At 37.5% G+C, this 63,490-nt stretch overlaps 8 protein-coding genes across 15 annotated transcripts; 5 read left to right on the plus strand and 3 right to left on the minus strand.

Moving 5' to 3' along the window:
* Positions 1-17,373: 17,373 nt before the first annotated feature.
* Positions 17,374-18,778, minus strand: LOC148926947 (F-box/kelch-repeat protein At3g23880-like). Its single transcript, XM_089058165.1, has one exon. The coding sequence runs from the start codon at positions 18,716-18,718 to the stop codon at positions 17,543-17,545; it is 1,176 nt and encodes a 391-aa protein (XP_088914291.1). The 5' UTR covers positions 18,719-18,778; the 3' UTR covers positions 17,374-17,542.
* Positions 18,779-19,753: 975 nt separating this feature from the next.
* On the plus strand, positions 19,754-23,289 carry GAUT10 (galacturonosyltransferase 10). The gene is made up of 2 exons (XM_089058651.1): positions 19,754-20,210; positions 21,571-23,289. Exons 1-2 carry the CDS (start codon positions 20,058-20,060, stop codon positions 23,020-23,022), a joined length of 1,605 nt encoding a protein of 534 aa, XP_088914777.1. The 5' UTR covers positions 19,754-20,057; the 3' UTR covers positions 23,023-23,289.
* Positions 23,290-23,318: 29 nt separating this feature from the next.
* Positions 23,319-26,765, minus strand: LOC148926949 (beta-glucuronosyltransferase GlcAT14A-like). 3 transcript variants are annotated; one of them, XM_089058654.1, is made up of 5 exons: positions 26,593-26,765; positions 25,463-26,038; positions 24,335-24,410; positions 24,134-24,249; positions 23,319-24,008 (listed from the first exon to the last, which is right to left on the minus strand). In XM_089058654.1, exons 2-5 carry the CDS (start codon positions 26,031-26,033, stop codon positions 23,491-23,493), a joined length of 1,281 nt encoding a protein of 426 aa, XP_088914780.1. In that variant the 5' UTR covers positions 26,034-26,038; positions 26,593-26,765; the 3' UTR covers positions 23,319-23,490. The 3 variants fall into 3 exon arrangements, with proteins under 3 accessions (XP_088914780.1, XP_088914779.1, XP_088914778.1); XM_089058653.1 differs by having other exon boundaries at positions 25,463-26,217; positions 26,593-26,764; XM_089058652.1 differs by having other exon boundaries at positions 25,463-26,764.
* An 8,744-nt stretch (positions 26,766-35,509) lies between these two features.
* On the plus strand, positions 35,510-39,231 carry DFL2 (Auxin-responsive GH3 family protein). Its single transcript, XM_089059705.1, has 4 exons — positions 35,510-36,007; positions 36,111-36,212; positions 36,334-37,163; positions 38,553-39,231. The coding sequence occupies exons 1-4, from the start codon at positions 35,598-35,600 to the stop codon at positions 39,089-39,091; spliced, it is 1,881 nt and encodes a 626-aa protein (XP_088915831.1). The 5' UTR covers positions 35,510-35,597; the 3' UTR covers positions 39,092-39,231.
* Positions 39,232-42,983: 3,752 nt separating this feature from the next.
* On the plus strand, positions 42,984-45,598 carry LOC125188183 (uncharacterized). The gene is made up of 2 exons (XM_089058348.1): positions 42,984-43,415; positions 44,681-45,598. Exons 1-2 carry the CDS (start codon positions 43,073-43,075, stop codon positions 45,328-45,330), a joined length of 993 nt encoding a protein of 330 aa, XP_088914474.1. The 5' UTR covers positions 42,984-43,072; the 3' UTR covers positions 45,331-45,598.
* A 1,302-nt stretch (positions 45,599-46,900) lies between these two features.
* NDB1 (NAD(P)H dehydrogenase B1) lies at positions 46,901-50,027 on the plus strand. Its single transcript, XM_048082537.2, has 10 exons — positions 46,901-47,116; positions 47,638-47,914; positions 47,986-48,192; positions 48,259-48,509; positions 48,575-48,794; positions 48,865-48,969; positions 49,045-49,293; positions 49,365-49,486; positions 49,569-49,688; positions 49,779-50,027. Exons 1-10 carry the CDS (start codon positions 47,037-47,039, stop codon positions 49,864-49,866), a joined length of 1,719 nt encoding a protein of 572 aa, XP_047938494.1. The 5' UTR covers positions 46,901-47,036; the 3' UTR covers positions 49,867-50,027.
* A 2,145-nt stretch (positions 50,028-52,172) lies between these two features.
* On the plus strand, positions 52,173-55,808 carry LOC125188182 (external alternative NAD(P)H-ubiquinone oxidoreductase B4, mitochondrial-like). Its single transcript, XM_089059325.1, has 10 exons — positions 52,173-52,342; positions 53,080-53,356; positions 53,456-53,662; positions 53,757-54,007; positions 54,092-54,311; positions 54,407-54,511; positions 54,593-54,850; positions 54,938-55,059; positions 55,198-55,317; positions 55,423-55,808. The coding sequence occupies exons 1-10, from the start codon at positions 52,254-52,256 to the stop codon at positions 55,508-55,510; spliced, it is 1,737 nt and encodes a 578-aa protein (XP_088915451.1). The 5' UTR covers positions 52,173-52,253; the 3' UTR covers positions 55,511-55,808.
* On the minus strand, positions 52,891-58,107 carry LOC125190154 (Tetratricopeptide repeat (TPR)-like superfamily protein). 6 transcript variants are annotated; one of them, XM_089059328.1, is made up of 7 exons: positions 56,600-58,107; positions 55,173-56,461; positions 54,590-55,065; positions 54,235-54,339; positions 53,821-53,999; positions 53,588-53,750; positions 52,891-53,373 (listed from the first exon to the last, which is right to left on the minus strand). In XM_089059328.1, exon 1 carries the CDS (start codon positions 57,761-57,763, stop codon positions 56,711-56,713), a length of 1,053 nt encoding a protein of 350 aa, XP_088915454.1. In that variant the 5' UTR covers positions 57,764-58,107; the 3' UTR covers positions 52,891-53,373; positions 53,588-53,750; positions 53,821-53,999; positions 54,235-54,339; positions 54,590-55,065; positions 55,173-56,461; positions 56,600-56,710. The 6 variants fall into 6 exon arrangements, with proteins under 6 accessions (XP_088915454.1, XP_088915455.1, XP_088915453.1 ...); XM_089059329.1 differs by having other exon boundaries at positions 52,891-53,445; XM_089059327.1 differs by lacking the exon at positions 53,588-53,750 and having other exon boundaries at positions 53,821-53,985.
* Between the last annotated feature and the right edge of the window lie 5,383 nt (positions 58,108-63,490).

The following is a 63,490-nucleotide window of genomic DNA, read 5'->3' on the forward strand; positions in this document are numbered from 1 at the left end:
CTTCACGAGCCACCACCACTGCCTCCCGATGGACCGTCTCCTCGCCCCTACGCATGCTGAATCCTGGGATGACGCAGTGGCCGACCACTTGGTCCGAGAAGGCGTAATACAAAGTGATGTAGACATCGTTGTAACGGACGGGAGTAAAGAATCTATGCCTACTGAATTTGAGGTCGATAACAATAGAATCTTCTCGAATGTGTAATTGTTGCACGTGGATTTGAGGCACCAAATCAGAGCTGAATTGTATGATAGCTACTCCAAGGATCAAGATACCGACGGCAATTGGCAATAACAGAAACTTAGAATCGAGATTAAATTCCCTCATAATGTGAAACTTCGAAGAAAAATGTGAGTAAATATGAGGTGACAATAATGAAAAAAAACGGAATGAGTCTTATTGTTTAAATAGAGTCATCAATAAATCCTTCAATTAGTATTCTAGGCATCAAGCGTGATTTGATTTGATATACCATGATCTCTATATATGATTTAGTAATACATTTCTTTAATTAATACTCCCTTCATCCCGCTTTAGCAGTCTCATTGACTTTTCTGTCATCTTTTTGTAAAAATAATAAAAAATAGTTAAAGTGAAAAAATGATAAAGTAAGAGAGAATAATGTAGATAAGACTCTTCTCTATATTATTCTCTATTTTAATTTACCATTTCTCCTCTTTAACTATTTTTTATCATTTTTAAAAAAAAAGGGCAGAAAAGTCAATGGGACTGCTAAAGTGGGATGGAGGGAGTAATATCTTACTAATAACAAACCTTACTGTTAATCATATTTAGAAAATACTGTAATAAATATTTCTTTAATTATCTATATTAGTTACTGTATTAATTGATGTATTATTGGGTTATTTTAGATATAGATAATTTAAATTGTGAATATTAAATTTAATTGAATAATCTTAGCCAAAATAATATACTAGTAGTATTAATCCAATATTCACAAGATTAATATAGATTATGGTGATAACTACAATCAAAATTTATATGAAAGAGTCCTTTAAATTTCAAACTAAATTTTCATAATATTCTAGAAATATATTGAAACCATTTTATGTTTTACTCCCTCCGTCCCACAAAGATTGTCCTATTTTTCCATTTATGTCCGTCCCACAAAATCTGTCTCATTTCACTTTTTATCATTTTTGGTAGTGGACCTCATATTCCACTAACTCATTCAATTCACATTTTATTATAAAACTAATACTCATATAAAAGTAGGACCTACGTTCCATTAACTTTTTCAACTAACTTTTCATTATATTTCTTAAAACTCATGTCTGGTCAAAGTAAGACAATCTTTGTGGGACGGAAGGAGTATTACCTCAATTATATAATTTGATTACTGGTTTTTATCTTTCATGATATACGAAACATTTATACATTACGGGAACCAAAAATTTAAATAAGCCGATGCTGAATTTTTTATTTATTTTCATTATTTAATTATCTATTGTTAAAATAACACAATAATACATTAATTAATACACAAAATATAATTATCTATTACAATTACTAATATTTATGTTATATTTTCTAAATAGGATTAACATTCATTTCGCCTATAAATATCCTTATTTTTTCCATTGCTTGTCACCAGATTTCTACTCACATTTCCCTCCTAACCATTCGAGTTTTTACTCAAAATTTCTCCCTAAATTTCGTCGTTCGTACGTCTTAGATCTCGTTAATCGTATGTTGAGATTCAGATCTAGGGTGTCTAGTTCCTTCGAATTCATGCTCGTAAAAATCTACATGCAACGCGCTATTCATCGTTGGTCGCATCGCTGGACGTCAGTGACAAATCACGGCGGTATTCGCCTAATTCGAGAATTTATCAGAGTATTCTTTTGCTTTGATCCAATTTTACTTGCACTCGCAGTAGCCGTCAGTATATTATGCTTAGTATTACTATATAAAGTGGAAGTTGAGCCTCAATTCTATATAAAACAACTACACATTTTAAAAGATTCCAATAACTTCTCATCATACCCTAATAGTAGCAATAGTAACACCTCCATTTCCATGGACCTCAAGTTTGAGCACCGATTTCCTCTTTGCTACGACGATCTCAACATTACTTTGTATTGTGCCTCCAACCAAAGCTTCTCCGTTGTTGGCAACGGCTTTTGTTGGGTCTAGAGTGACTGATCCAATTTCTTCGGCCCATAGCAACAAGCCCAGACTTAGGGCCCAAGTCAGAGAGTTTGTTGAAGTAAGCTGAGCAGCTCATTTAGTTACATCAGTTTAGAGAGTTTTCCCCCTTTTCTCCTACGGTATATAATCTGTGAAATTAGGGGTTTCTAGAGTAGTTCTTCTCTGTATCTCAGTTACAATTCAAGATTAGTTAGCTAAGTGAGTTTTCACAATCGAGCTGTGTTCTTCGATTGAGTAGTTAGCTTGAGGAATTGTGAGCTGTTGTAATTTGTTCTTTGATTGTGTTTGTGGAATAAAATCGTCCCATCCTTCGTCCGTGGATGTAGATCCTTTTGTGGATCGAACCACGTTAATTCTTTGTGTCGTTTACATTTGATCGAATCAAGATTCTCGTTCATCAAATTGGCGCCGTCTGTGGGAACGATGACGATGCCAAGAATGGAAGCTGAAAAGTTTACGGGTCACAACGATTTTGGGCTCTGGCGCATCAAGATGAAGGCCTTGCTAATCCAACAAGGGTTAGCCGATGCAATCAAATCGAAATCGCCGGTGATCGAGGAAGGAGTAGATGAGAAGGTTGCGGCGAAGAAGCGAGAGATCTGGGAAAAGGCGCACAGCGCCATTGTTCTCTGCCTTGGAGGTAAAGTCCTTCGAGAAGTCGCGAAGGAGACTACCGCGATGGGCGTCTGGGCGAAGCTAGAGACACTATACATGACGAAGTCTCTCGCGAATCGCCTTTATATGAAGCAGCGCCTATACTCCTATCGGTTTCTTGAATCTAAGCCGGTGGGAGAGCAACTCGATGAATTCAACAAGGCCATCGATGACCTTGAAAACATAGATGTCAAGATTGAAGACGAAGACAAGGCCATCTTGCTTCTCAATGCTCTCCCAAAATCTTACGATCACTTAAAGGATGCTATGTTATATGGGAGAGAGAAGGCCATCACCCTTGATGAAGTTCAATGCGTTTTGAAGGCCAAGGAGCTGCAGAAGACCTCTGGTAATGTAAGCTCTGATCAGGCTCCAGAGGCCCTCATTGTGAAGAAATTCAAGCACAAGAAGCAATCAAAGGGAAAGGAGAATCAAGGTTTCAAGCCCCAACACTCTAATCAAAAGTCTGGGGATGAAAGTAAGGAGACAAGAAAATGCCACTGGTGTCAAAAGCCCGGCCATCTCAAGAAGAATTGCTTCGCATGGAAGAAGAGACAAGCTGAGTCCAATAATGATCAGAACACTGCCGATTGTACAGCGGAATTGGAGCCAGCCCATGTTATGAATGTGGCTGAGAAGCAGATATCAGACTCCTGGATCATGGACTCCGGGTGCTCATTCCACATATGCTCGCACAAGGATTGGTTTGAAGACCTCACTGATGCTGATGGGACAGTGTTGCTAGGCAACAATCAGGTATGTACTATTAAAGGGATTGGTAATATTCGTTTTAAAGTGCATGATGGATCAGTGAAGGTGTTGACTGGTGTGAGGTTTATACCTAGTATTAAAAGGAACCTTGTATCTCTGGGCATGCTGGATTTGAAAGGGTATTCATTTGTTGTTTCTGGTGGATGTATGAAAGTATTGTCTGGGGGCACTATTGTTATGATGGCCTCTAGAAGAAATAGATTGTATTATCTTGATGCTGATGTTGTTGTTGGGAATTCTTGTTTCTCTGAGGATTCTGGTATGGCTTTGTGGCATAAGAGGCTTGGCCATGTAGGAGAGAAGGGCTTAAAGGAGCTTGTTAAGAAGGGCATTTTCAAGTTCAGTGATCAAGAAACTGTTAAAATGTGTGAGTCTTGTTTGCTAGGAAAGGGAAAGAAGCTGCCTTATGGCTCTGGCAAGCACACCTCCACCAAGCCCCTTGACTATTGCCATAGTGATCTCTGGGGACCAAGTTCTGAGAAGTCCACAGGGGGTGGAAGATATTTCTTGAGCATCATTGATGATTTCAGCAGAAAAGTCTGGGTATGGATCTTAAAAGAGAAATCGGAAACTTTTGATAGGTTCAAGACATGGTGCAAGGCTGTTGAGGTTGAGAAAGGCTATGGTCTAAAGTGCTTAAGGACAGATAATGGCTTAGAATTTCTATCAAAGGAATTTGATTCTTTCTGCAAGGTGAAGGGTATTAAAAGGCACAGAACCGCACCAGGCAATCCTCAACAAAATGGGACTGCAGAGCGTATGAACAGGACCCTTCTCGAGAGGGTGAGGTGCATGATGCTCACTGCAGGTGTACCCAAGAAGTTTTGGGCAGAGGCTGTATCAACTGCAGCTAAGCTAATCAACAAGTGTCCGAGTTCAGCCATAGCTCATGACACACCAGACAACAGGTGGTATGGAAACCTTGGTGGGTATCAGAAACTGAAGATCTTTGGTTGCAGGGCTTTTGCCCATATCAGACAGGGGAAATTGGAGCCAAGGGCTCTAAAGTGCATTTTCTTGGGTTATCAAGATGGAGTAAAAGGCTATAGACTATAGAGCACCGAGCCTGGAAATCAAAAGATTATAATTAGCAGAGATGTGGTATTTGATGAGTCAACAATGCCATACAAGACTGCTGATCAGAATGAAAGATTTCAGCAACCTCCAACAAATTCAGAAGTTGATTTTGAGCACCATGATTCTCGGAACCAGGGTAATGAACCATCTGCTCAAGTGGAAGAAGATATCCTCTCAGGAGAGGAAAGTGAGGAACCAGAACCTAATGGACCTGCAGATTTGTCTGAATCAGACCAAGACCCATCAGGTGCTGGGAATCTCAGTGACTATTTGCTGGTCAAGGACAGGACAAGAAGGGACATTAGGCCACCTGCTAGATACATGGATGCTGATTTTGTCTACTATGCTCTATGTGTTGCTGAGGAGTTGGAGATTTCTGAGCCTAGTACATACAAAGAGGCCATAGGAAGCAAAGATAAGCATAAGTGGATAAAGGCCATGAATGAGGAAATAGATTCCTTATTGAAGAATAAGACCTGGGTTCTTGTTTTGAGGTCACAGATTCAGCAGAGGCCAATATCTTGTAAGTGGATTTACAAGAAGAAGGTGGAGGCTTCTGAAAATGATAATGTCAGATTCAAGGCAAGGCTAGTTGCAAGAGGTTTCACTCAAGAGGAAGGTGTTGACTACACTGAAGTCTTCTCACCTGTAGTTAAACACAGTTCTATCCGAATCCTACTTGCACTTGTGGCCAAGAACAACTGGGAGCTTCAACAATTGGATGTCAAGACAGCCTTCTTGCATGGTGAGTTGGAAGAGACTATATACATGGAGCAGCCACAAGGTTTTATTAAGCCAAGAGATGAAGATAAGGTTTGTTGTTTAAAAAGGAGCCTATATGGGCTCAAACAGAGCAGCAGGCAATGGTATCTGACTTTTGACAAGCAGATGGAAATAATGGGGTTCAGAAAATCAGCCTTTGACAACTGTGTATATATAAGATACAAGGGGGGTACTGTTGTTGCCTACTTGCTACTTTATGTAGATGATATGCTTGTGGCAGGACCAAGCAAGGCTGAAATCAATTGAGTAAAGAGAGATTTGGAAGAAGGTTTTGAAATGAAGGATCTGGGGAATGCCAAAAGAATTCTAGGCATGGATATCATTAGAGAGAGAAGTGCTAGAAAGTTGTGGCTGGTACAACACAGCTACATCAAGAAGATGTTGGCAAAATTCCAGATGATCGATTCAAGGAAGGTATCAACTCCAACAAGCCAACATTTCAAGCTTTCTACCAGTCAGAAGCCATCATCTGAGATGGAAAGGAAACAGATGTCTAAGATCCCTTATGCAAGCATTGTAGGGAGTATAATGTACATGATGTTGTGTACAAGGCCTGACTTGTCACATGCTATCAGTTTGACTAGCAGATTTATGGCTGATCTAGGTAACGAACATTGGCAAGCTCTGAAGTGGATAATGAAGTATCTAGTGGGCACACAGGATCTTGGGTTGTTGTTTTGCACAAAGGATGGTGAAGATGGTCTTATTGGGTATTGTGATGCAGACTATGCAGCCAACATTGATAGTAGAAAGTCTCAGTCTGCATATATATTCAAGCTTTTTGGGACTGCCATTAGTTGGAAGTCCAATCTTCAATCAGTGGTTGCCCTCTCCACAACCGAAGCAGAGTATATTTCTATGGCAGAGGCAGTCAAAGAGGCCAAATGGTTGAAGGGGATATTGGGAGACTTTGGGGTGGTTCAAGAGGCAGTGACAATACTTTGTGACAACAACAGCGCTATAAGTTTGGCCAAGCATCAAACCTTTCACGAGAGAAGTAAGCATATTGATATAAAGCTGCACTTTGTGAGAGATGAGATTGGAAAAGGTGTGGTGACTGTGAGAAAGGTTCACACATCAGAAAACGCAGCAGATATGATGACAAAGGCTCTACCAAGTGCCAAGCTTGAGCATTGCTTAGACTTGGTTAACTTGATTGCTCGAAGATGAGGGTACTTAGATGAAGGTGGAGATGGTTCATGGATGCAGTCAAGGTGGAGTTTGTTGGGTCTAGAGTGACTGATCCAATTTCTTCGGCCCATAGCAACAAGCCCAGACTTAGGGCCCAAGTCAGAGAGTTTGTTGAAGTAAGCTGAGCAGCTCATTTAGTTACATCAGTTTAGAGAGTTTTCCCCCTTTTCTCCTACGGTATATAATCTGTGAAATTAGGGGTTTCTAGAGTAGTTCTTCTCTGTATCTCAGTTACAATTCAAGATTAGTTAGCTAAGTGAGTTTTCACAATCGAGCTGTGTTCTTCGATTGAGTAGTTAGCTTGAGGAATTGTGAGCTGTTGTAATTTGTTCTTTGATTGTGTTTGTGGAATAAAATCGTCCCATCCTTCGTCCGTGGATGTAGATCCTTTTGTGGATCGAACCACGTTAATTCTTTGTGTCGTTTACATTTGATCGAATCAAGATTCTCGTTCATCAAATTGGCGCCGTCTGTGGGAACGATGACGATGCCAAGAATGGAAGCTGAAAAGTTTACGGGTCACAACGATTTTGGGCTCTGGCGCATCAAGATGAAGGCCTTGCTAATCCAACAAGGGTTAGCCGATGCAATCAAATCGAAATCGCCGGTGATCGAGGAAGGAGTAGATGAGAAGGTTGCGGCGAAGAAGCGAGAGATCTGGGAAAAGGCGCACAGCGCCATTGTTCTCTGCCTTGGAGGTAAAGTCCTTCGAGAAGTCGCGAAGGAGACTACCGCGATGGGCGTCTGGGCGAAGCTAGAGACACTATACATGACGAAGTCTCTCGCGAATCGCCTTTATATGAAGCAGCGCCTATACTCCTATCGGTTTCTTGAATCTAAGCCGGTGGGAGAGCAACTCGATGAATTCAACAAGGCCATCGATGACCTTGAAAACATAGATGTCAAGATTGAAGACGAAGACAAGGCCATCTTGCTTCTCAATGCTCTCCCAAAATCTTACGATCACTTAAAGGATGCTATGTTATATGGGAGAGAGAAGGCCATCACCCTTGATGAAGTTCAATGCGTTTTGAAGGCCAAGGAGCTGCAGAAGACCTCTGGTAATGTAAGCTCTGATCAGGCTCCAGAGGCCCTCATTGTGAAGAAATTCAAGCACAAGAAGCAATCAAAGGGAAAGGAGAATCAAGGTTTCAAGCCCCAACACTCTAATCAAAAGTCTGGGGATGAAAGTAAGGAGACAAGAAAATGCCACTGGTGTCAAAAGCCCGGCCATCTCAAGAAGAATTGCTTCGCATGGAAGAAGAGACAAGCTGAGTCCAATAATGATCAGAACACTGCCGATTGTACAGCGGAATTGGAGCCAGCCCATGTTATGAATGTGGCTGAGAAGCAGATATCAGACTCCTGGATCATGGACTCCGGGTGCTCATTCCACATATGCTCGCACAAGGATTGGTTTGAAGACCTCACTGATGCTGATGGGACAGTGTTGCTAGGCAACAATCAGGTATGTACTATTAAAGGGATTGGTAATATTCGTTTTAAAGTGCATGATGGATCAGTGAAGGTGTTGACTGGTGTGAGGTTTATACCTAGTATTAAAAGGAACCTTGTATCTCTGGGCATGCTGGATTTGAAAGGGTATTCATTTGTTGTTTCTGGTGGATGTATGAAAGTATTGTCTGGGGGCACTATTGTTATGATGGCCTCTAGAAGAAATAGATTGTATTATCTTGATGCTGATGTTGTTGTTGGGAATTCTTGTTTCTCTGAGGATTCTGGTATGGCTTTGTGGCATAAGAGGCTTGGCCATGTAGGAGAGAAGGGCTTAAAGGAGCTTGTTAAGAAGGGCATTTTCAAGTTCAGTGATCAAGAAACTGTTAAAATGTGTGAGTCTTGTTTGCTAGGAAAGGGAAAGAAGCTGCCTTATGGCTCTGGCAAGCACACCTCCACCAAGCCCCTTGACTATTGCCATAGTGATCTCTGGGGACCAAGTTCTGAGAAGTCCACAGGGGGTGGAAGATATTTCTTGAGCATCATTGATGATTTCAGCAGAAAAGTCTGGGTATGGATCTTAAAAGAGAAATCGGAAACTTTTGATAGGTTCAAGACATGGTGCAAGGCTGTTGAGGTTGAGAAAGGCTATGGTCTAAAGTGCTTAAGGACAGATAATGGCTTAGAATTTCTATCAAAGGAATTTGATTCTTTCTGCAAGGTGAAGGGTATTAAAAGGCACAGAACCGCACCAGGCAATCCTCAACAAAATGGGACTGCAGAGCGTATGAACAGGACCCTTCTCGAGAGGGTGAGGTGCATGATGCTCACTGCAGGTGTACCCAAGAAGTTTTGGGCAGAGGCTGTATCAACTGCAGCTAAGCTAATCAACAAGTGTCCGAGTTCAGCCATAGCTCATGACACACCAGACAACAGGTGGTATGGAAACCTTGGTGGGTATCAGAAACTGAAGATCTTTGGTTGCAGGGCTTTTGCCCATATCAGACAGGGGAAATTGGAGCCAAGGGCTCTAAAGTGCATTTTCTTGGGTTATCAAGATGGAGTAAAAGGCTATAGACTATAGAGCACCGAGCCTGGAAATCAAAAGATTATAATTAGCAGAGATGTGGTATTTGATGAGTCAACAATGCCATACAAGACTGCTGATCAGAATGAAAGATTTCAGCAACCTCCAACAAATTCAGAAGTTGATTTTGAGCACCATGATTCTCGGAACCAGGGTAATGAACCATCTGCTCAAGTGGAAGAAGATATCCTCTCAGGAGAGGAAAGTGAGGAACCAGAACCTAATGGACCTGCAGATTTGTCTGAATCAGACCAAGACCCATCAGGTGCTGGGAATCTCAGTGACTATTTGCTGGTCAAGGACAGGACAAGAAGGGACATTAGGCCACCTGCTAGATACATGGATGCTGATTTTGTCTACTATGCTCTATGTGTTGCTGAGGAGTTGGAGATTTCTGAGCCTAGTACATACAAAGAGGCCATAGGAAGCAAAGATAAGCATAAGTGGATAAAGGCCATGAATGAGGAAATAGATTCCTTATTGAAGAATAAGACCTGGGTTCTTGTTTTGAGGTCACAGATTCAGCAGAGGCCAATATCTTGTAAGTGGATTTACAAGAAGAAGGTGGAGGCTTCTGAAAATGATAATGTCAGATTCAAGGCAAGGCTAGTTGCAAGAGGTTTCACTCAAGAGGAAGGTGTTGACTACACTGAAGTCTTCTCACCTGTAGTTAAACACAGTTCTATCCGAATCCTACTTGCACTTGTGGCCAAGAACAACTGGGAGCTTCAACAATTGGATGTCAAGACAGCCTTCTTGCATGGTGAGTTGGAAGAGACTATATACATGGAGCAGCCACAAGGTTTTATTAAGCCAAGAGATGAAGATAAGGTTTGTTGTTTAAAAAGGAGCCTATATGGGCTCAAACAGAGCAGCAGGCAATGGTATCTGACTTTTGACAAGCAGATGGAAATAATGGGGTTCAGAAAATCAGCCTTTGACAACTGTGTATATATAAGATACAAGGGGGGTACTGTTGTTGCCTACTTGCTACTTTATGTAGATGATATGCTTGTGGCAGGACCAAGCAAGGCTGAAATCAATTGAGTAAAGAGAGATTTGGAAGAAGGTTTTGAAATGAAGGATCTGGGGAATGCCAAAAGAATTCTAGGCATGGATATCATTAGAGAGAGAAGTGCTAGAAAGTTGTGGCTGGTACAACACAGCTACATCAAGAAGATGTTGGCAAAATTCCAGATGATCGATTCAAGGAAGGTATCAACTCCAACAAGCCAACATTTCAAGCTTTCTACCAGTCAGAAGCCATCATCTGAGATGGAAAGGAAACAGATGTCTAAGATCCCTTATGCAAGCATTGTAGGGAGTATAATGTACATGATGTTGTGTACAAGGCCTGACTTGTCACATGCTATCAGTTTGACTAGCAGATTTATGGCTGATCTAGGTAACGAACATTGGCAAGCTCTGAAGTGGATAATGAAGTATCTAGTGGGCACACAGGATCTTGGGTTGTTGTTTTGCACAAAGGATGGTGAAGATGGTCTTATTGGGTATTGTGATGCAGACTATGCAGCCAACATTGATAGTAGAAAGTCTCAGTCTGCATATATATTCAAGCTTTTTGGGACTGCCATTAGTTGGAAGTCCAATCTTCAATCAGTGGTTGCCCTCTCCACAACCGAAGCAGAGTATATTTCTATGGCAGAGGCAGTCAAAGAGGCCAAATGGTTGAAGGGGATATTGGGAGACTTTGGGGTGGTTCAAGAGGCAGTGACAATACTTTGTGACAACAACAGCGCTATAAGTTTGGCCAAGCATCAAACCTTTCACGAGAGAAGTAAGCATATTGATATAAAGCTGCACTTTGTGAGAGATGAGATTGGAAAAGGTGTGGTGACTGTGAGAAAGGTTCACACATCAGAAAACGCAGCAGATATGATGACAAAGGCTCTACCAAGTGCCAAGCTTGAGCATTGCTTAGACTTGGTTAACTTGATTGCTCGAAGATGAGGGTACTTAGATGAAGGTGGAGATGGTTCATGGATGCAGTCAAGGTGGAGTTTGTTGGGTCTAGAGTGACTGATCCAATTTCTTCGGCCCATAGCAACAAGCCCAGACTTAGGGCCCAAGTCAGAGAGTTTGTTGAAGTAAGCTGAGCAGCTCATTTAGTTACATCAGTTTAGAGAGTTTTCCCCCTTTTCTCCTACGGTATATAATCTGTGAAATTAGGGGTTTCTAGAGTAGTTCTTCTCTGTATCTCAGTTACAATTCAAGATTAGTTAGCTAAGTGAGTTTTCACAATCGAGCTGTGTTCTTCGATTGAGTAGTTAGCTTGAGGAATTGTGAGCTGTTGTAATTTGTTCTTTGATTGTGTTTGTGGAATAAAATCGTCCCATCCTTCGTCCGTGGATGTAGATCCTTTTGTGGATCGAACCACGTTAATTCTTTGTGTCGTTTACATTTGATCGAATCAAGATTCTCGTTCATCAGCTTTCTCACTGGGTTTTACCAGAATGAGACTGTACATCGGGAGGCAGTGGTGGCGGCTCGAGGGCTTCCGTGGGACGATGCGCTGCGGAAGATCTCCAATGGGTCAACGGTGTTGCTGAGGGTTGAGTTGACTACAAACTATAGGAAGAGTGAGGATGAAAAGTGCAGTGGCGAGGAGACAGCCGAGGCAGTGGCGGTGGCCGCGAATTTGCATCTCGATGGCTCCGGCGAGGTTTCTAAGGAGCCGATAAGACTCCATTGAAATTTTTAAAGGATTAATGGAACTCCAATTTTGCATTCATCTAGCAAACCATTTCCTTTTTATATGTTTCAGTTCATTACTCCCTCCGTCCCGGATAATTCGGGTCACTTTGACCGGGCACGGGTTTTAAGAATTGTACTGAAAAGTGGGTTGAAAAAGTTGGTGGGATGTGGGTCCTACTTTTAAAGTATTAGTTTTATAATAAAATGTGAGTAGGAATGAATTAGTGGAATATGGGGTCCACTACCAAAAATGGTAAAAGTGAAGTGTATCAAATTTTCAGGGACGGACCGAAATAGTAAACTGTATCAAATTTTCAGGGACGGAGGTAGTATTATTTAACGAGTGTGTTAAGTTATTCAACTAATTATTGTTTATATAATTTCCATCATATCATTTTTCATCAAAGAGAATACAATGCCTACGTGATTATTTAGGGATGTCAACGTAGTCGAAAACTTGTAGACCAACATGAATAGCTTGCTAAATTTATAGAGTTTGGATTTTAAAGTGGTAATCTAAAATATCACAATGCGATTAGCCAACAACTTGAGTATGACTGGCCCAGAACCCGCTGGGCTGGCCCGATAGGATGACCCTAGGTGCAATATTCTTTCGTATCATTTGACAATATTGATATAGTCGGTAACTCAATTAATATATCTACTCTCCATAAGAAATATTTTGAAATCTGAATCAAATGTTAAATCATTCTTATCTAGTGTTTGTAGTTTTTAAAAATGTTACACTAGTAGTGAATTATTTTATAAAATTCATGTACTATATTTTTAACTCTTGAGTAAACATTTATAATAGTATCCCACAAAGTTATGCCCCAACATATATGAATAACTAAATTTTCCAAATTTTCTGGAACTGTATTGAAATATTTTTATGTTTTATTTCCTCAATTGTTTAATTTACTACTTTTACCATTCGACTTTCAATTGTAAATTTTCCAAATTTTCTGGAACTGTATTGAAACATTTTTATGTTTTATTTCCTCAATTGTATAATTTGGTTACTACTATTTTTTATCATTCGAATTTCGTGATATTTGAAACTTGTATACAATAGTGGAACTAAAAATTTAAATAAGACGATGATGAAACTTGTTAAAAAAAATTTAAATAATACTCCCTCCGTCCCGACTAAGATGACACATCCGCTAATCGAGTTGTATCGGCTTCTTAGACACCATGCCGGAGCGATCAATAGGCAATATCGCATCCGCCGCCATCACCCACTTCAAATCCACCTTCAAATCCACCTTCACATACACCTCTAACCCGGCGGCAATCTTCCGCAGCGTATCTTCCCACAGCAGCCCACGAGGCACCACCACCGCCTCCAGATGGACTGTCTTCTTCTCGCCCGTGTCGAATCCAGGGACGACGCAGTGTCCGACAGCCTGAGGGAGCCTTTACTGTTTTCATAAGTGGAGAGACAAGACAAAGTAATGTTGACACCGTTGTAACGAAGGGGGAGAAAGCCTATTCGTCTCTTGAATTCGAAGTCCATGGAAACGGAGGTGTTACTATTAGGATTTGAGGAGTTAGCAGAATCTTCTTGAACACGCAGTTGGTGTATGTAGAATTGAGGTGTGTCTATGGAGAAAAGTGTTAGGAGGATTATCCATAGGCTAATATACAATATGAAAAATATGAATACCAAAATAGCCCTTGCACACGCCATAATGAGGTTGATACGATCCTCGCCGATCACTGACTTGCAACGAAGAAAAGAAGGGTGGAAATTAATCTACGCACCCAAAATGTAAATTTCGATATTGTAGACAAAGTTATGCCCGAACATATACCAACAACAAGATAATGCAGAAACGTGTAAAGAATGATTGAACTGGTAAAAAGAACTCAATGAATTGAGAATTCTAGAATATAAAACTCAAAGTAAAATTAATAACAAAAGTCTGTCTTTTAAGTTCAACAATGAAGCATTTATATAGGCAAAGGAAAATCCTAAACTTATGGAAAATAAAACTAAAGGAAAATAACTAAAAGAAAAATAAACAAAAAAGGAAAACCTAATTTGGTACCACGAAAATAATTACTCTTAATATTTTTCCATCTACTAATTCTATTAACTAGGAAACAAATAACAAAACATAGAAGGAAAGTGTGAGTAAATATCGGGTAACAATTATGATAGAATTAATGGAATCTTCTCGAATATGTAATTGTTGCACGTGGATTTGAGGCACCACCATAGAGAAGTCTAACACTTTTGAGCAAAAATGTAGTTACAAGTTATGAAAAACTAAGGATATTTATAGAGGGATGAATAACATAAAGAGATGCACCGAATCTAGAAATGAAATTGAGTGAATGAAATAGAGGGATGAATAACAAACAAACAAGTTATGATTATAAACTTTCATCGAATTCTGGTTTTACATATATCAAACTCGAGATTTGATATATTATGATTTTGCAACAATGAAGATTTTCACTCTAATATAGCTTAATGTAAATTATTATCCAACAAATAAAAGTATTTCATTTAGCATATTATGATGATGTTCAATGCCTCAAACGTGATGTCATTTTGGATGACGTACGATAGTGTCACGTAAGTAAGTCATCAAGATATATTAATGTTGAAACCCTGATCGATTGCAAAATAAAAACAAATCAATAATTTGGTTGCAAAATCAAAACGTGTCAATAGTTTGGTTGCAAAATAAAACAAATCAATAATTTGGTTGCAAAATCAGAACGTGTCAATAGTTTGGTTGCAAAATCAAAAACAAAACAATATTCGATAATTTATAATATTTTGGATTGCCCTCCAAAATTAGTCCACTTACATTTTTGGTAAATTTTTCTTTTTATCTCACTCTCTGCAATCACATTTTCTTTGTGTCTCTAATTTTCCACTAACAATACTCCAAAATTAGTCCGCTTCGATTTGTAATATTTTTACTCCACGAAGCCCAAAATATCCATATTTTTGTTATAATCTTAACTCACTCAAACAATCAATCTCTAAAATTATGGAACTATTTTTTATATAGATATATCAATTAAATTTAATCATTATAGTTATGGAGTTCAAATATAGAAACCTAATTAATCTCGATATAGTAGAAAAAGCTAAACATAGTGCGACTTGTGTGGAAATTGAGAATGAGTTTCGTGGTGTGAATCATTCTAGTGCGACTTGTCAGATATATTGTGTCATACAGGATTTGCCCGTTCTCTCCCCCGAACGAGACATCTTCTGTTTCGCCCAAGAAAGAGAAACTGAATCATCGAAAAATAAACTGAATCATCGAAAAATTGGAGCCTGAACTGCAATTAAAATGCATTCTTTTGGGGGTATATGTTACTTCTAATTCATAGTAGTAGTACTTATTTAAGTAGGGAATTGTAGAATTATATATTTTTTATTTCATTAAACTATTCTAGTGCACGAATGATTATCCATGTCAATGCATCTCAAAATTTCTGAGTAATCCGAATAGTCCGCTAAATTTATAGGATCAGAATTGTAAAATTTTACTCCAAACAAACACAATCCAACTAACCCACAATCCGAATAAGGTTTAACACGAATCCATATATAACATCCATAAGTCCATATAACATCTCATGTGCTATATTTTGTACTATTGCTAATGGATAAAGGCATACATGCCTTTACTCTCAAATGATAAATAAATAATAAATGAACCTTAAAACGACCAAAACGGAGAGAATAACAAGATAAATAAAACCCTTACTTAAGCCATTTGAGTCCAAATCTTGGAGCCTTATCATCGGCTTGTTAGAAGCTTTGCCGAAGCCATCAACCCGAAAGTCGGCCGCCACCGCCATCGCCTTCTTCACCGTACAACAGCAGCAGTCGTCATAGTCATCCGTCCTATACTTGGTGGTCAACGCCACCCTCAAATCCACCGTTGACCCGTCACCAATCTTCCGCAGCGCATCTTCCCATGGAAGCCCACGAGCCGCCACCACTGCCTCCCGATGGACCGTCTTCTCGTCCCAACCCATGTTGAATCCCGGGATGACGCTCTGGCCGGCCACTTGGTCCGAGGAGGCATGATACAAAGTAATGTTGACATCGTTGTAACGGACGGGAGAAGGGACTCTATGCCTACTGAATTCGAGGCCGATTTTAATGGAATCTTCTCGAATGTGTAATTGTTGCACGTGGATTTGAGGCATCACCATAGAGCTGGCTTGTTTGATAGCTGCAAGCATCAAGATACCGACGGCAATTGGCAATAACACAATGGAGATTGGAATGTCTTTTAATTCCCTCACAATCGACATAATGAGAAAAGGAAATCTAACACTTATTAAGTTACAAGTTATGAAAAACTAAGGATATTTATAGAGGGACATAAAGATACACCGAATCTAGAAATGGAATTGGGTGAATGAGATTCAGCTATACTCGTTCGGATTCTTAACAAACTAACAAACAAGTTATGACTTTCATCAAATTCTGGTTTTACATATATCAAACTTGAGATTTGATATATTATGATTTTGCAACAAGATTTTCACTCTAATATAGCTTAATGTAAATCATTATCCAACAAAAAGAAGTATTTCATTTAGTATATTATGAAGTTGTTCAATGCCTAAACGTGATGTCATTTTAGATGTCGTACGATAGTGCCACGTAAATAAGTCATCAAGATATATTAGTGTTGAAACCCTGATCGATTGCAAAATAAAAACAAATCAATAATTTGGTTACAAAATCAGAACGTGTCAATAGTTTGGTTGCAAAATCAAAAACAAAACAATAGTTCGATGATTTATATGTTCAAAGCTAGTATGTAAAACCAAAATTTGGCGAAAATATAGGAATTCACAAGCAAATTACCTTTGCGAAAATTTGGTTTCGGTTCGATTTTTTTGCCCAAACTGAACGGGTTCTAAACAAAAAAACCGATTTTTTTTAAAACTTAAATCAAACCCAACTATCTGGAAAACCGAACCCGAAAAAACTGAAAAATTATTTTACACCGAACCCAACTATAATAGTATATACACAAATTATTAAAATCGAATTCGGACTTTCCTTTTTATACATCCAAGCCGAATCGGACCGGATCGAAAAACATAAAAAATTGGCAAAAAATTAAACCGAACCGAACCAAAATTTGAGAAAAAAAAAAACTGAACCAAATATCAAATTTTCGGTACGTATCAGCTATTCAAATTTCGGTTATTTTACTCACCCCTTACTTCTAGGGCTCATGCCTCCAATTTCATACTACTTAGTTAAACCCAGATTTTTGTTTGATGTTTTCTCAGTCCTCAAGTTCTACTATAGCAGTTGACAATGTCTTAAGGTGAATAACAATCCAACAATCAAAAGACTTGGGAAGAATCAAGCAGAGAAAGCTAAGCTTATCCATCTTATAACACAAAAATTGCAGAGCAAGTAGGCACAAATATAATGACTAAATATATACTAACAAAAACACACTTATCTTAAATCAATCATCATATTCATATCAAACAAACAAACAGAAAAGTATATAAGCACAAAAATTCTACTCCATTTCAAATTTCAAGAACTAACCAAACCCAATTCTCAGCATAAGCTAACACAGAACAAAACCGGATAACCTTGCCTGTCGATCCATCGATATAATCTAAACCCAACCCTCTAACACGTCCCCGTTCAGATCCTCCTCAGCCGGCTCCCTGTCCCCATCGAGCAAGACAAGGCTCTCCACATAGTCATCAATATAGAACGACCTCGGAGCCCCATATATGCCAAGACTCCGACACCCCTGACTCTCGGGATTATACGCCACTAACTCCAGCCCATTCAGAGCCAGCAGAGCCTCACCGTACCTAAAACCAACCACTCTCTCGAACCCCCCAGCCAATTCAATCCTATACAGCTTCGTCCAAGACGCCCCCACGCCATACTCCTTCATCATCCAGACATCACACGCCTTGCTCTCGGAGGCATCGCTGTAATTCACCAAAGCAAGAGATCCCTCACTAGCAAAGAGACACATGCTTGCTACGCCTTCCGTTGCCAACACATCCGGCAACATCACTTCCCCAAACACCTCGCTATCGATCTCAAACGACAAAATCGAGCTACGGGAGCTGTAATTATAGCTATCATCATCATTATCAATCGGTTCGTAGCCGAGCCAATGCACAATCCCATTCAATAAAACTTGAGACCACATAAATTCCAAAATTCTAAGCTTGATATTAAATCCATCTACCGCTCTCCAATTCGCCGCCCCGAGCGAGAACACCTCCACCTGCGGCGGAACGCCGAAGGCGTAGTCATACGGTCTCCGGCAGTAAACGATTCGGACGACTTTATGCACGCCGTTCCCAATTCCAAACCCTAGCACCACAATGTGAGGCTCCATCGGATTAGTGAACGCCGGCGGCAAAATCACGTGATTCCTCACGGAAGGATTCCACAGAACGGCGGATTGCGAAGGGAAACGGAACAAATCGTCGATTGAGCAGACGAGGCCGCCGCAGGAGCCGACGATCCGGTAATAGCCGATTTGGGAATTCAGCGGGAAATCGAACCCGGAGGAGGAATTGATAGCAAAGGCTCCGTCTTTAGCGGCGAATTCGAGCAGGCGGTAGTGCTCTTGCTTTTTCCGCTCTTCGTAGTGGCGGAGGATTGTGCGATTTTTTTTGCAATTGGAGAGGTGCAGGGAGGTGAAATTGGGGCTTGTGATGAGAGACCTCCATGATTTCGAGACGGCGGTGAAGCGAATTAGCGATTTGACCGGCAATTTGAGGAGAATTTCGACCCAGATATCCGCCGGAAAATAGTCCGACATCGTTTGCTGAAAGAGGGAAAAAACGAAACCCTAAATCTGTCTTCTTTCCACCGACACTCATTAGAATGATTATTTATTTAATTTATACCAAAAATATCAAAATTTCAAAATTATATTACTAATTGTCATTATATTCGGGGTAATTACAATTTGATATGAGATATTTTACCAATGTTTCAATTGAGTACAAAATGTTTTAAGTTAACAAATATCATACAAAAAGTTTGATTAGTGTTACAAATTAGTACATTCCATCTAAAAATCACTAACACTATTACTTTTTCTTATTTTTCTCTAAAATTGTACCCTAAAAACATGATATTATTTCTCTAAATAGTACATTATGCATTGCCATATGGGCATTTTATTAAACAATGAATTCACATTTAACTTTCGGCTAATAATAGCTAATTATAGAATCGAAAGGATGAAAAATAAGAAAAAGTAATGATGTTAGTGATTTTTAGACGCAATGTACTAATTTGCAACACTAGTCAAACTTTTTGTATGATACTTGTTAACTCAAAATATTGTGTACTCAATTGAAACATTGGTGAAACATTTCGTCTGTAAAGTGTAATTACCCCATTATATTCACATATAATCAAATTTCTTATTTTAATGATTTTGGTTCTATATTTGATTTTTTGAATTTTTGCATCTGAACATTTCAATTTGTATCACAATTGGTTCTACACTAACAATTCCGTCAAGTTTTAAACGGTTTTAACCCGATTTTGATGGTTTTAAAAGTCTCATCCGGATTGAAACCATTTAAAATCGGTCAAAATCAGGTTAAAATCGTTTAAAAATCGACGAAACTATTAGTGTAGGACCAATTCTGATCCGACTTGTGATGCAAAAATTCAAAATATAAGTATAGGACCAAAATTATAAAATGATCGGGAATAATTTTGGCTTTTCCTCTTAAAAATTTTAATAATTGTGAATTTCATCATCTCTAATACCTCTGTTAAAAGTAATGAAAGAGGAAAAAAGAGAGAAATCGCAAACGAAAACGATGAAATTGGATTTCATGGTGGATTGAGAGGACAACTCATCTCCACACACCCAGTAAAAAACTAATCGTAAATTTCAATTCTTTAATTTGGGTTTCTCCAATTTTCGACTCTATTGCTCAATTTTTTTTTTATAATTTTCACATAAAAAGCCAAGTGAGATCTCTCTCCATCACTTCCCTTTCCATTTCCACTACAGCCTGTGCTGAATCAGAAGCCCACTTCAAAAATTGAGCTGCGATTTCTTCAATTCCGAGCTAGCCGAGTCGCAATTCGACGGGCATTTTCGGGGATTGAGTGATTCGATTCGCGGCGAGTCAATGCGGCGGCGGGGGGCGGATTTCCGGCGCCCGGTGAGGCGGAAATTTCCGAATGTGGTGTGGCTGGCGCTTTGTGGGTTTGTGATTTTGGTATTTGTGTTGGTGCTGAGGCGCGCGAATCAGCGGCCCGCTTCGAGATCGGTTTATACCAAGGTAAATTTATCGATCTGGTTTGTGATTTCGAGCTTGATTTATCTGTGTGTTTGAGTGATTTATGTTGATTTTGAGCTTGGATTAGTCGTAGTGGATAATTTGTGGTTTACTTTGTTGAATTTTGATGTGAATCTGGCAGTAGATAAAAAGCATGAGCTAGCTTATTGAAATGGATGCAAATGCAGTGGTAATTGTTTCTGTTACTGAGTGTCTAAATTGCTTCGAGATTGGAAGAGGGAAGAAAGTTCTTATGCGTACTTTGTGCCGATATTTGGGCGTATCGGCTTCATAAGGATTCGATGTGTTGTTGTTTATGTGAAGTTAAGCTTTTAACCAAGATGGTTTGTGTTACGATAGATGTTGAGCAAATGTGGCCGTATTTGAGGGATGTCTTGCACTGGTTTCACCCATGTGTTGAAGTTCAAGAATGTATTTCTCGTTTAACTTGAATAATTAGACTTGTAGGATTGGTGAGGTTATGATGATATTGTCTAATGCTGATGTACGGAAGATGTTGAAGTTAACAAAAGTCAGAACTTAAAATGTGTTCTGCCTAATTATGGTTAATGTTGCCTACTGAGAGGGGCACTGTATTAATAGGATACAGCTTACAATAGTTTTCGAATACTTAAAGCATAAAGTTTGTAGCCAGCGTAGAATGATTTAGGGGAAATTTATGTGATCATCTATTGTAAGACACCAAATTATAGACCTATCTTTTAAGGGTTATGCTGAGGCAAATACCTTCTTGACGTACATTATCAAATTTTCATACATTGCCATTCTCATAGGGATTGCAAAACTACTGACAATCCTTCCTGAAACTGTTTATCTAAAGACAGAAAGTGATAAAATCTCAGTGCATGAGTATCTTGAATTTGATAAGCAAATTTGTGGGCAGGTCATGTTGGGTTTATACTTTATACGAATTGAGTAGTTGGAGACTAGACAAGTGGTGCTTAGTTGATAATTGAGATTTTTTTGGGAGTTAAGAGAATTAAGTGCCAAAATATAACTGCTGTATAGTGACTCGGGTGAACTTCTACCAAAGCTGGCATGCTTGTTGGTAATTTAGGAATTTTGGAAATTCTAGGAGTGTCATTGTTGTATTTGAGAATTAATCATGAGATGGATTCAACATATCTTTCTGAAAAGATCATAGTGTGTCGATTTCTACTGTTTGCTGGTGTTAGTGCAGCTCTTCACAGGAAAGTTACTTGAAGGGAACTTTCTTTAAGGTTCTTGGTATAAGGCCGTTTTTGTTGCGTAGTTCACTTATGTATTAATCAGTTTCCTAACTTTTCGTTGATTTTATTATTGCAAATCTGATGTCAATATCCCTTTTATGCTATATATGCAGAGATCCCCTAGACATGAAAGATTTATGGAAGGCCTTAACATCACTGACGAAATGTTAAGTCCTGATTCTGTAACGAGGCAGTTGAACGACCAAATTTCTTTGGCAAAGGGATTTCTGGTTATTGCGAAAGAAAGCAACAATCTGCAATTCGCATGGGAACTCAGTGCCCAGATTCGAAATTCACAGATACTTCTATCTAATGCTGCACTAAGACGAACGCCACTGACAATCAGCGAATCAGAAACTGCTGTTCGTGATATGGCACTTCTACTCTTCCAGGCTCAGCAACTTCATTACGACAGTGCTACCATGATCATGAGATTGAAGGCCAAGATACAAGGTCTTGAAGAACAAATGAGCTCGATCAACGAGAAGAGTGCAAAGTATGGACAAATTGCAGCTGAAGAAGTCCCAAAGAGTTTGTATTGTCTCGGTGTTCGACTGACGGGTGAATGGTTTAGGAATGCATATTTGCAGAAGAAGCTGAAAGAGAATCGGCAAACTGCTTTGAAGCTCAAAGATAACAACTTGTATCATTTCTGTGTCTTCTCCGACAATATCCTTGCCACTTCGGTCGTCGTGAATTCGACATCTCTGAACTCTAAAAATCCCGAGGAGATTGTCTTCCACCTTGTGACCGACGAAGTCAATTACGCAGCAATGAAGGCTTGGTTCACCATGAATACATTTGGAGGAGTGACGGTCGATGTTCAGAAGATCGAGGACTTTAGCTGGTTGAACGCATCCTATGTTCCTGTACTCAAACAGCTCCAAGACTCCGAGACCCAGAGCTACTACTTCTCCGGAAGCGGAGGCGACAATCGGACTCCGATCAAGTTCAGGAATCCTAAATACCTATCCATGCTCAACCACCTCAGGTTCTACATTCCCGAAGTCTTTCCTGCCCTGAAGAAGGTGGTGTTTCTTGACGACGACGTCGTGGTGCAGAAAGACCTCTCGCCTCTGTTCTCGCTCAACCTGAATGGAAATGTCAATGGCGCAGTCGAGACGTGTATGGAGACGTTCCATAGATACCACAAGTACTTAAACTACTCCCACCCTCTCATCCGGGAGCACTTCGACCCTGACGCCTGTGGTTGGGCGTTCGGGATGAACGTGTTCGACTTGGTCGAATGGAGGAGAAGGAACGTCACCGGCATCTACCACTACTGGCAGGAAAAGAACGTCGACAGGACTCTCTGGAAACTCGGGACCCTCCCTCCCGGTCTGTTAACCTTCTACGGATTGACCGAGCCGTTGAACCCGTCCTGGCATGTGCTGGGCCTTGGCTACACGAACATCGATCCACACTTGATCGAGAAAGGAGCGGTCCTGCACTTCAACGGGAACTCGAAGCCCTGGCTTAAGATCGGGATGGAGAAATACAAGCCCCTTTGGGATAAATACGTCGATTACAGCCATCCGCTGATGCAGCACTGCAACGTCCATTAGATTCGTTCGAGAAACCGGGAGCTCTCTGCATTTGCAAAACCCAAGTTTTGAAGCCGGATTGTTTTGTACACATGGGATGGTTAGTAGCAGCCTTGCAGGGTAAGTTTATTTTAGCCATTGATGTTTTAGTTATTACAAACGTTTGTTGAGTTCATTGTTGTAATATAATGTTAAGCAATAGCATATAGTTTCTTGTTTAATTAATCTTTCTCTGCTCTGTCCAAGAATTGTTGCTACATATATTTATCACATGTCATTCTCAATCTATTTGCTTGCCTAGTTTTGAACTCTGTGTCTATTGAAAATGCTTCTACTATAATGTTAGCTCGCCATCTCTTTGGCTTGAGCATTTTGTAATAATTAAAATTTTTTTATCAGTGTACATCTTTTATCTTCATCTGTTAAGAAGAGAACAAGAACACTACTTGCTTAGAAAAATTGCAAACAGCTTCTCATCTCTCTCTCTCATCAATGCTTCAAACACTGATTACTACGAAATTCATCAGACAACAATGTCTTGATGAGCCCTAGCAGCCTCTCAGCGCCAGGGCCGGGTCTGAACACCGAATCATCGCCTCGTATCGCGCAAGGATCGGCCCCGCCTTCCGAGCTGCCTACGCACCACGCCCCGGGAGCGAAACGGTTCGTCGGCCGCATGAGCAGCTCGCGGTCGATCTTGTCCAGAACCGGATCGTCCTTGTGGAACTTTCTGGCGAAGGGCGAGCTGCTGTTCATCATCTTGTTGAAGTCCCGCATCGTCAGGGACCTCGGGTGCTGCTTCGGAGGCGTGTCCCAAGCGATGTAGTGGAGGTCGTGGCTCACGGCGGTGCCCTGAAACTCCTCGGTGTTGCAAAGAACCGTGTGGAAGTAGCCCTCGGGAGATGAAACGAAGTTCGTGTAGTACATGAGGATCGCCCGGGGAAGGTTGTCCCACCCCCATATGCAGTACTCCACGAACGAGCGCGTTAGAACCACCCAAGCCGACCCTGCAGAAGAAGCAAGACGCATTAACCATACTACCACTAGGCGAACAAACAGACGAAAAATACTCGATCCCGTCTACAACGCATGACATTATAAATAAGTAACGTTCTAGGATGGAGAAACGAACCGGTAAACAACTTAAAAGATGTAGGGAGGGAGCGGCGTTGAGTAGTCCAGGAGATATCGGATTTTTTAGACAAGTACAGGCCCGGATCGATTATGATAGGCTTCGCTCTTTGGTTCCTGGAAAAAGTATGATAACAAAAAGGTCATATTTCCGTTGCATCAAACGTTTCATGCTATAGGCTTTAAGTGTCGAAATACTTACAGCTTCCAGCCGTAGAGCTGTGTGTGCTCGATGAAGTTGAGCTTTCGAGACAGGTTCGAGAAAACATAAAGCATATCTGCACAATGAGTGAATATAGGATCTTCAAAAACAGAAGTTTCACAAACAGTGTCACACTACTAAATACAGCAGACTCAATGATACTTCAGTTAGAAGACACGGTCCGTAAAAAAAAATCAAACTTTATGCTGTTTTCGACACAATATAACAAGCCCTCATTTCGAGACAGGTTCGAGAAAACATAGAGCATAACTTCACTTGAGTGAACATAGGATCCTTAAAACAAGAGTTTCACAAATAATGTCACACTACTAAATATAGCAGACTTACGATACTGGCAATTGGAAGACACGGCCCGCAAAAAAAATCGAACTTTATGATGTTTTCGATGTAGTCTAGCAAGGCCCTATTTCAATACGAAAACCAAAGAAAGCACTCACTGCTTAATATATCAAGTTATCAACAATTTCTGCATAGAACAATTTGTATTCAGTTTCAATAGCAGTAGCTTTCGATAAAGATACAACTCAATGTAAATGGTAAAACCGAATACATACTCTACTATTTTAACAAAAGGTCAATGAAGAAAACTCATGGAACAGAGCTTTACTTCAACTAAACCCGAATTGGCTACTATGTCGTGTCTATGTTCAGGTAGTAGGTAAAGCAGTAACGAAAATGAAATGCATCACCTAATTCACCGAAGTGGAAATAGTCCCGAATCATAAGCTTAATTCAAATTTCATTAGCATCGAGAGACTAGTCACGAGTGCAAAAAGAATCCAAAGCTTTCTTGATTCGTACGAACCAATGTTCATATATGGTTACCATATCTAAAGAGTGAACAACTAGAACATTCGAAAAGGCAGTTCTTTTGATCCAACCATATCTATGAATACAATGTTGAAATACCAAAACAAGCAAATCACTACTAGAGCGCATAAAACGTATAAAAGCAAGTCTCCCTTTCGTCTACTTTATAATCACGAGATCAGAAGACAAACAAGGCCGGATATCATCAAAAATTTAACCTTATGAACTAGAAACATTTAAAAAAGATGAATGTGAAAGCATATAACGATAATTGAACGAATGAGGCAGAGAACTCACCATCTTGAGTCATAAGAGGATAATCAGAAGCACTCAGATTAATAAACCAATCCCAATTCAAGCTCTCCTTCAGCAGAATGGCTATAGCTTGGAGAGTGCAAGCAATCATGGTAGGGCCTTTGTACGTCACCAAATTCGACTGAGCCATCACACGCACATTCTCCACAGCGCTAAACGTCGGGTCATTCTTCACCGACATAGTCAAATTCAACCTCTCTCGTGGCGGAGCCTCGAGATCCATGTGGAGAATGTACTGGTTCCTGGGATGATACACGGCCTGCAACGTCCTCAGCATCCTCTGGCTATCGCCCTTCGTTCCAGAGATCAGATACGCGAGCCTTGGTGGTTTGACTCCAGCAACCTCCACCAATTCCAAAGACTTCCTCAGCTCAGATTCTATGAAATACCCCTCGGACTCCCCAGCATCCTCGAACAACACAGTGCCGAGTTCCAATTGATCCTCCCGGGCGTATTGAGACAGATATAACCCGAAAATGGTGCCGGTGAATAGAGTGATTGCCACAAGAAGATTCACAAAGAATGGTTTTTTCCATCTTCTGTCACTAAACATCCTTCCTGAATAAGGATTGGCATTCTTCCTCATACTCAATTCTTGCTATAATCTCCACTTTTTGAATTGAAAAGGGAAAGAAAAACTACAACTTTTTTCTTAAATAGTTACACAGAAAGGGCAAACAGCTCCAAGATATTCAAATCTCCACCGACAAAGGAGCTACCTTTTTCTTCAAGGGCCCCTTTGAAATGCAAAACGGTTGGCAAAATAAGGGTTCTTGAATTACCATAAATCAAGAAAACAAGTAGAAATTTCAAGACATAAATCAAAATTCAAAATTGGCTTTATTCCAATCTGCATTCACCCCCATAAAAGCTATCAAAACCAAACCTTCTACCTCACAACAAATCCAAACAACCAAACTACAAACACTAAAACATAGATACACAATGGGTTTCCCCCAAGATTCAATCTTTCCAATAAAGAACTCCCAAAAACATTACAACAAATCAAAATCTTGACATTGCACCAAGCAAGAAGGATTCCCACTTGAAAATCAGCTGAAACAATGCAGTGTTTGGATCAATTTAATTGTAGTGATTAAAAAAAAACTTACTTTGGAGATGCTATGCAAGAAATGAAAGAACACACAGCTGCTAAGGTTGAGAAAGAGAGAGGGGGCGGTTTGCTTAAGGTTGGGATTTGAGTTAAAATTATAAACAACATACGTTATTAAATTAAGTTTTATCGATTAAATTTATGCAAAATATGACAAAATTAGGGTGTTGATTTGGTCACGAAATTCCTGACAAACGTTGAAAAATGGCATATGTTTTCACTTTTTCTTTGTTGCGACTATTTGCTTTTATTTTCACTGATTTATGAAAAGAGAGTGTTTTCTTACAAGAAAATTTATTACAATTACTGTTAGATTTTATTGTGAAAACGATACTAAGCTACCAACCAGGAATTAAATATATGAATTATTACCAAATGTTGTTCAACAATAGATACCATCGTTTTTTCGTTGAGTTTTATTCTTTTTTTCCCATTTAATCATCAAAGCTTTTTAGGTTGAATGTCTATCTTTCAAATTTGACTTCTTTCCATGGTTAGCAAATTAGGGTAAATAATAGGAGAAAAAAACATTTAAAAGTTCAGTCCAATTCTAGTCCGTCTCTCAATTTTAAAAATAAGTCAGAAAAATTATATAGTTTCGATTTGTTCGCAATTATTAGATAGTGAAAAATTCTAGCCGTCTAGGTGCAATTTATTATTCATATATTTAATAAATACACAGTATTGAGCAATTAATTGATGGTAATGTCCATACATAAATTTTCGATTGTGCATGTCATATTCGATACAAGTCCAAAAAAAATAGATAATTGAGAATAAATCCAAATTTCGAGGGTTTTTCTAGATGATTTTCAAAGTTGTGAGACAGTCCAAAATTTGACCAAACATCATAATTTTTTAGCAATTTGACTCGTCAATTATTATGTTACGTGAATGAAATCTACTCGATGCACACTTTGAGTAACCGGCAACAAGTTTCAGGGGTTGGGTGGTGGCCGCCGTCCCTAGATTGTCAAATTATTTAACTTTTCTTAAGGTTGACTTGATACGTTATGACTATTCCAGCTCTTCATAATTTTTAAACCTCAAATGACATTGAATTTGGAAGGAAAAAAAATTATACTACTTACACTATAATATCACCTCATGTTAAAGTTTTTATTCTAATACATGCATTCATTTTAGGATCTAAATTATTTCAATCCAATTATTTATATTCTAAATCCACCGTTACCAACAACAAATGTGAGTATGAATATAGGCATGGGCTTAGTTCCCATTAACATCTTGTCACTCTAGTAGGCCTTCTATTGGATCATTACATATTTAATTTGGGCCTTTTTCATTATACGGCCCACTTCAATAAGCTTGTCATGTCAAACTTTTTATGTGACAAGATAAATTTAGAAGTGTTAATTTTCCAACAAATTAAAAAATTTGGCCGTGTTAATTCTGTCTTAATATAGTTTTAGTCCTATTCATTATTTGGTTGTAAGTTTCAATATAATTGAGGTGTTTCATTTTCGACAAAAAGCAACACATTTAATTGATCTTACTTTATAGATTTTGAACTGAAAAATGGTTTGAGAATTTTGTAACTCAAGTGCAAGAAGTTTTAGATGTTGTCTCAATTTTAGTAATTGATGAAATGATCAGATATGGAAGAAAAAAAGGGCAAAAAAGTTTCAATTTTGTACTTACTGGACATAATTGTAATCAATAATGGTCTCAATTTTAGTGCTGATGATTAGAATCTTTGATGCAACATCAAATGGAGACAGACAAGACATAAAAATAACTATGAAAGAAAAAAAATCGAATATCATTGGAGTAGTACATTTTCACATGTAAACCCCCTCAAAAATAAAAATAATACTGAAATAAATAAAATAAAATAAAATGTAATGACAGAATTGTTCGAAAGGAACTTACTGAATAGTCATATCAAATGTTTAAATATCATACTCAATTATTTATTTGGATGAACTTTTTATGGGCCCAAAATAAATATGGTGGTACATAGGAGTGTTAATTACAGCTAACTCTTGTTGATAATTAAATAGTACAGCATGATAATGGGCCTATATTATTATAAAATCAACAACTATACAATATTTCTAATATTATAGTAGTATATTTTATAACCTTAATAGGTTGAGAAATATTATAACCTTTTGAAATTGCAAATTTTCTCATTTAAAAAAAATCTATTAATAGTGAAATTATATGCTGAAAATTGCAATTTGACAGGGCTTATTATAGTTGAAAAGTAAAGTAAATACAAAATGAATTTTGTTTAAAACAAAATCCAAGAGTGAAATATATGCTGCGAATAAATTTATGTGTTGATTTTCTTATAAATCGAAAAATAATGTTATTATTGCTATGATTTGTTATGGTCAAAATTGGTGAAATCTTTTAGCCATTTAATTTACTTTAATTATGAATTTGAAAAGTTCATGTAATCTCTACTTAGTCATATTCAAGGACACTCGATTTTAACTGCGATTATATATAAATTTACATAATTGTACATATAAAAACAAAAACAATTTTATCATTATAAATAATTTATGAAAATAAAAATACTTACCCATTTTAATTTAATAGTATATTTTTGTTTTACATATTTGTATTCTAGTAGGAAATATGGTAACCATTTAAAGAGCAATTTAATATGTATATGCTGAATTATTTAATTGTTTTCACAACAATCATTGTCACACTCTCCAGAATATGGTCCAATCAAAAATAAAAATTTTGTAATTTTATGCAAAGATTGACAAAGTTGGAGATTTCGCCGCCCTCATTTATGGAGTTGTTGGGTGGTGTATGAGTTGCAAATGAAAAATCATCCACAATTGAAACTATATTTGAAATTGAAATTTCATGTAATTCAATTTTATGCAACGCGTGTGCACAATATGTGTTTGGGAGATGTGAATTTTACAACTGATTAATTTAAAAAATTTACTTTTACACTATAAAATCGAATTGTAATTTAGATTTTAGAGCATCCAAATATCTTATAATGCCAAACAATAGATTTAGAACTTAAGACCTCGATTTCAAAATATACACCATTAATTTCTTGCGACTAAAACAGACCTTTTTAAATTCCAAATCTTATAGAAACAATTTTTAATATAAACCACAACTAAATGAAAAAAAAAAACTAAAATACATTGTTATTGATGATATTTATTTTTGTGTTTATCAGTTTATCTCTTGAATTGCTATATTAATGTACAATGCCATATAATGATTTAAAGTGAACTACACTATTAGTCTATGATTTTGCTGAAAAATACACTAATGGTTCCTAAAAATATTTTATAGTTTATTTAGCCTCTAAAAATTACATTTTTGGTATCTGTCGGTCTCTTATACCCCTCTGCATTCGAAAAATCTCCTAAATGTCATGGACGGCATTTTTGGTATCTAGAAATTACAAATTTTTTGGTACCTCTTCAATCTTGCAATTATTTTGGACATACATAATAGTATCTTTTACAATAAAAAATATTTTCTTTTGAATTAATTTACTTAAAAATTTTAAATAATTACTTGAATAACATATAGATTAAGATTTATTCACAGTAATAAAGTTTGCTTTTTTGTGACAAAAGGAAAGTGTTTTGATTGTCTATTTATATATTTTTCTTAAATGCTTCAAACTTCAAACCATTGTTTATTAAAAAAAAGTAACCTTTCTAAATTATTAAAACGTACTGTACCTTAAAAAGGGACCAGATCAGTTCCATATCAATTTGAAATTATCAGGATACTTTTATCAATAATTTAATGCATAAAGACGACAGTAAATAGTAAATAAATAAGAACCACATACTGAAAACTAAAGGTCCAAATTGAATTTTTTTTGTTAAGGTACGAGATAATAAATATGGTGTACTATATTATGAGTGTAAAAGATCATAAAAATTAACAACAAAATAAAGAGGGGGTCCCATTTTGCTGTCATTACACACTTTCAATGTATCAATTATATAAGTACAAAAAAAAATAGTATTAGTAAAATTATACTAAATCATAGTGAGATGATTGGTTAACAAGGGAGAGAAATATATAGAAGAATATCATTTAATGAACAATTTCTAAAATATCTAGTTGATCTCAAACCACACTCATATGAGCTCGATGATCGATGTTGGCCCAGAACGTTAGGATTTGTGTTGTCCATTTATTTTTATTTTCCCATATCAACTATTTTTATTATATTGCAATTTAAAATAGAACATCTGTATATGTTTGTTCTCGAGATGGACATAATTTCCCTTCCAAATGGAATGGTTTAGTATTGATTCCTTTAACATTTGATTTAAATATGATTACAGTGGTGCGTTAAAATGACAACACCTCTTAAAATAACATCATATCATTATTTCTAGCCAATCATTTGTATACGTGGACGAATAACCAGCTGTTATGTGGTAATCATAAGAAATTCTTAAGGTTAAAATTCTCGGCCAGCAATATACAACACTGTATACAACAATTTTTCTCGGCTAACAATATCCAACACGCTATACAACAATCTATGGATTGTTGTGTAGCGTTTATACTATTGTTGTGTAGCGTTTATAATATTGCTGGATACGTGGTGGTATGGTGTCGCTTTAAGAGGTGTTGTCATTTTAACACAAACATATGACTACGTTGCCCAATATTTCAAATTTTCATAAAATGAATATGCATTTAAACTACACACTCTTTGACGGTATGACCCTCCAAATTTTTCTTTGTTTTATGATTATTAATCCATTTTATCAGTATATATGTTTAAGAAAACCACCCTAATTATTGGGTTAATAACAATAAGTTATGTGTTTTATAGTATTTAAAATAAATATGCTATTGTACTCATAAAACACTAGTAGTATTTTACTTAAAATTTAATCATGGTCATCCACCGTCCACCGATTGATTGGAGAATGATTGGTTTTACTTACAACTTTGAATGATTGATTGTCAAATAAAAACAATTTACCAAATTTACAACTTTGACATCAATTATCATAGCAATAAAGTAGTAATTCCTAATAGTAACTCCAACAATTCAAATTCAATGAATATCATTTCAGCGGGACACTTACTTCGCCTAAAATTATAACGTGCTTAATTTAATTGCTAAAATACAAAAAATGTAGTCTATTTATTGTCCGTAACACATAGTCTTTTTTAAATTATCTCACAAGGCGTATATTGAAGATTCTCAAGAATCATGATTTTTGAAAATTGGAATGACCCAATCACCTTGAAACATCTGTAAAAAAGTCTTTTTGGATTTTAATCACATTTCTAAATTTTGAATTATACTACTATAATTGAAGTAAATACTATATTTGTCCATAAAAAATAATTTTGATAGTGGACAAACCTTTAGTATTGCAGAAATAATTAAGATAAAATGGAAAAAAAGGTTGTTAGAATTTTACTAAAAATAGAATCCACCAAATTAAAGTGAGGAAGTTATCATTAATAAATTTTCATTAATTTCAGTTGATGTATCAAAATAAAAACAAAATTTTTTAACTCCCTCTACCCACCATTGACATATCAAAATGAAAACAAAAATTTTTAACTTCCTCTACCCACCATTAATTGGCACTATGTTTTTTTTTTATTTATTGTCTGTCCCCAATAAATAGATATCCTTACTTTTTGCTATTTTTACGAATAAATTCTACATTTCACTAATTCATTTCACTCACATTTTATTATAAAATTAATACTTCATCTATCGACGAAAAATAGATAGGATTGTGAATGACACGCGTTTTAATATATAATTAATAAAGTAAGAGAAAATTGGAAAAATAAGAGACAGGGAGGGAAAAAATAGTGAAATGAGTGTTAGAGCATCCCCATCCATGCTCTTTGGCAAGAGCATAGAAGTGGGACCGGACCCACTTTTATTCATTTTTTACTCTCTGCTATTCCCAAAGAGCACAACACCTACATCCATGCTCTTCCGCAAGGACATGCTCAAGGATCCCACCATTCTATTATTCAATTCTATTACAAATTACTAAAAAATTAAAATTTACATAATTACAATCCTAAAAATTAAAAATTACATAATTAAAATCCTAAAAATTAAAAATTACATAATTAAAATCCTAAAAATTGAGATTGAGAGAGTTGTTTGGTATAGTTTCTTTTTTTTTTGTGTGTTTGAAATGGGAGTATTTATAGATGAAAGTATGAATTTTGGGATAAAAGTAATGGAAATATAAATTAAAAGTGTGAAAAAAACGGATATATTTTATTAGGAAGTGGGAAAATTTTTTTTAATAAATCTGAATTTTTCAAATATTTTAAAAATAATATAATAAAAAATGATAAACCAACGACCAATCAGAGCATGCCACATCGGCTGCTCGTGATCTTGCCGTTGGCACGGACGTGCTCTATGCATAGAGCAGGGTCGTGCCGTCGGCAAGAGCACAACGGCGGACGACGTCCTTCCATAAGAGCACCGTTGGGGATGTTCTTAGTAAATTGTGGGGTCCACATTTAGAATGATGTATAAGAGCACTCCCAATGGAGTTCCCTAAAAACTCCCTTATTTCTCCCTAACTCCTGCCACATCAGCGCCACATCAGCACCAAAATTTATCCCCAGTTTTTAGCCAAGTGCTACATTGGTTTCTCCCTTATTTCTCCCTTATTTCTCCCTAACTCAACATTTCATTTTTACATCATTATTTTTTATATTATTTAATTTTCCCTACAAATGTATTTAATAAATAGACTAATAATGAACAATTCATCGTTGTATTAATCATTGGAAAATATAATACAACGAGAAAAAAAAAACTACAAATAAAAAACGCAAATAAACAAAGATTTAAAAAAAAAAAATCTAAGACGGAGGGGCCGGAGGGGCGTCGGGATCGAGCCCCAGCGTACTCTGCAGGTGTTGGATGCATTTCCAGAGGGCCGCCTTTTCTTCAGGGGTCCCGCCGCCGGTGAAGTACAGCGTGTACATCTGGGTCAGATTGGCGACATTGCTCGAATAAGTGGCTTTTTCTAAGTCGATGACGGATTCCGACGCGACTTCCGACGTTGCGCCCTTCCCCTTCCGCCTCCCCTTCGCCTTCTTCACTCCCTCCGGGCGCTCGTGCGGACCATCCCCACTCAAGTCGATGTGGGCCGCGCTCCCCTCGCTCTCCGAAACGCTAAGTCGCGAGCGCACCGATTTCCCGTGCAGCGCGTCGTGCATTCCCGTCCGGAATTTGGGGAGATCCTTCAGCTTATCGTAGATGTTCCAATACTTGAAGCCCTTCGTCGACAAGTACTGGCTACTATACATCCGGATGGCCTCATCTCGGACCATGTGCTCGTTCTGGCCACTCGTCATGTGAGTCATCAAGTTAGAATAAATACCGTTGAAGTGCCCGCAGTCCCTCATGAGGCGCTCCCAATGCCGACGGATCGCCTCGCTGCCATGGTCCTTCATTGAGGCAGTCTTGTGGCTCCTGTACTTCGCGGCAATCCGCTCCCAGAATATGATCTCAGTCTGGTAGTTGCTGCGCTCCGCGTCCTGTGACGTGTCCGCCCAGCAGTCGGCTATCAGCTCGGACTCTTGCAGAGTGTAAGTAGTCCTTACCCGCTTCGGCCTCTCATCGGAACCCGTATCAGTCGCAGCCGACGACGCCGGCGCCTTCCCCCTCCCGCTCCTAGAAGGCGGCTCGGTGGGCGTTTCTTCCACCTCGAAGTCCTCCGCGCTCAGTGTCGCGGCCTGAGATTCTTGGTCGCCTGGGGTTGATCCGGGGGTGTCGAACTGGGGCCGATACACATCGTCGGCTGGAAAGGGCATTCTGCCGGCAGAGTTGAAGTACGGAGAAAGTCTCCGCGCCGGAGGAGTCTGCAAAGGAGACGGACCCCCGTATGGAAGTTGGCCGGGAGGAGAACCCATCGCCAACAACGACTGCATCCACTGCTCGTTTGCTTCATCCGTGTTGGGAATTTGTGAACTCGACTCTTTCCCCTTACCCTTATCCTTACCCGATCGGGAACTTTTCTTCCAAAAGCTCATAATTTTGATGAAAATTGAAGATTGGGAGAAGAGATTGAAAATGGAGAGAATGAAGATTGTGGGTGATGAATGGAGGAAGTGGAGGAAATATTTATAGGGGTGGAATGTAAAATAGCCGTTGGGTTCAAAAAAAAAAAAAAAAAATTTTAATTATCGCCGATTATCGCCGAGCGTCGCCACAGTGGCCGGCGATCGCTCGGCGATAATCCGGCGTTAGAACGCCACTCGGCGAAGCAACGGCAACATTATCGCCGAATTATCGCCGACTTCGCCACAATGGCCGGCGATAATTCGGCGATAACCGGCGATTTATCGCCGAGAATTCGCCACCTCCATTGGGAATGCTCTAAGGTTAGTATTGGTTGAAAACTTTCCTTTCCGAACTTAGTCTATTTTTTTGTGGACGGACCAAAATGACAAAACTTGTCTATTTTTCTTGGACGGAGGGAGTAGTATATAAAAGTAGGAATCACATTCCACTAACTTTTTTCAACTTTCTATTATAGTCCCTCCGTCCGCGAATAGGAGTCCCGTTTTTCTAATTTGGTCCGTCCGCGAATAGGAGTCCCTGTTCATTATCACTATAAATGGTAAAAAGACCTCACATTCCACCAACTTATTCCCCTCACATATCATTTAAAACTAATATATAAAAGTATGACTCATATTCCACTAACTTTCTTCCACCCACTTTTCTTAACATTTCTTAAAATCCGTGCCAAGTTAAATAGTGTTAATTAACGGGGGGACGGAGGAGGTACGTGCCATAATAAATAATGAGTCGGAAGAATATCCAAGAAGAATCCGTGGCCTTGCATTACGAATCTCGTTGGCCTCATCATCATCACACATCTTCTTCAACATGTCTACTGAGTTAATTCATGAGCTACATTTCAAACTCTCTGCCGCAAGAGAAAAAAAAAAGTAATCACAAATCTTCACATATGAGAAAGTGGGCTCCCTTCTCTCCCTCTTCAATGCATGAATAGGACATCACGCCTCTTTAAAAATCAACATCCCATCACATCCCTCTTCTCCATCACAAAAATCGACACTCCCACATTGTGTTCGCGCAAATTCCTCACAGAGAAAATGAGCTGTCGGGAGAGCGACATCGTCGCATGGTTCGACGCCGCGGCCGAGTCGGCCGCCGCGCAGCAGACGGAGACGCTCCGCCGCATCCTCGTGCGGAACCACGCGGCGGAGTATCTCCAGAAGTGGCTGCGCGACGTCGACGTGCAAAGCCTCGAGGCTTCGGCATTGGAATCGCTCTTCGTCTCGTCGGTGCCCCTCGCGTCTCATGCAGATTTGGAGCCCTACATTCGTCGAATCGCCGACGGCGAAACGACGCCGCTTCTCACTCAGGAGCCCATCACCACTCTCTCGTTAAGGTACTTTCTTTTTTTTGTGTTATAAGAAGAAAAAGAGTTGATTTTTTTTTTTTTTTTTTTGTTTAGGCTAATTTTGGACTAATGGATGTTGGTTTGATTATAGCTCCGGCACGACGGAGGGGAGGCCGAAGTACGTCCCGTTCACTCGACATAGCTCGGAGACGACGCTTCAGATATTCAAGCTCGCCGCGGCGTATCGGTCAAGGTGAGTTTTGTTCTAGTCATAATTTGTCTGTTGTTCGATTGGATAGATGGAACTATTTGTTTTAATGGGAATTTACAAGCACTGCTTATATCTTTTTTTATTATTATTTTTGCCATTTTAGGATGTACCCGACCAGGGAAAAGGGGAGAGTCCTCGAGTTCATATACAGTAGTCAACGGTCAAAGACCAAGGGCGGGATAACGGTGGGGACTGCGACGACGCATGTGTACGCGAGCGAGGAGTTCAAGATGAAGCAGCACGAGACGAAGTCGTACACGTGTAGCCCACAAGAGGTGATCTCTAGTGGAGACTACAAGCAGTCGACCTATTGTCACCTCCTCCTCGGCATTCATTATGCCGAGGAGGTCGAGTACGTGACCTCGACGTTCGCGTACAGCGTCGTGCAAGCGTTCAGGACGTTCCAAGAGGTTTGGAGGGAGATTTGCGTTGACATCCGGGACGGGACCCTGAGCCCCACCAGGGTTACAATCCCGGACGTGCGCAGGGCCGTCCTGGAGGTCCTCCGCCCGAATCCTGGTCTGGCCTCGAAAGTCGAGGCCAGGTGCCAGGATTTGGAGAGGAGGGATTGGATGGGCCTCATACCTGAGCTATGGCCTAATGCCAAGTATGTTTACTCAATCATGACAGGATCAATGCAGCCCTATTTGAGCAAGCTATCACACTATGCAGGGAATCTAGCCCTAATTAGCGCGGATTACGGTTCCACCGAGAGCTGGATTGGGGTGAATATGGAGCCGTGTTCCCCGCCTGATAAGGTCACATTTGCCGTTATACCAACGTTCTCGTACTTCGAGTTCATACCTCTTCGCCGGCAAAGCCACGACACTGATGACCGCCACAACACCGATGACTTCGTTGAGGACGACCCGGTGCCGCTTTCTCAGGTCAAAATGGGAAAGGAATATGAGATTGTGCTAACAACTTTCACTGGTTAGTAGCTACTCTCTTTCATTACGTGTTCCACTTTTTCATTCTAGGATGTCCCATCAAATTTTACTTTTACCGTTTTTTCTTAAACACACTTATATTTTATTAATATAAAACTAGCAAGTACTGCTACAAACAAAAAGACTCATATTCTACTAACGTTATCTATTTATTTTTCTTAATTTTTTAAAATACGACACGAGCCAAAGTGATACATATAACAAAGAGATGATGAAGTAGTACATTTCAAAATATACCACTTTCATATATATGTTCATACTTAGGTACGGTTGTAATTATATCTCTAGGGGCATCTAGGAAAATGAAGATTTTTGTTTAGGGAATCATTGAATTCCAACCATTCGATTCTCTGTGTAGCTAGTACACAATGGACCAATTAATACTAGTGCTGGGATAGTTCTGCCATATTCACAAGACTTTTTCAGACCACCAACTATGGTGTTAAAACGTGGGGAAGCACCATAGTATAAGATAAGGTTTAGGGGAAGCATGTCTTGGTGGGAAGGACGACGGTGTGGGGTCCACACACTGTGCCCGTTCTAGGGTTTAGGGCGCGTGCACACTTAGGGCGCATTCACTGCACACATCCATTGTACGACCCTCCGCATATTTAGTAAAAGTGAGAAAATAATACTGCATTTCACTTTTACCATAAATGGTAAATACGCTCCACTTTTCACTAACTTATTCTACTCACATTTTATTATAAAACCAAACCCACTAATTTATTCAACTCACTTTTCTTTACATTTCTTAAAATCCGTGCGCACACTAAATGTGACTGGTCTTGTGGGACGGGAGTGGTATAAAAGTTAAATTCGGAAAAAGTTCAAAAGTGAAAAAGTTACCGATATGACACATATATCGAGGAAAAAATGTGAAAGCACCACAACGGGGCCTCAGACATCGGTAACTATGGTCAAGATATGGTTTTTTGAAATCTAAGACGTATTGTTCTCTTTATTTCAAGAGTCCTTTTCGTATGTCCCTAGCCAGGTGGTGCAAACCAAATTGTCACGTCTCAATCGATTCCAACTTATCTTGAGAGATTTTTAATTTTTCCGTTTGTCCAATTTTTTTAATTTTTTAAACACTATGTGAAAATGAATAGACCAAAGTTTAGTATTTCTTTATTTAATTTATTTTCACTATGGATTATTTGAATTTTTTTTTATTCAATTGATTTGGTTAATCGTTACACTTAGCTTTCCACTATTGTGATTTTGACTATTTGTTGACATTCTAGGAAATAGATCTAATTTCAAACTTAATTGATCAATTAATCTCTGATTCAATCATCCATGCATGTCACGTGTATAGTATAACTAATAATATTATAATTAATGAACGTCGTTGTGTGTACCCGTGTAGGCCTATACCGGTACCGGCTAGGCGACGTGGTCGAGGTGACCGGGTTCCACCGCAACACCCCGAAGCTAAACTTCATCTGCCGGAGAAAGCTAATCCTGACCGTGAACATCGACAAGAACACGGAGAAGGACCTCCAATCCGTGGTGGCGAGGGGCTCGCAGATTTTGAGAAACACGAGGGCCGAGCTGGTGGACTTCACGAGCCACGCGGACATTGGGAAGCAGCCGGGGCACTACATAATCTACTGGGAGATCGAGGGAGAGGCCGAGGAGCGCCTCCTTGAAGAGTGCTGCCGGGAGATGGACGCTGCCTTTGTCGACCAGGGCTACATCGTGTCGAGGAAGTGCAACACGATCGGGCCGTTGGAGCTGTGCATCGTGGAGAAAGGGACGTTCAAGAAGATAATGGAGAATTTCATAGCAAATGGGGCAGCATTGAGCCAGTTCAAGACGCCTAGGTGCACTAGCAACCCTGTTTTGCTTAGGATTTTGAATGTTTGTACCATTAAGAAGTTTCATAGCACTGCCTATGCATCCTAGTTAGGTCAAGAGATTTGATTAGGTTGGGGTTGTTTTTGATGTTGTATGTTGAAATCGGGTCCCGCGTTTCGCACTCGTGATCTTTAGGTTCCGAGATTAATTTGTTTGCTCAATAAAAGACCCGGTCCCGTGTTATTTAATGTCGATCGTAAGTACGGCTTAAGATTGTCGATGACGTTAATGATATATAATTATGTACCATTAGTCTTCGTATCGTTTCACCATCAAAATATCAGCGGGGACCGGTGGGGACCAGGGGCGGATCCACTTGGTGGTAATAAGGGGGGCAATTGTCCCACCTCAATATATTTCACTTATACTAATTTGTTGAATAATTTTTAAATTTTTTTAATTTCCTTTATAAATGTCCCACCTCAAACTTCTAAAATTTCTTCATGTATTTATTTTTGCCCCTGCTAAATTGAATTCCTGACTCAGCTCCTGGCTGGGACATATTGAGTGGATCAAAGTATATGATTTTCTAATATATGAAGATTCTTTATATTAAATTTTACGAGGATCAAGTACGATGTCATTCATCGAAGCACATATGATATGTGAAAATGGTTAACTAATAAAATTTCAGGAAGTCATATATTGTAGACCTCATCAATCCTTAGAGAAAATAAATACTAAAAAAACATTTTAAAACGAATAATTGAAAGTAACACTAGTGATAGTGTGACTCAATCCATGAGGTTTTCATGATAATTTCAGTGGCCTCAAAAGATGATGCTAGTCATGTCTCAATTTATGTAAATAAATGGCCCAAATTTTTGGACGTTTTTAATGTGAAAATAAGGCAAGTTGCTCAATTTGAAAGAGTAGTATTCGAAATATCCTTATTCTTGTGTATTCCATTTGTACACCAAATTAATTATAATAATAAAATGAAATTCAAATTTGATAGTACAAAAGTTATGTGGATACAAATTATTTGTTGGGAGCGTAATTTAGTTGTTATGTGCAGATTAAAGTTTTTTGGCATTAACGAAATCATTCGAATTATGATACGATGAAAGTGTATCATTCAAACTGCCACGTTTAAAGAAAAGGAATCTTAGTAATTAATAGCAATTATAGATTAGCCTCCAAAAATATTCTGAAATTTTTTATTTTGCATGACTAAATAGAGGTGATTTTTGGTCGATTGTATTTTATGTAGGACCTTAGTTTAAATCTAAAGACATTGACATCTTTTCTTTTGCAAAAAAAATATTATCCCATCTAATATATTATTTATTTCAAAATTAAATTTGAGAAATATTATTTTAACAAGCTAATCGACCAATCATAAGAAGGTAAATTTAATTGACAAAAGGAAAAAAATAGTGATAGTTAAAGTAAATAGTGATAGTTAAAGTAAAAAATCTACTATAACGAAAAGGAAAAAAAAAATTCGAAATCAGAATAAAAATATAAACTACACTGTCAAGAGGACCATTCCAAGTACCAAGAGGCATATAACGATCATTATCATCCAACCCTATCATCCAAACATATAAAACAAAATAATTATGATCACGATAGCTAAGTGCGATTGAATACAAAAACCATTAAAGAAAAAAAAATGGAATTATAGTAATTCTTTTTGGAGTAAAACTAAAAATAGAATCTATTCAAATTTTGATGTTGGAGGTGTTTGTTAATACTTAATAGTGACAATTAAAGATGTTAATCGAGCCAGGATTACATGTTAGTTTTATTCGGATTGCGGACCATAATGCAACTTAATCGAGTTTAAATTTTTATAAATTATAAACTTTCAACTCTAATTTAAAAATATAATGACTCGAACTAGCCTAAGCTATCAAGTTAAAAACTAGGGTTTTTGGCTTTTTAAACCAAAACCTTTTCCCGAATTCCGGTTTTTCACATGAACTATGAGATTTGTTTTTAAAACCACGAACTTTTATTTCGTTAGGATTTTCCCCCGGTGGGTCAACGACGAAACCCGGGTTGTCTACATGTTAATTTTAATCCTATTTATCACTAAATTGATTACTTGGATCCTATTTGGCACAATAATACATACAGTCACAATTATTACATAACAAATGACAACTTTTGAATAATCAAAACACAACTTTAACATTTTGAATTATGCTATTCGGGTCGGAAATGTGCTATTCGGGTCGGGTTGGGAAAATCCTAATGAAATGAAAGTTCGTGGTTTTAAAAACAAATCTCATAGTTCATGGGAAAAACCAGAATTCGGGGAAAGGTTTTAGTTTAAAAAGCCAAAAACCCTAAAAACTAATACTCCCTCCGTCCCACAAAGATAGTCCCACTTTGACTCTACACGGGTTTTAAGAAATGTAATGAAAAGTGAGTTGAAAGAGTTGGTGGGATGTGGGTCCTACTTTTAAAGTATTAGTTTTATAATAAAATGTGAGTAGGAATGAGTTTGTGGAATATGGGGCCCACTACCAAAAATGGTAAAAGTGAAATGTGACAAACTTTGTGGGACGGACCGAAATGAAAAAATAGGACAATCGTTGTGGGACGGAGGGGAGTAATGAAAAGCATCTTTGCCTTTTGTCAGTAGAAACAAATTCGCTTTTATCATTTTCACCAATCGTTTATTATTCATTTTCAATTTATACTATTAACAGTAGATTCATATTCCACTAACTCACCCAGCTCACATTTTACTATACTTTCGTCGTCCTTGAAAATTTGTCACATATTTTTATTTTCGTTTGTCGAACAAAATTGTCACATTTCACTTTTTTTTATCATTTTCGAAAGTGGACCACACATTTCACTAACTCATTCTCACTCACATTTTATTATAAAACTAATATTAAAAAATATATACCCACTAACCTTTTCAACCCACTATTCAATTAAAATCAGTGACTAGTCAAATGTGACAAAATTTAGGGGGATGGAGAGAGTACAAATAATATCGTGGAATATAAATGTGAGACTTATAATTTACTAACTTTTTCAATTCATTTTTCTTTTCATTTCTAAAAATCTGTATTCAATACAAAATGGACTAAAAATGATGAACAAATGAAGTAACTCTAACTTCTAAAATTTAGCTTAAAGCATCCGCAATAGCGGACGAACGCATGCCCTAGCGACGCTATTGCATGCGGCGAAAGCGGGACGGACGAACGAGGCAGACGAGCGGTCGTCCGCGGTGGGTTGGCGTTAGCCGATCGCTCGTCCACTATTGTGCTGACGCGATCGGCGAGCGACCGACAAATGCTATTTTTTTATTTGTGCATTTCTTTTATTGATTAGGGCATCGACTAGTCCTAGTGCTAGACTATTAATGGGATGGAGTTACTCCTTGATACGGCAAAAGGTGTTTAAAATCGGAGTAACGCTTAACTTTTTAAATTTAGCCCAATGTGATATCCGTACTGACAACAGAAGAAAATGGTTAAAAGTAACTTAATCTCAAACAGTTTAAATGGGCTTGGCCAGCCCAAGCACAACTCAGAATAAATATTGGTTTTTATTATAGCCACTCATACCAGAATAATGTTTTCAGAATCTGGAATTGGTAGAGAAAACCATATTTCTTGCATTTGGTTTTAGCATGTTTAGAATAAAGAAATATTAGTGTTTATATATTTTGAACAAGTAGTAATTTATTAAATCATTGTTTTCATTCCTATAAAGAATTACTCAAAGATTGGCGAGATATTGAAAAAATCATGATATTTAGTCAAATTATGGTCTACTCTTTTTGGTAAAATTGCATCTTAATATAACAATCGAAAAATAAGAGGATGATAAGCTTATGCGACTGAATTTTTCAGTCATGATATTTTTACAAATAAATTCAAATTAAATTATCTTTCAACTGAATTTTGTAAGTTGCAAAACAAATAAAAATTAAATCTTTTTTTGATAATTTATCCATTAAATGTTATATTAAAAAAATTCCTTTCCTTCATCGTCTTCGCCAAAATCATCAATGGCGAAATTCCTCCCTCTCTGAAACCCCAAAACCCCTTGATCATGTCGTCCGCGCTCTCAACCCTCTTCTCCAAAACCCCAATCAAGCTCTCCCCACCTCAAATTTCCCCTCGATTTCATCACATCGATACCCCATTCCCGCCAACACATTCACCACCAACCAAAAAGGCGCAACCTTTGACCAAATTCCAGATTTCCCACAGCTTCCACGGCTCATTCAAGAAATCCATTAATGGGTTTCCACTAAATAAAAGTGGGGTTTCGGTAAAAGCTCAAAATGAAGAGACGGATTCAGAAATTCATGGGGAAAGCAGTATGCCCGAAAGATTCAGATATTTGACTAAAGAAGCTTCAGATAAACCTGCTAGATGGCCCTTGATCATTGGTAAAGCTTAATTTTTGCTGTTTTTTGAGAAATTTTGTGTGTGCATTTCTATTTGGCTTCTTGATTTTGGAGTTACTTCATGGTTTTATTGTTGTTTTATTGGATATATTGTCTTAAAATTCACATAAATTGATCAAATTCTACTATTTTATGATCTTATTCAGTTTCTGGTTTATTGTAGATTGTGTGTGATAGTAGTATTATAGATATATGCAATGTGGCTTTTGAAAATAGCATAGAATGTGAGGGATATAGGCAGTTTTATAGTGTGGTAAGGATGCATAATTGTGACTATAACATTTCCTTTGTGGGACTGAGGTTCTTTGGAAATCGAATGAGGTAGTTAATCGAAGCAAGTCTACCACGAAATCTGATCTTGTTTCGATTATCCTCTGAGAAACAACCCGATCTTCTGGTTCTAGACGATGTTTTGACTTGTATGAGGAGATCAAAATTAGATCAGAATTGTGGACTTATTTGAGTGCTCATTCGGCTTCATTAGATAATTTTCGGATTTTTCTTAGTTTGCAAGATTTTGATTGTATGTAACTGTTTCTTGGTTTATGGATGCTTCAAGGATGATGGAATGCAACTCAGTTTGCATTCTGCCAATAAGGAAAGACTGTTGTAATCACTTATTATCATCCGAGAGCTATGTTTTTGTTTTACGCTTATGAAGCTCCTTGCTTTACTAGTGTTGAAGCTTTTCCTCTGTTGCCTGGGATTCTAGTTATGCTTCTTCTCTTTGTAAATTAGAGGGCAAGGTAATTTGGGTTGCTGTCACTGGTTGTTAATCCGATTTCGTAGTTTTAAAGGTGGAGGTTACAACATACGAGGTTCTTTGAGTTCTTGGCTTCTTGCCATAAGCTTCCAATTCGAATTTTGATGTAAACATCACTTTTACCGATGGTAAATGTCTAGGCACTGACTGTGAGCTGTGAGGTCTTGCATACGAGCAAGTTTTAGAGTTTTGGAGTTCCAATTTTCAATGCTTTTCGATATGCATTGTGTGAAATTTTGTCTATTCTTTGAAAGAGTGTCTAAATCACGCTGTCAGTCTATGCATTTATCGATCGTTACATGTTTAGATGCTTTCTTTAAACTTCGGTTGAAAATGTCTCGACTTCATCTTGCTGCTGCATTTGAATGATTTTTTGACATCATGCACGCTATTGAATGTGTCTCGTCTTCATCTTGCTGCTGCATTTGAACCATTTTGACATCTTTCACGCCTTTGATTATGTTTCGACTTCATCTTCTCTCAGTGCTGGCGTTCTTGCTGTACGCGTGGAGAGCCGTATTGTGGGAACTTACGAACTGGAGAAAGGCTCTCGGGGCTCTAACTTTGGTCTTGGGATACATCTCGAAACTGGCATTGGCATTCGTATCCCATTTCGCGGGAGATCCCCTCACCTCCACGATTCGCCTAGCGGAGACAGCATTCTACAGTATCCGATCCTTCTACTCCGGTGTAGTCGCATACGCTCCGATCCCGGATCTGACACTGATCATCACGCTGACATCCGCTGTCCTCGCCGTTGCCGAGACCGCCTCCCCAGACTCCGTGAACAGCCAGCTGTCCCTGCTCACCCTGGCCGGCCTGATCGGCTTCGCCGCTGTCCGAAGCTACATCACCGAGCTCGTCTTCTGGACGCTGCTCGCGGGTGTGTTCTGTTTCGCTAGGTTCGCGAAGAGGAGGGATTATGTGTCGTCGGCTTTGCCCCTTGCCGCGGCTCTGGCTGCTGTAGGGGAGCCGTGGGTGAGGATCGCCGCGATGGGGTCCTACTTGGCCTTGGCTGTCCTCCATCGCGCCGGGAACTTGGGGGAAGACGTGCGCACCCGGGCGATAGAGAGGGTGCCGGTTCCACTGCTGCTCGCTGCGTTGGCGATAGGCGTTCGAGTCGCCGCGAGATGAGCGGGCTCCCGGCATTTGACATGGATGATTGTTTAGGTCTTGGTGAATCAGCCAGTAACCTCTAGGGACAGGTAAATAAATGGTTAGGGAATTTTGAGAAAATAGAAAAATTATTTTCTTGAGTTTGTATCTTAATATTTGGTTTCAAATATGTAGAGAAATGTAGTAATTTCAATGTTTCAAATTTTGACATAGAATGCTCCTTCCTTTGCGTTGTACTTTTCTTTAAAAATATCCCAATATAAATGAGTAATTGACCCTTTTACAACATACTAATCAACTAATTTAATTTTCTTTATTTTTTCAGATGACTTATTAAATACTATTGTTTTCTTAATATTTATATATGTTGAAATGAAACGTCTTATTTACAAGAAAAAAATTTCATAATCTGAGCATAAATGGCAATATAAGTTTATGTATCCAATCAATAAAAAGAATATGTCCTAGCTACATTAGAAAATTAACTTGTAATTTAGAAATTAAGCGAATGGTAAGACCAAATTGTTTCCATTTAATAGAATTTCTGTCTAAAATTGTACTACCTCCGTTCCCTAAATTTTGACACATTTTGACCCGGCATGGGTTTTAAGAAATGTAATGGAAAGTGAGTTGAAAAGTTGGTGGAATATGGGTCCTACTTTTAAAATATTAGTTTTATAATAAAATGTGTGTCAAAATGAGTTAGTGAAATATATGGTCTACTTAAAAAATAGTAAAAGGTAAAGTGTGTTAAATTTTTAGGAACGGATCGAAATAGTAAACTGTGTCAAAATTTGGGGACGGAGGTACTATTTTGGATCACCTAGTGTGAATACTGAATACTGTTATGACTATATTATTATACTCCTACAAACTTGGCTATAATATTATTATAAGAAATAACATGAAACATGTAATAGTTTGATTAAATCCACGTGGGTGAGATCGGCTTGCCACTATTGACTTTAATAAGACCAAAAATCCACGTGGCGTTCATTTCCATCATTTCCACTGCCAAATTACCAATAATATAATTGTTCAAACAATCATAGATATTTCATAAATACATTTTCTTAGCAAAAAATATCTCTCATTCTTTTCGGAATATCAAATGATGAGATTAAGAATTCAAACTAATTAAATGGTTTCTCTTCAAAATTATCACATTGGAGTAACTAAACTCTAGCTCAATTATTAGTTATTTTTCCCATTTAAACATAAAATGATTGGGGCATGTTAGGATGCCACCACCCTTAAAATAACATTATATCATCATTACTAGCTAATCATTTGTACGTGGACGAATAATAAGCTGCCACGTGGCAAAAAAAAAAAAATCTAAAAAAGACGGCTAGCAATTTGTTGCTCTGTATCCAACAATTTTTTTTGTCCAATAGCATTTATAATATTTATGTATAAGTGTTGTCACGGTGTCCTTTAACATTGACCTAAAATGATATCCTCTAAAAATTGATAATAAAAAATTATTTGTCTCTATCTGTCTCTCAAGATTATCACATGGGATTAACTAATTTCTTGCGCAATTATCAAATTTTATTACTATGAAATATAGGCTCTACCAGACAAACTAAACTAGTTGACCCCATTGATGCATCAAGCTCTCCCCAAAAAAGGGGAAGAAAGATTGCACTTTTAGGACTGCGACACTACATCGTAAAAACTCAACTTCAATCTAGTGAAATTTTTTGATATTAGCAAAAAAGATGAGATTTTTCTCACATTTCAACAAGTTTCTGCGAAGCCATCCTTCTTCAGCCAAGCTTTTGGTTCTCTCTTCAATCAGGTTTTTACTTAATTTCATTAATTATAGTTTTCTTGATGAGCTCATTTTCAGTTCCTAATTTTTTGTCTTTTTCTAAATTCTTGTGATCCGTGGTCGATTCCTTTGATTTGCGCAAGTAAATGAACAATCTTGGTATGTTTATGATGAATTGCATGACTAATTTCTATGAAATGATGATGAATTGATGTGTTGGTGAAACATAAATGTGTAGACTTTAGTGAAAGTTGGGGTTTATTGTTTGAGATAGCATTCTATGTGAGGGGGTTGTTTGGTTTGGTGGATTAGCTGAGGATTAGTCTTGCGAATGTTGTTCGGTTGGATAGATTCGGATCGGGGCTCGGTCTCGAGATTAGTCTTGTGTTACAAGATCTTGGCCCTCTGAAAAATTTAATCTTGGTTGGTATTAGGCTAGTTTTGAATCTTGAGTAATCAATCAAACAGCCCCTTTGTGTTATGCTGTTGTTTGGGGATTGTAATCTGTAACAGAGGTTTGTTTCCCTTTGCTTGCTGGCTGTGTACAGTGGCGGAGGCCTCGTTGCGTATGCAGATCTTCCTTCGGATAAGGAGAAACCGAGTCTCGCCCTTGAGCAAGAGGAGACTCGAAAGAAGCGAGTCTTGGTGCTTGGGACGGGATGGGCGGGTATTAGCTTCCTGAAGGACCTTGACATCTCGTCCTACGACGTTCAGGTGGTTTCGCCGAGAAACTACTTTGCGTTCACCCCTTTGTTGCCTAGCGTCACGTGTGGGACAGTGGAGGCACGGAGCATTGTAGAGCCGGTTCGCAACATTGTGAAGAAGGTAATTGAACTAGTTAAACGTTTGAAGGCTTATGCGCGTATTGTTATTTGAAAAAACTCGAATCGTGGCAGAGGAACGGAGAGGTCAAGTTCTGGGAAGCAGAATGTCTCAAAGTCGATGCTGTGAACAAAAAGGTTATCTGTCGATCCTATGTTAATGAGAATCTCCCGGGGAAGAACGAGTTCTCGTTGGAGTATGATTATTTGGTCGTAGCCGTTGGAGCGCAAGTGAACACGTTTAACACTCCCGGAGTCGAGGAGAATTGCTACTTTCTGAAGGTAAACATTTTTCTTTTTGTGTATATAAGACCTTTTTGTGCTAATCATCAACGTTGTCTCGTGCAGGAAGTCGAAGATGCACAAAGCATCCGCAGGGCTGTGATAGATTGTTTCGAGAAAGCTGTCCTTCCGGAGCTGACTGAGGAGGAGCGGAGGATCAACCTCCATTTCGTGATAGTAGGAGGCGGTCCGACTGGTGTGGAGTTTGCTGCTGAGCTTCACGACTTTGTCCATGAGGATCTGGTGAAAATATACCCCTCGGTAAAAGATTTAGTCGCGATATCCCTCATACAATCTGGCGACCATATCCTCAACACGTAAGGCTGCATAATCTTCGGTGGTCGTATATGCTTAGCAAATCTAATTCTTGATCGTTGTTTAGGTATGACGAGAGGATCAGCTCGTTCGCTGAGCAGAAGTTCCAACGAGATGGCATCGAGGTTTTGACAGGGCACCGCGTGCTAAGTGTCTCGGACAGACTGATTGACGTCAAGGCAAAATCCACGGGGCAGAATGTTTCGATACCTCACGGGATGGTCGTGTGGTCTACTGGAGTCGGGACAAGGCCACTCGTGAAGGACTTTATGGAGCAAATCGGCCAGGTAGTCTCCATATTAGCGAAGAATGTGATGTCGTTGCTCCATCACAACTCATTACTGTCTTCACCTGCAGGGGAACCGCAAGGTTCTTGCTACGGATGAATGGCTTCGAGTGAAGGGATGTGACGACGTGTATGGCCTTGGCGACTGCACCACCGTAGATCAGAAAAAAATCATGGTAGTTCGTTTGTTCGTTGACAACGTGTCGTTGCTTTCTCTGTTCTGTTTGAGACGTCCCGTTTTTTTTTTTCAGGAGGATATCTCGGCGATATTTAAAGCTGCGGACAAAGACAACTCGGGCACCCTAACTATCGAAGAATTCAAGGATGTGATCGAAGATGTCACCATCCGGTACCCCCAAGTCGAACTATATCTGCAGAACAATCATCTATCCGACATAACAGACCTGCTAAAAGGCGCGGAAGAAGTGGATATCGAAGAGTTCAAGCTGGCGCTAGCGAACGTGGATAAGCAAACGAAGAGCCTTCCCGCTACTGCTCAAGTAAGGCCAACGTCTCTTTGCTAGTTTTGTATATATCCTCTCCTCGACTAAAATTCTACTTTTCCGTCTAGGTTGCTGCTCAACAAGGTGCCTACCTTGCTAGGTGCTTCAACACGCGAGAGAAATGCAAAGCTGAACCCGAGGGTCCACGAAAGTTCAGAAGTGGCGGTCGCCATGAATTTCGTCCTTTCAGGTAAATACACATCGATCGAACTGGATAAACAATTTTTGTGTTCGTTTCGTTTAAATATGTTTGTGTCATTTTTGAAAACTAGGTATCGCCATCTAGGGCAGTTTGCACCTCTCGGGGGCGAGCAGGCAGCAGCGGAGCTGCCTGGCGACTGGGTTTCAGTCGGCCACAGCACGCAATGGCTTTGGTACTCGATATATGCAAGGTCAGTTTAGTTCCCTTTTCTTAAAAAGAAAGTTAGTAATGCATCATCTCGGGCGATACGTTTAGGAGTTACGAATTTTTTTACGTGCAGTAAACAAGTTAGCTGGCGCACGAGGTACCTTGTAGTCGGGGACTGGACTAGGAGGTTCGTGTTTGGGAGAGACTCGAGTCGTATATGAAATGGAGTTTCATCTTTGAGACGTATACACAAGATGCTTCCTAATTTGGTTATGGAGGATGTGATTCTTTGATACATAGAACTATGCTTCTCTTTGTAGTTTTCATGCTTGTGTAAAAAGATTTGATTGATATTATGAAACTATGTTTAATTTGTTTGTAATTGTTCTTCAATTTTAGCTTTATGTCGCATGTGGACTGGGATATAAACGTGATCGATGAAAAATAGTCTCATTTTCTCATTTTGGGATGTACACAAAAAATAGTCTTATTTCTAAAAATTAAATGTTTCTCTTTCATATTTTACCCACTTTATCTCGTCTCTCATACTTCATCCATTTTTTCTCATTAATCTTTTATTTAATATACTTTTTCTCATTCTCTCTTATTTTATCAATTTTTTAATTAAAATTCATACCATTCAAAAGTAAACAATTTATTGTGTACAGAGGGAATAGTTCCCAACTCAAAATCATTACTCATATATATTATGATTTAAACTTATGGAGTAGTATTAATGTATTGAAGTTTGTCATATATAGATTTTAACAAATGATCATCATCTTTATCTTTATCATCACCCGAATATTTAAATTTATACATATTGTATACCAAAAAACATCAAAATTTGGATCAAAATATTTACTTGCCCCAAAAATGGAAGTCATAACTTCAAATTCAGCTTTATGTCGCATGTGGATTAGGATATAAACGTGATATATAAAAATTTGGCAACCATTCAACATATCACCTTTTCTAGAGTACTTTTCATCACAAAATGGTCGATCTTTACAAGTTAAAGAGAAGCTTTAAATCGAACTAGAACAAATTTATTCCAAATTATACCTATTCAATTCGAGTAGGAGCCGGCCCAACCTCCCAAACGCGGGGTTCTTCTACGTTGAGTCCAACCCCGCGTGTTGAGAAAGATCATATTCGAAGACTCTTTTATCAACGAGACGGGAGTGGATATCCGGTTCTTGGACACGGCCTACTTTGGCGGGTGGTGCGAGGCCGATCAAGACCTGGATGTCGTGGTGACAATGCATGTTAATTGTTGCTCCAAATTGATGAGCAAGATCCATGATATGCAAATGTTCATGGAGGATTGGAAGAATTATAAGATGGGAGGTGATAACAAATGGACTCTTCCATGCAAATGTGTTCTCAATAAAGCTAAAGCTAGAAAGGATCAAGGCGCTTGAGCGCCGAGATCATTGAAAGAAAAGGTTTTGAAAAATAAGTTCTTCGTCCTTAAAAATTTGTCATCATTTGACTTAACACCGATTTTAAGAAAGATAATAGAAAGTGAGTTTAAAAGTTAGTAGAATTTGTCCTGAAATTTTACATTAATATGATCTTAAAAAAACCTTAATATACATATGCATAAATTATCTCTTTGAACATATACTACTCATCAGCCAATAATTCCTCCAACCAAAATCTATGGAATGAGTTCCAAAATATTTACTGACTACCTGTGTGATTTCATGTGATTAATTGAAAATTTAAATTTGGAAACTTGTGGTACAGTTTTCACATATTTTCATGAATTTAATTGTAATTATGCATATTTAAGAGCATTTTAGTTAAGATACCAATAGAAATTATTTAATAAGTTAATCAATAGTCAATTTCACACTTTTAAAAATCAACATACTACTTTATTAAAAAATTGCAAATTTTTTTAATTGTGTCGAACTATTGATATAAAACAAAAAATATTGTATGTGAACAATATCAAAATATTCGGGCCTATATCATTGTTTTAATAAAGTTGCGTTATTGATCAAACTTAATGGTTCTCTTGCAATTTGCCTTAATTATAATTGTATAGTTCATTACATTTTCTTGAAAAATCAAATCCCAGCCGATATCAAATTGTAAATAATTTTCCCTTTTATTTTCTAGCAATTTAATAATGCAACCTATATCATTTATCATTTGTGGTATTACTTTAAATCTCATTACATTTTTAATTATCACTATTCCAATGTCGTATAATTGAATTTACTTTAATGTCACATTATACAAGAATTTAAAATAATTAAAATAATATAATATATAAAAAATATTGTAACAATAAAACCAAGATCCCAAATTCCGCATTGCTGAGGCTGACAGTAGGGCATGGACCTATTCTCCAGCAGTTATTAGTGAAGCACCGATTCTATAATTAATATCGGAAATAAATACTAATAAATTAATTTCCTTTTTTGCTTCAAAACCTTCCTTTCACCGACTCACACACAAAAATTATAAATCTTCTTAGATTTTGTATTAAAGAGAATTTTATAAATATAGAGACTATAAATATGTATAGCAATTGAAAAGTATAGAACATTAAAAATAGGGTTTTGTTCTTGTTTTCAAAGAAATTCATATTACAATGAGTGGCTACAGATTTTACCAGAAAGCTTCGGAGGCTTATTACAGCCGCCGAAATCTGTATAATTTGCTTGTAATTACTTCTGTCAGGTTTGTTTTTCTTTTTATATTATTTGTTTAATGGTTTTTTTATAGTGTTTGTTCATTCCGATTGGTTGTATGTTCATAGACTATTTAGATTTCTTTAGTTTTAGAGCTAATAGTGTTATTAAATCAACGAAGTTTGATCAATATTATATAAAATATTAAATCATGAATCTTTAGTTTTTTGAACTTGTCACATGAACAAAACGGTAGTGATTTTTTTTTCTTATTTTAATGGAGTTATTTTGACTCTCACTAAATGACAAAAGATGTTAACCTATACATTTAATTGTAGTATATAATATTCATAGATGGGTTGTATGTTTGGGGTTGGATGCTTGTTAATAATTAAATCGATTATCTTATATATATGTATATATGCCAAATAGATTTGAAAAGTAATTGAAGAAATATGGAACTCCCTACATTGTTAGATTTGTTATTACTACTTTACAAAAGGCAAATATATTTTGAAAGTTGTGATATAGATCTAAGGTTAAATTGCCGAAAATGTATGAAGTTTAAAAATAGGCATAAAAAAAATGAAGTAGGGATTTCGTTGATAAGCATTAACAATATATTATGCATAGACAACTTGATTTTTTCGCAGAATTTGACCAAATTTTATGGTTTTTCGGCAATTAGCCATAGAAACATCGACATTAAATAGGTACAAAAAAATAGTGTTGTCAAAATTTGATGTAAAACTTTTCTATTTACTGATATGAAGAATGCTTGTGCAGTGGTGGAGGGCTATTGGCATTGGCAAGCAACAATCCGGCGAGAACTGCGTATGCCGACGCCGCTGGAGGGGCCCACATCAGGAAGAAGAAGGTGGTGGTGCTGGGAACTGGTTGGGCTGGCACTAGCTTTCTCAAAGGCCTGAAAGACCCTTCTCTTGATGTTGAGATTGTCTCTCCACGAAACTACTTCGCCTTCACTCCTTTGCTGCCGAGTGTCACCAATGGAACCGTGGAAGCTCGCAGCATTGTCGAGCCAATCCGCAACATCGTCAGAAAGGTGAGTGTAGCATCATCCTGTGTGAACGAACACCGTAAGGTCGAATTCGCATTTTGGTTGTAACAAACATGCTATTTGTATGTTGTTTCCTGGTTGCAGAAATCGTTCGATGTTCAGTTCAGGGAAGCTGAATGCTACAAAATCGATACGAAAAACAAGAAGGTGCACTGCAAATCCACACAGCAGAACAATGTAGGAGGGAGTGAAGATTTCACAGTGGATTATGATTACCTAGTGATAGCCATGGGAGCTCGTTCCAACACGTTCAACACCCCTGGCGTTGTTGAGCATACGCACTTTCTAAAGGTAACGTGTATATCAAGGTTTTCTAGACGTCCGATTTGTTTAACGGGATGTGTAACTGTCTCCTCAACGCATACAAAATGTAAACATTCTGCAGGAGATAGAAGATGCACAGAAGATAAGGAAAACGGTTATAGACTGTTTTGAGAAGGCAAGCTTACCGAACATTAGTGAAGCGGAGAGGAAGCGGATTCTGCATTTTGTGGTGGTCGGAGGAGGCCCAACGGGAGTGGAGTTTGCTGCTGAGCTTCACGACTTTGTCATTGAGGATTTGGCAAAGCTATACCCAGATCTCAAGAGCTACGTTACAATCACTCTTCTCGAGGCTGGAGACCACATTCTGAACATGTGAGGAGGCTTCAAATTCAAACAAGTACAAATTTATGCAATGATTTTTTGTTCTTAAAATGACATTTTCTTGATTGCTTGTAGGTTTGACAAAAGGATCACACAATTTGCTGAAGATAAATTCAGGAGGGATGGTCTTGACTTGAAAGTTGGCTCGATGGTTACAAAGGTGACGGACAAAGAGATATGCACGAAAGAGAGAGCTACAGGGAAAAATGTGTCTATACCGTATGGGATGGTTGTCTGGTCGACTGGTATTGGAACTCGGCCTGTTGTGATGGATTTCATGAAGCAGATTGGCCAGGTTCGTGCTCTATGTCATTGAGTTATATCTGCAGCCGAAGGAATTCATGCAGCTTTCGTTTAATATTAATACCAACTAATGTCTCTTGAAAACAGACCAACAGGAGAGTGTTAGCAACTGATGAATGGCTAAGGGTGGAAGGATGTGAAGACATCTACGCTCTAGGTGATTGTGCCACTATTGATCAACGCAAAGTCATGGTATGTCATTTTTCCAACAATTCAAGTAATAAATGAATCGTTACTCGATCTGATGTAATAATTGGGTTGGCGAATTACCAGGAAGACATTGCAGCCATCTTCAGCAAGGCTGACAAGAACAACACAGGTAAACTCAAGGCTGACGACTTCAACGAGGTGATCAACGACATAACTGAAAGGTATCCCCAAGTGGTAATCCATTTGAAGAAGCAGCAGGTTAAGAACTTCCTTCAACTTCTCAAGAATGCTCAAGGGGAAGATGAATTGGACATCGAAAAATTCAAGCTAGCACTCTCTGCAGTGGATGCACAGATGAAAAATCTTCCTGCAACAGCACAGGTTAAAAGGGATAGACAATAATTTTGTGTATAAATGGTGCCCATCTCTTGTAATGAACTTGACAAATAAAAGGTTTCCTTATTGTAGGTTGCTGCTCAACAAGGTACTTATCTTGCTGATTGTTTCAACCGGATGGACGAGTGCGAGATAAATCCTGAAGGCCCGTTGAGGTTCCGGGGATCAGGAAGGCATCGCTTCAAGGCATTCAGGTAGATCTAGTAACATAGGTGCCAGTAAACTTCATCAATATTTATTGCCAACATCGTACTTCAGAAAACAGATTGTTTAACTATAGGATCATGCTACATTGGGGATCACTTACCTTGTGGTGAATGTATAATTGCAAGGTACACACATCTAGGGCAGTTCGCCCCGTTGGGTGGAGAACAAACTGCAGCTCAACTTCCTGGAGACTGGGTTTCGATAGGTCACAGCACACAATGGCTCTGGTACTCAGTCTATGCCAGGTAACAATCTGCACAAGCACATACAAAAAGATTGCAAAACATTCTATACCACGTATTATCTACTCACCTCCACGTGTATGTTGCTCCTTATATCTGTGTCTGCAGCAAGCTAGTCAGCTGGCGCACAAGAGTGCTGGTGATCTCAGACTGGACAAGGCGTTTCATATTCGGAAGAGACTCAAGTAAAATATGAAATGAGCTGAGCTCTATGCATTCAGAGATGAGGAAAATACAACCATGTCTTTAGCTTCGAGATTCGGCTATAGAAACATTTTTGCTTACACATTTCTACAGAGATTTATTATGATATCTAATAAGAACCATAGTGAGTTGGCCATAGAGATCTAAGTTTACTCCATTTTTGTTCCTATTATTTTCATGGCCATAGAGATCTAAATATACTGCAGTTTTGTTCCTATTAATTTCATGAAGTGAGTGTTTCCAAAATTCCCAAGTGGAATGAAGGGAGTGGATCTAATTTATTTTGTTACCATACATCTTTTTCGGGTGAAAAATCCTAAGTTATTATATTCTCTTCACTTCTGCAGCTTTAATTTTGAAATGAGAAAGATGCAAACTAATCTATACAAGTAAATTATAAAACATCTAAAAGAAAAACATAATTCATCAGCAAGTAATGATAAATTCTATTAAGAAGCAAAAACAAATATTCACAGGTTAGCTCCACAAAAAGTGATGCAATCTGATAAATGAACTCAACAAAGGCTACACAAGCTGAAATACTGTATAATTTCTGTATTCTAAGTCTACAACAAGCAATATGAGATGTATCTTGAAATGATAAACATGAGCAGACTGCAAAATTTAGCGTTGGTATTGTTTGATCTAATCTTCAAAGCAACAAGTGTTATCCAGAGAAATTCCCAGCATTATATTGTTTCTGGTAAAGCTTGCAGGGTGTGAAGTCCTTGAATGCATTTCTAGAAAAGTGTGTATGTAAATCCATGAAACCCATAATCTCAGAGACCCTTGCATAAGAACTGCATCACAAACAGAGCCAGACGTGAGAAAGCCATTCATATTTCACCTGAGTATTTCCCTTCATGAACTTGGCTCGGCTGCAGACTATTCTCCAGGGTCAAACTGAACCAGAGAAAATAAAAGCATCATTGATTTGCCCAGCCTGCCCAATTACAGAGAAAAATATTTTAGTGTGATAGTCGATATCTACTTATTGCTGAATAAAATTTGCTCAGCTCTTATAAAAGGAGTATAAACTGAAATCATAGATTCAAAAGGATATCATCATTCATTAAATTACCTGAGGATGTTCTCTGTGGATGCAGAATGATGAGGCCTTAGCAGGAAACCAAGACAGCGAATTTATCTCTATTTAACCAAAAAGTGCTCGACTCAAATCATTTGTTCTATATCAGGATCCTCTTGGAACAGCAGAACCTCGGATGAGATCATTCATCTCATTCGAGAATTTTAATGCCAACTCCATCTTTCCCATCTTCTTTAGACTAAATATCAGTGCACGGTATATAGGAATTGAAGGACGGATTTGCCTAGATTTTATCTGCTCAAATATTTTCAGCGCTTCTTCAATGTTCCCTGATCTACCTAAGCTCTCGATCAAAGCTTTGAAAGTCATAAGATCTGGTTGAATTCCTCTCTCAGTCATTTCCCTGAAATGCACGATGCACAAATCTAACCTTCCCATCTTGCGCAAGCTGTTTAATATAGTATTATACGTGAAAATATCTGGAGCAAGACCAATTTCTCTCATAGAAGCAAATACACGCAGCATGTCATCAACTCGCCCCAAACGACCAAAAATTGCCAAAACAGTATTGTATGTAACCAAGTCTGGTCTACATCCCGAACCCTTCATATCTTCAAATACTAACAGGGCACCATCAGGATGCCCACATTTACCCAACGCATATATAAATCTATTCAAAACTATATCCATCCTCGGTAAATCCATTTCACAGAGTTCCCTGACAAAATCCAATAACATAGCATGACTATTCTGCTTCCGAAAACCTCTAGCAACAACAAGATACGAATCCAATCCCACGGAACCACAAGAAACGAGAAGATCCTTGAAAACATGAGAGAGCATATCAATATCATTTTTTCCCTCTGCAGCTTCTAGAATGCAATTGTACACACTAGGGCCAATAAAAATATGCTTATCGCGTAAAATTCGCGGTATCCTAGCTGCAACCGTGAAATTTCCAGCTGCACACAGCTTCCTAATATAACCTACACAAAGTTCTTCCCTAGAAGAAGAAGAGGAAGAGTCCTCCCCAGCAGCAAGTATTCGATTCAGGATCTCATCAGTTGTTTCTTCAGGGGAAATTTGAGTCGATAACACCCGAATTCCTACTGAATTGCTCAAAACAGATGATGAAGAAACCCTAGATACTCTAATTAGGATATTTTTAGCAACGCTTTTCACCAAAAACACGGCCATTAATCCAGACTCAATCAGCAAAATCGATGCGCAGAAGAAATCAATATCGTGATTATTCAGAAATTGGAAGGATTGAACCTAATAATGGCGGCATTCCCTTCGCCGGCGCTGTGCGCAGCTGGAGAGAATGGAGACGGGAAAATGGCATCGTTTTCGAATTCCCGTTGTTAGGAGGCGACTAGATAAATTGTTCCTTTTGGTGAAGTCGCACTCTCATAATTGTCGGTGCCGATTTCCATTTGCCCGGTGGCGCCGACGTGGCGGTGGCGGCGGCTGCTCTGGTGGCGATGGCGGCAATGAAATGGCAGGGTTTAAGATTATTTTCTTCTTTTTATTTAAATGGGGTTTAAGATTATTTTAGACATTAAATTTTAAAATTTAATTCATGGAAGTTGGTGTTGCTCACTCTTTTTTAAAATCAATAAGTAGGGAGTATATAATTTTTTAGTGACTAACAAATAATGAGTTTGTCTATTATTTAAATTTGTGATATGAATATTGCCGTAGATCAATTCGTAGTATATTGCGATTGAAGTTGCAAGGTTGATTATCATTTAGTGAGAAATGAACTTATTATGTCAGCATCACTCTCGCTTAATGCATGTAGAGCATTGTTCGTTTCGATTTATGTATTTAGTTAAATTCTAATATATCAAAAATTATTATTAAAAGTTTTAATTTTACAAAATTCATAAAAATTAAAGTTCAATTTCTTCATTTTCTCTATATTTTGCATACATTAAGAAAATGAGCATATTGAGCTTTGATTTTTATGAATTGTATAATTAAAATTTTCAATAACATTTTTTAATTATTGGAATCAAATAAAATATATAAATAGAAATTTTCAACGCTATACATTAAGAAGCTCACATGTAACATAGCATTCAACATCATTTAGTTAATTAAAATTGAGAATTTAGAATTTGACATATATGTAAGCTCTCAAATATTCATGAACTTTTTGGCCAAAAATATTTATTAGGCTCTTCGTTTGCGATGTAATCTTATTAGAGTACTCCATCCGTCCAGATAATTTGACACAGTATTCCATTTCGGGTTGTCCCACATAATTTGTTCCACTTCACTTTTACCATTTTTGGGTAGTGGACCTCATATTCCACTAACTCATTCCTACTCAGATTTTATTATAAAACTAGTACTTTAAAGTATGACCCACGTTCCACCAACTTTTTCAACTCACTTTTCATTAGATTTCTTAAAACTCGTGTCGGGTCAAAGTGTCCCAGATTAAGTTGAAAAAGTTGGTGGACGAAAATACCCGAAAGGAAAAATTTGTACACTATTTTCTCTCTTTCATCCTCCTTTTTTATTCCTTTGTCTATAATAAAATTAAAACTAAAATTATGGGTTTGTTAATCTTATTTCCTTGTGTTCTGTTAAATTTTTTTAGAAACTTAATCATATGATGATAAATTTTACATTTTGACGTCATTTTCCTTCGTCACACTAGAGTATTTGTGATTATGCTTCAAATGAGGAGTATTATAATTAATGATCCCGTAAATAAAATATTAAAAATTTGAACGACGAATTTCAACAAGTGAATATTTGAAATCCGAGTTCTTCACTCAATCTCTTCTGGCCGGCAAATCTTCGAAGCACTCTCTCATAATTGTTTTATAATTAATGTTTCCGCTATTATTATTATCGAATTCAATAACACTGTTACATCGGCACAAACTACAAATATTAATAAATTGAAAATAAACTTACAAATGGTAATTTTTAATTTTAATACTTAATGAAATAGGGGAGTGTTATATTGCTGGCTCAATACCTAATTGCTAACTACAACTAAATAATAGTCATTAGATATTCAAATTAAGGGCCTAGATCATCAACCAAGAAATATCAATACGATCAACAAAAAAACGTCAATAAAGCTATAGGATTAATTCCATAAAATATCAATAGGGGTATTAATGTCAATTAACTACATGTTTAGTTATAACTAATTTTTAAAAGAAATCCCAAAACTTTAAATTCATATAACATATATCAAATTAAAGATAATTTTATAAAGATTCCAAAGATATCACATATGCATATGTTCCGACGTCAAAATTTGAAAAAAAATTCGAATATTTTTCAATTTTTTCGTAAAGCAGAAATGTCAACATACTATATAAATTATGTCAATATAATACATGTAGAATGTCAATATAAGCAATGGGTTAACATTCTTAAAGCACCGTGTTGACATTCTCAAAGCATTGTGTTGATATTTTTGGGATGGAGGGAGTATCTATTATTAAAGTCTATTTATTTTCGATTTTGATAAACGAACTTCACAATCCACTAAAATAAAATTTCTTAAAATTTGCAGCAACTCACAACAAGACTATATTAGGCACGATTGAAACATTATTCTTTTGTTGCTCGTATATATAAAATTTGCGAAAGGAGAGAACATAACTCCATTACATGAAACTTGTAGTAATATAGTAAATCAGATTGAAATTAACTAGGACTACATTTGTTGAATTGGCAAAACACTATTGCCTTCTACTTTATTTGGATTGTGTGACAGAAGACATACTATGTCACAACCATTATTAATTATAGTAGAATATGATGATGAAGTAGCTTAGAAATTTCTTGATAGTAGTAGTTATGCAGAGCCATCGACGCAAAGCCATTGGCCAACAAAGATTGAATCACAATTGACATTGGGATTAATGGCGAGGAAATCATCAAGAGAGAGATTGAAATCTTGAGCCACACTTGAACATGTTTCATCACTCTCTGTTCCATGAACTGAGTTGCAAACTAGAGTTGCATCTTTCTTTCCAAATCCAACTGCTGAAAGATTAGAGATAGTTAGTGTGAGAGAGGGAGAAAAGCCCGAGCCCGAAAAAGGCGAGCAAGAGTCCGAAACAAGCTTAGACAATAAGAATAGACAAATCCAAACAAGGACTAAACTGTTGGAGTATGGAGCCTGAAAGGAAGTGAATTGATCCACGACCACGATGACCCAACAACAGTTTGGGCTTATGTACAATGTATATTTATGCCCGACCCGATTCTTATTATGTCCGGGATTAGGGTTCAATGCTTTCTAATTTAATTGTCAACAAGAAGTATATGCTGAAATCATTGGTTTGACATTGCCTTAGAATATAGATACAAAATAAGTTATGAATATAGAAGGGTAAATTTGTCAAATATTCCATCCGTCCTAAGTCAATCAATGCTTTTTTTTCCGACATGAGAATTAAGAAATTGATGTGAATTAAGTAGGTAAACGATAATGTGAAGTAACGATAAAATAAGGCAAACTTACCGCCACGGTTAACGCTTTCGGCAGTAGAAATCATGAGAACAAGAGTGATCACAAGAGCCAATTTGAGGATAGTTTGATGTGCCATTTCTGATTAATTTTCTTGAATCAACTTTTAATTTGAGTGGTGATGAATGTTTAAGTATGATTTTTGTGAGTATATATAAGGAAAAAAATGAACTCATTGTATATACCGATATTTAATTAATATAGTCTACCTATTAGTCTACAAGGTACATTGTTAAATTGATGAATATAAATAATTTTGATTCGACAAACTATATGTTTACATTGGAATGTTTGCCGGCAAGATGGGAGGAACAATTAAGAAATATTAGCGGCTTAAGCTTCTACTAATTTTTTTTGTTATCTCAAAATTTATGTAAATTATCATGAAATGATTATAGTCCAATAAGTATTTTCTGCTGCCCACCAAGGTCATAGTGATTAATTTTGCTAACCTTTATTTTTAAGATATGATTACCTTAGTGATTATGAATACCTCATTAGGGGAGTGATCAATTGCTAACTCATCATTTAATTGCTAACTACAACTAATTTAAGGCCATAGGATTCTAGAAAACGTGTGGTCTACAATTTGCCATGTGTAATTTTCGTTTTTATTAATAAAATCAAAAAAGATAAAAAAAAAACGCCAAATTAGGGTTTTAGATGAAAATGTCAATATAGTGTTTCGGAAATATCAACACAATGCTTTGAGAATGTCAACACGGTGCTTTAAGAATGTTAACCCATTGCTTATATTGACATTCTACATGTATTATATTGACATAATTTATATAGTATGTTGACATTTCTGCTTTACGAAAAAATTGAAAAATATTCGAATTTTTTTTCAAATTTTGACGTCGGAACATATGCATATGTGATATCTTTGGAATCTTTATAAAATTATCTTTAATTTGATATATGTTATATGAATTTAAAGTTTTGGGATTTCTTTTAAAAGTTAGTTATAACTAAACATGTAGTTAATTGACATTAATACCCCTATTGATATTTTATGGAATTAATCCTATGGCTTTATTGACGTTTTTTGTTGATCGTATTGATATTTCTTGGTTGATGATCTAGGCCCTTAATTTGAATATCTAATGACTATTATTTAGTTGTAGTTAGCAATTAGGTATTGAGTTAGCAATATAACACTCCCCTATTTCATTAAGTATTAAAATTAAAAATTACCATTTGTAAGTTTATTTTCAATTTATTAATATTTGTAGTTTGTGCCGATGTAACAGTGTTATTGAATTCGATAATAATAATAGCGGAAACATTAATTATAAAACAATTATGAGAGAGTGCTTCGAAGATTTGCCGGCCAGAAGAGATTGAGTGAAGAACTCGGATTTCAAATATTCACTTGTTGAAATTCGTGGTTCAAATTTTTAATATTTTATTTACGGGATCATTAATTATAATACTCCTCATTTGAAGCATAATCACAAATACTCTAGTGTGACGAAGGAAAATGACGTCAAAATGTAAAATTTATCATCATATGATTAAGTTTCTAAAAAAATTTAACAGAACACAAGGAAATAAGATTAACAAACCCATAATTTTAGTTCTAATTTTATTATAGACAAAGGAATAAAAAAGGAGGATGAAAGAGAGAAAATAGTGTACAAATTTTTCCTTTCGGGTATTTTCGTCCAAAAAAAGATCAAAAAGTGAAAAGAACCTTAAAACGTGCATACGTACAAGTATAAGGACTGCAAATGATATTTTGCAATTATAGGGATCGCAAACGTTCGTCGTGATAAGTATAGGTCCTAAATATGTAATTCACTCTTTTTTTTTACTTTTTATATATTCCTATTCCTAACTCACTGTGTCCAACATTAGGAGTCTCGTCGATTTTTCTGCACTTGTTTTATAAAAACGATAATAAATGATTAAAGTAGAAAAATGGTAAGTCAAGTGCAAAAAAGTCGATGAAACTCCTAACGTGGGACAAAGTGTCTTTTATGCTCTCTAATTGTAGTTTGTAGTTTGATTTTATTGCGGTAAGTTGTAGTGTGGGGTTGTGTTATTTTCGTTTCTTTTCTTTTATCCAATTTAGTTATTTGCGACACTTCTTTAATGCCATTTAACAAGCATTTTCTTGGTGTTTAAAATCGGCTTTTTTGTAGTCATTTTTATCTATATCATCAAAGGTAAAGTATACTACACTATATGTTGAGGATAACGAATAGTCTTCACCTTAAATTTTGGGATTCTATATGCATATGTATCTACGTTAGCTATATCTTATTAAGTTTCACTAATTATAATTAATTAATAATTAGTCATATATTAGTATTTTCTTAATACCAATTTCCTATTTATGTATATACTTCAAATGACGACAAAATGTCCAATTATGCAAAATGGCGTTTATATCGGGATGATGGCATGAC

Source organism: Salvia hispanica, chromosome 5 (assembly GCF_029641045.1).
Source record: "Salvia hispanica isolate PSC_SH4W2 chromosome 5, Shi_PSC_v1, whole genome shotgun sequence".
NCBI lineage: Eukaryota > Viridiplantae > Streptophyta > Magnoliopsida > Lamiales > Lamiaceae > Salvia > Salvia hispanica.

Excerpts from the sequence above, each read along its gene's own strand:
- LOC125188183 (XM_089058348.1), top strand. The coding sequence starts at position 43,073 with ATGTCGTCCGCGCTCTCAACCCTCTTCTCCAAAACCCCAATCAAGCTC. Across the intron at positions 43,416-44,680 it reads TAGATGGCCCTTGATCATTG|TGCTGGCGTTCTTGCTGTAC; the intron begins GTAAAGCTTAAT and ends ATCTTCTCTCAG.
- LOC125190154 (XM_089059330.1), bottom strand. The coding sequence starts at position 57,763 with ATGGCCGTGTTTTTGGTGAAAAGCGTTGCTAAAAATATCCTAATTAGA.
- LOC148926947 (XM_089058165.1), bottom strand. The coding sequence starts at position 18,718 with ATGTCGGACTATTTTCCGGCGGATATCTGGGTCGAAATTCTCCTCAAA.
- GAUT10 (XM_089058651.1), top strand. The coding sequence starts at position 20,058 with ATGCGGCGGCGGGGGGCGGATTTCCGGCGCCCGGTGAGGCGGAAATTT. Across the intron at positions 20,211-21,570 it reads CGAGATCGGTTTATACCAAG|AGATCCCCTAGACATGAAAG; the intron begins GTAAATTTATCG and ends CTATATATGCAG.
- LOC148926949 (XM_089058653.1), bottom strand. The coding sequence starts at position 26,066 with ATGAGGAAGAATGCCAATCCTTATTCAGGAAGGATGTTTAGTGACAGA. Across the intron at positions 24,250-24,334 it reads CAGCTCTACGGCTGGAAGCT|GAACCAAAGAGCGAAGCCTA; the intron begins GTAAGTATTTCG and ends TACTTTTTCCAG. Across the intron at positions 24,009-24,133 it reads ATCTTTTAAGTTGTTTACCG|GGTCGGCTTGGGTGGTTCTA; the intron begins GTTCGTTTCTCC and ends CTTCTTCTGCAG.
- LOC125188182 (XM_089059325.1), top strand. The coding sequence starts at position 52,254 with ATGAGTGGCTACAGATTTTACCAGAAAGCTTCGGAGGCTTATTACAGC. Across the intron at positions 52,343-53,079 it reads CTTGTAATTACTTCTGTCAG|TGGTGGAGGGCTATTGGCAT; the intron begins GTTTGTTTTTCT and ends ATGCTTGTGCAG. Across the intron at positions 55,318-55,422 it reads TGGTACTCAGTCTATGCCAG|CAAGCTAGTCAGCTGGCGCA; the intron begins GTAACAATCTGC and ends CTGTGTCTGCAG.
- NDB1 (XM_048082537.2), top strand. The coding sequence starts at position 47,037 with ATGAGATTTTTCTCACATTTCAACAAGTTTCTGCGAAGCCATCCTTCT. Across the intron at positions 48,795-48,864 it reads TTATGGAGCAAATCGGCCAG|GGGAACCGCAAGGTTCTTGC; the intron begins GTAGTCTCCATA and ends CTTCACCTGCAG. Across the intron at positions 48,970-49,044 it reads TAGATCAGAAAAAAATCATG|GAGGATATCTCGGCGATATT; the intron begins GTAGTTCGTTTG and ends TTTTTTTTTCAG.
- DFL2 (XM_089059705.1), top strand. The coding sequence starts at position 35,598 with ATGAATAGGACATCACGCCTCTTTAAAAATCAACATCCCATCACATCC. Across the intron at positions 36,008-36,110 it reads ATCACCACTCTCTCGTTAAG|CTCCGGCACGACGGAGGGGA; the intron begins GTACTTTCTTTT and ends GTTTGATTATAG. Across the intron at positions 36,213-36,333 it reads GCCGCGGCGTATCGGTCAAG|GATGTACCCGACCAGGGAAA; the intron begins GTGAGTTTTGTT and ends TTGCCATTTTAG.